General features: G+C 33.8%; 1 long non-coding RNA gene across 1 annotated transcript; it reads right to left on the bottom strand.

Annotated features, from left to right (window-relative positions):
* Positions 1 to 18,149: 18,149 nt before the first annotated feature.
* On the bottom strand, positions 18,150 to 47,046 carry LOC124368985. The gene is made up of 4 exons (XR_006923028.1): positions 46,727 to 47,046; positions 24,706 to 24,974; positions 20,727 to 20,837; positions 18,150 to 18,407 (listed from the first exon to the last, which is right to left on the bottom strand). It is a non-coding gene; the product is annotated as an uncharacterized LOC124368985 (long non-coding RNA).
* Positions 47,047 to 72,089: the final 25,043 nt, after the last annotated feature.

Below are 72,089 nucleotides of genomic sequence, written 5' to 3'. Positions count from 1 at the left end.
TGATGACATCAAGAGAAACAAGGAGATTGTCTTATTGGCAAGAAATGGATCAGATCTTTCTCAACAGAATGGAACTTTTAGCTGGTGAATTGTAGTTTATAACAGTGAGTTGTGGAGAAGGAGGAGAGATAATCTACAACCTCATATAAAAGCACATCCTCTGATAATTCAGGTCAAAACATTCATCGAACTTTTGGAGAAAAAATTGCACCTTCCTCCATCCCACCAAATGAAAAATCAAGAATGTTTACAGGCTGGGAATCTCACTGAAAACACGGCCAGACACACTCATAGGTTTGTAGATTTGGAAATAAAAAGAGGCTGGTGTTGGTAGTATTAGATCTGAAAAGCTTATCCTGAGCTCTCAGACATGAGAGGAAGCATACCTCAGGAAACTAGTGGGTTTGTGATCATTTATAACTAAAGGGACACAATGCACAAAGACCAGGTCATAGTAGATGGCCTACAAGCTATATCCTACTCAGGAAGTACAAAAATAGATAAAATCTTCTGTATAAAATACAAAGCATAATTTGCTGTTTTAAGAGGAAGTTATCAGATCTGTGTAATACATCCTTAATTTTGCATAGCATATTGTCTTAGAGATATCAAAAATGGATGATTATTTTAAAATATTATAAATTTTATTCATCTGTTTTTTTATACTGTGTTGTAAATGCATCTATTTGTGTAGGGCATCTTTATTTCTATGGGAAACTGCATATTATACACAACAAAACTGTTTTGCTTTATTTCTATAGCTAGAGAAATAAAGCAAAGTTGAGAGTAATTTAAAGTTATCCAGTACTATGTACTTTATGTATAAGATAAGTATTTTATATTCAACACTAAACATGTTAATATGATAATAAGTATACATTGACTGCAGTATGTCTAATAACTATTAATTGCATGATAGGAAAGTAAAAACTTGTTTGAAAGGGTGACTTGTCCTTGTATCAGATTTATTTAAGCACAGATTAACTTAAAAAGTAACATAAATTACTTGTGACACCACTAAAACAATATTATGTTATTTTCCTATCTTATTGTATGCTTAATTTTGCAGCTGGACCTTCTAGTGTTACAGATCAACAGAAGCAAAGTGCGGGTTTGTGTTCCTGGACTTGTTGTCTTTTCTAGGGAGTTAATTGGCTCGGTATGTATGTATTGCCATTCCATAAATAGTATTATAATTGATAATTAAGTTTAAAGGCACGTAGAGTACATATTGACCTACAAATTTACATTGAGATAACTCATTTCCCAGACATAGACATCAGGAGAATCAACTTATTAAGCCTTCTTATAACATGAAACAAAATGATGCTATTACCTTGCCCATATTAACTTTGCCATGGCAAAATGACTCAGATATCAAGGCAACTGTAATCAACAACGGTTTACACTGACTTACCCAACGAACAAAAATCAATTTTTTTTCAAAATAACATAATCGAATGGAGTTAATATTAATACTACTTGGGTAGGTCCCTTACATTAAGAAATAAGATTAATAAATAAAATTATTTCATCTTTAAATATGAATTAAGTACGTTTATCAATTACATTCTCACCATAAAAAAACATTGTTCAATAAAATATTGTTTACAGTTTTATCTTAACCCATTAGTGCATAAAGTTTTTTTTGTAAATTTTTTTCTTGAAACTAATTTAAATGCATTATTTGCACTTTATAAAACATGGGAAAAATATATTAAAAAAAACTTATATAGTTTACTTTTGAAATAACAGCCGTCTTATAAATAGGACGTTATGCATAATGACTACCTTGGTGAAATTTCAGCCGTCTTATAAATAGGACATCATGCACTGTGACTGCATTAGTGAAATTTTTAGCAGAAATTTAAGTTACGCTATGACTGTATCTTTCTCCATTATATGTGTACAATATAAAAAAGAATTTATGCAATAAGTGTTTGGATGTCAATATAAAACACCATCTAAAATGAAAATATTTTATTTCACAGTATTTAAAACGTCTTTCGACGAAATTTACAAATTGTATGATAAAATTCTAAAACATGAGAGGGTAAATAAAATGGAACTAAGCACAAATATAGTTAACAAATCAATATTTTACAACAGGTTTTTGTGAACTACCATGTTACTTTCTGTTATGGTAGTCCATGAAACACTTAGGATGCAGTCCCACTTTGCACTTTGAACAAATGAACTTTGCCTTTCCAGTACAGTTAGCACATCTTCTCTGTGTTTCATTCTCCAATGGCCAGTGGTCAGTGTTGTCACGTATCACTTCTGGGAGTGGTTTAGGAGATATCTTCCCTTGAGTAGAGGGTTTTCCATACTTTTTCAATATAAATAAAGCCAAATTTCTCCGGAATTTTAACAGTTGGGGAATGGAGTCTTGAGAGGGAAGAAGTTTCCTGTTCAGTAACCATGCATTGGAGACTGATGCATCGAAAAGGTATACAAATATAGGCCACCACCACTTCCGTTGGCGCATTCGTGTCCTATATGTTGCAATGTTTTGATCAAGGAGATCAACTCCCCCCATTCCTTTGTTATAAATGGCAAAAACCGTAGGCTGTTGCACTTGTACCTTTGCTTTTTTCTCTCTTGACCATCTTGTTGTGGTTCCCACATTTAGATTTTCATGGTTTGTGGCCACTGTAACGATATTATTATCATGCCATCTTACCAACATCGTACTCTCAGTAGTTCGGAAGTCATAGGACCCTCTAGGTTCTTTTTTAAGATCTTGAGGACTTTTCAACGGACAATACTCACTTCTGTCAGCTCTCAATGTTCCAGTTACACAAATTCCAATCTCAGCCAATGTTTTACGAGTGGAACTGAGGTAAAAAAAGTTGTCTATAAAAATCTTGTGTCCACTGTTTGTAGGAACCCTGGCTTTTTCTAATAGTTCAATAAACCACATCACCCCAAGTCCAAACTTACTCTTCACGAGTTTTGTCAACACCTGTATAAATTGAAAAAACTGACAAGGTAGCCACTGGAAGAGCATATTGCCCAATTTTTGAAGCCAAAACGTATTGGCTTACCTCTGATTGAATTGTTTAGAGTAGTGCTTACCATAATAAGGAATCATACTCTCGTCAACTGAAAGATTTTCATCCAGCCCCCCGTGTTGGGCAAAAGCGGTGTTCAAGATTTCTATGTATGGTCGTAGCTTGTAGAGCCTATCAGAATCAATCTTACTGTTGTCATTCAAGTGGAGGAAGCGTAAGATTTGTTCAAAGCGGTTGCAACGCATACTTTCAGACAACAAAGTGGGCACATCATTGTCCCTTGACCAGTACATTCTTCTTTTATTGGGGTATTTTGCGTACCCCGACATAAGCAGTCCACCAAAGAACACAAGCAGTTCATCACATGTTCAAATTCAAATTTACATTTTTTTGTGAAGCATACAAATTACTTTGCTCACAGATCAAGTCTAACAGTTCGTTATTAAAAAATAATGAAAAAAATTCAAATGGCGTTTGGCTCTCCATAGCCTCATCAGAGCAAGGCAAATGCTCACAATTAGTTTTCCATTCCAAAATTAGGTTTAGAAGTTTTCCACTGATTTATTTTTTCCTCCTTTACTTTTGCAGCTAATTGTTTTTTTGATAAATGTTTCTCCCTATCATTTTTGTTCCGTTTAGTTTTCTTTCTAGTCGGTTTCATTGTCACTTCCCTCACTATCTGAGTTAAAGCAATGCATACTTAGTTTTTTTATGGGGGCGTTTTTTTGATCCCTTTACTTAACTCACTAGATGTAAACTAAATTTATGCTAAGTTTACTTGGTTGTGGATCCTGAGCTGTTGCCTCACGTTCAGTCTCAATCCCTGCAGTAGATATATCATTCCTTTGAACATTACTAATGCAAGAACTATTTACTGTTAAGATAGACTCATCAGGTGAACAAGCAGTTTTTGAACTTCACATTCACTCAGAAGTAAATTGCGCCCAAGATTGTTAATATTTCCTACATGTTCGTCATCCGAGTTATCACTGTCCACATCGGTTTCTCCAAACTCGTTCGGGGAACAACGTAGATTAGTCTTTCGACTCCATCATCATCATCATCTTCTAACTCCGCCAAAATATTCTCCACAGTTAGGCTGAAAACAAATTTAAATTAGGTCTACACGTAATGTATTTACGTACATGTTTGTAGAACTTAGCCTATATTTATTTATAACTTAATTTTCATAGGGAATGTTAATTTTAATTTTACAAAACATTATAAGAACAAAAACAATAAATAAGTACACTAAAAAAAATGTACTACAGCTGTAAAATAAAAAAGTAGCTATGTGGTATAAAGGTCTGAAATGGTCCTCACGATTGCCCAGTTGCATAGTGTCCCAAAAATGGGACGCTGCTGAATGAATCGCCAAAGAAAGTAAGAATACTGCAGTATTAACATTTATGATGCAACATTCATTTCATTGTATTACTAGTATGTAGGAAATATAGTTAAAGTTACAAAACTATATCTAATAAAATATAAATAAAATAAACTTACCCTTGGTGTGTTTACAACAAAATTGTTGCGAGACATTTCAACATGTAGCAAATTGAGGTTATGTTGAACTCAACTAATAATGTGCTCTGCCTCAGCTGTGGTATCTAGAGGAAGCAGTGGGGCCAACTCCAATTGCTTTTAGACTAAAATATCCCTTAAAAAAATTATTTATCAAGCGTCTTATTTTTAGGACGCTATGCACTAATGGGTTAAATTCAGGTATAGAGCTTTCACGTTTTATGTAAGTTGATATTATAAACTGTACTACATGTATAGTAAGGGCCCCTTTTCAATTTTGAAGTATTGTGTTTGGTCACTGCCAACTGCTTCCTTCTCGTCATATGATACACGGGATAAACACTACTGGCAGTGAAAATATTAATCCTTGCAAATATGCATAATGTTGCATCCTAATAAAATCTTTCTACAAAATTCTTTATATTGATCTCAAACTCCACCTTTACAGATTAAAAAGTCTGACAAGATTTTTTCCTTCAAAATCCCCTCAAAAATATATATATTGTCTAAATTTTTACTCCAAACTGGAAAAGTTCACTGCTAGAATAGTCTAACTACTGCATACTTGTGGAGTTGGCCAAGTGCATAGCACATCGAACATATTCTTTTATACACTTCTTCATCATATTGTAAGTCCCATACAACATGAGTATATATCTAGAGAAGGCCCAGGATACTTTAAAGAATACATTAATTTAATTAGTTTATTATCAACATGCAATGGATTATCCAATGTAATATTCATTGTTTCAGAATGATTAAAAGGAATAGAGCCAGTATGTGTCCATAATTATCAGTTAATCGTTTAAAGAGCTTATGTTGAAAATTCAAAAATTCAGCTACAAATGTCAAATAATTTATTTGATATTTGTAAGAGACATCAGTTGAAATGCATTATAATGTTGTCCTGAGGCATATTTTTAGAAAATGTCATTTATGTAAATGACAAATAATATTGGGTGTAATATCAAACTTAAGGTAATACCATATGTTATTTGTGTATGTTTTAGTGAGAAAACTATTATTAGTCTAGAATATTACATAATTTTTTCAAGTGGCATTTGTGAATAATTCACTCTGCTCTAAAACTGAACATCATGTCAGCCCATTAAACAATGCCATTCAAGTGACTATGAATGTTATTGCTCCTTTGATACTTTACTTATTATATTGCTAAAGTAACTTTTTATCATACTGTATTGCTTTATATAATACTACAATAGTAAAAATATAAATAACTATAATACTCAACATTTTTAAATGCAACAATTTTTTTTACTGAAGATTGTATTTCACAGTAAGGACAAAATATCTCAAGATGTTAATTGTTTTACCACAGTTTTGAGATGGTTTTAACTGGAAAACTTAATTATGAAAAGTGCTATATACTAAAAAGAATATTTAAAGACAAGTAATAACTTAATTATGTTCATATAATTGACATGACTCTTCATTACTGTACTGTGTTTATTGTAACCAGCTGATAACACACCAAACATGACAAAGTCTATCAGTTCACATAAAATTAAGTTTGATTTGTTAGCTTTGTACTTAAATGTTAAATGCTAAGGAGAATAAAGCAACTCTACAGACTTTTTTTAGTTGAATATTGGTCTCAAAATAAAATGTTATAATAACAACACATACACAACATTGCATCACTTCATATGAAAACCCCTCAAAGACAAACAAGTCTTAATCGATTACAAGATTGTATAATTCTTTTTAATTAACTGTATCAAACAGTAATGTATATTGTTTAGGGTAATAAAAGATTTGAATTTGAATGTGAATTACAAGAGGAGTTGACTGTAGAATTTGAGGATAAATTATAGTTAGCATTCACCTCACACGTACACATGACCCTAGGTTTAAACCTGTGTTTCGCTCACAAATGCGGTTTTCAAAATTTATACTCCACCATTGGTTATTTGTTATATGTTCAGAGTTGTTCATAAGAGAAATAATAAACATAGTGAAAACTCAATACATGATACCCATACATGATACCTGATAACTCAATACAAAAATACATTGAATTAGTAATGTGAATTTTATTCTATAAGAAAGGTATTTTGTCTATTATTTTCATCTGTGTGTTTGGCTTATTACAAAAACTATATATGGAGTAATTAGTTTAAACTCTGTTAAATTGCAATTTTTTATTCTTAGAGTATATGGATTTTAACCTCAAGATACCCTCAGGATCTTCTGTCCAGAAACAACCATGAGCAAAATAAGTATACTTAAAATATTAATGTTTTTGCCTGAAAAAAATAATATGATATATAAAAAATAACCATATATATATATATATATATATATATATATATATATATATATATATATATATTATATGATATATATAATGTGATGATAAATGAGAGAATCGGATCACCATTATCCTTGATATTCAAATTCTGAACATCATTATCATTCTATTTGTATGCACTTAGTGAGGAAAACAGTTGAGATAATAAAGATCAAAATAATGCGGCCATTCTCTGAATAATGTCCCAATGAAATAGCTTAACCAAGCACTGGACAATAGTGCCAAAGATATAGATGCAGGTTAAAAAATAAATTTAAAATCAGTTATTTTGTAAATTGTCATACATTATAATATATAAAATAAAGTTTTTAAAATGTAATTCCACTTATTCTACTACAATACTGTTAAAGAAGAGGAAAGCACTGAAAGAAATTTACTACATAAGTAGATAATTCTTGTTTTTAATTTTACAATTACATTTTAAACTTTATGGAACTTGGAAAAGAAATTATTTCTTTCAGATATTTATTTTAAAACTAAAACACTTTGCTTGTAAATAATGCACCATATTTAGACAAATAAGTTACTAAGTTTCATGTGTGAACTATGTAATATGTAGATATCAGAAATCAGGTGACTTTATTCATGAACTTAAGAGTACAGAATTGGCGTCAAGTAGTTAACAAAATGAAAAATAGTACAATCTAATGGTAGAGTTAAAATAATTTCTTGTTAAAGGTCAATAGGTGATGTTGTCCAGTTCAGGAACTCTTCTATGGTGTAGAATGGTCTATCCAGTAATCATGTGGTGATTGTTGTGATATAGGATGACCAAGATGTCGTCATCTCATGTTGTGTGCACCTTCTCATTTGGCTGCCTCGAACAGCAGGTTGAGGAACTTGGGCACCAGGTAGGAAGGCTTCTCTTCAAAGATGGTCAAAGACGGTAGAGTAAAGTTCGAGACCTGTCGAGTGTTGTATTTGTTCTATCGGTACCTCTCTGTAGCTGTAGAGTGCTAGCGTAAGTGGCCACCTCTAAGATGTACAGGCAAACCACTGTTAGAACCTTCAGTTCTTCAAATTTCTGTTGACAGCTGTCTCTGTTGTTGAGCTCTGCAAGCACTCTAACAGCTTTTTTCTGGTGCACCAGGACACGCTGCAAGTTTTTTTGCTGATGACTTGCCCCAAACTCTGAGTCCGTACCGCAGGTGTGATTCAAAGATTGCATGATATGCAATTTTTACTACTCTGGTACTACTTATGGATTTTATCCTCTTGATGACATAGAGGCTGTTACTTAATTTATGGCGTAGGTTGTCAATATGAGGGATCCATGTCAGTTGCTCATCAATAGTTATTCCCAAATACTTGGCCTCTTCGGATGCTTCTATATCTCGAAGTCATCCTACTAGGTCTCTTTTCCTGCCAAACACCAGTTGTTGGGTTTTATCTTCATTTACAACCAGGCTATTACTATGGCAGTATTGTATAGCCATATTTAATGCCACTGATGAACGGACTTCGAGCATGTCAGGGAGCTTTTCACTGAGGACAGTATCATCTGCATACATCAATGTTTCGTTATATTCCGCCAGATATTCTGGGAGGTAATTTGTTAACAAGATAAAAATACGGGACCCAGTAAGAGCCTTGTGGGACACCTCTTATCACTGGTAGTGATTTTAATCTCACTAATTTTGTTACTCCTTTCTCTGTGTGTTTTAGCTTAACTGTTTGGGTTCTTCCTGTTAAAAAACTTTTGAACCAGTTTGCAATAATTCCATTTATACCCAAGATCTTCATTTGTTCATCAGTTGAGTGTAGTCCAGGCAGTGAAAAGCTTTGCTAAAGTCAAGTAGGATTGCTGTTGATGTGTTGACGGCTTTGAGATTGTCTATGAGAAACTCAATAAGGATTATGATGGCTGATGTGGTAGATTTTCCCTTGAGAAAGCCGTGTTGATGTGGGGTCAGTAATTATTGATGAAGAGATAAATGTTGAAGAAGTCTGTGAATGACTAATTTTTCAAAAACTTTGAAGAATGTGGATATTAGTGATATAGGATAGTAATTTTTGGGATAAAGACGGTCTCCTTTCTTTAATTTAGGAAATACTATTAAAATTTTGAGGTCAGTTGGGAAAATTCCATTTCTAAATGATTGATTGATGACATGTACAAGTGGTGTGATGAGTTCTTCTTTACATGTCTTCAGTAGCTTAACAGAGATATTGTCAATGCCAGTTGATGTCTTGTTCTTAAGAGACTTGATCACCCTTAGCACTTCATGTTCGTTAGTTGGATAAAGAAACATTCGTTATTTGTTGTATATGGGTAGTATCTACTGGAGCCTGTTGAGGCATTTGATGTTGGCTTTTTACAAGGAGGTCATTTGCAGTATTAGTAAAAATATGTTAAGGTGGTTAGCAATTAGATTAGTACCTTTAATTTTGGCTCCATCTATATTCAGCTCCATTTTTACTTGTATATTGTTGGTAGATTTCCGCTCTACAGTGCTTTACTTTTGTCATTAGCTTCTTCTATAGTATTTGCAGTTGCTTGGCTTCTAAGGGTCTTTAATTTTAAATCATAAGATTTTTTTCTTATCCGTCATGTCTTTTTTAAACTCTTCTGTACCATTCAGAAGGTATCTCTCCTGGGCCTCTAGGAATGCTTGCTTAATCTGTGAGGCCTCATGGTCAAAGATGTTATTGAGCTTTATACGTTTATTTCTTGTTTTCACCATGGGGCAGGTCAGATCAATTGCCAGTGCAACTGTTTGGTTAAATATTTTGTATGCATCTTCTGCACTATCCTAAGCGAGCACAATTTCTCAGGATTCTTGTTTGAGGACAGTTTTGAGATGTGTGATGTTCTTGTAGTTAAAATGTCTACAGTAAGATACTGGAATCTGAGGAGCTGGAGCAGAGTGTTGTATTTTACAAATTTGTGCTGTGTGGTCAGATAAACCAGTGTGAAGGATGTATATTGTTATGTCAACTGGTTGGAGATTGGTGAAAGAAAACACAGTCAATTGAGCTGGTTGTTGTTGGAGTTATTCTTGTCGGTGGTAAAACAATACAAGTCATATTATAGCCCAATAGTGTTTCATTTAGTTTGACTTGATCACTGCTTGGTGACAGTATGTCTATATTTATGTCTCCTATGATAACATACCCACATTCCATGTGGGTATGTTATCAACTGTTTGTGAAATTATATCCAGTGACAAGTTCAGATGTCCTTGAGTTCTATAGATACCAACAATATGAAGGTTTTGGCAACCTTGCTTGATTTGTATTGATGCTATTTCACAGTGGAACTCCATACTGAAGTTTGGTATCTCTGCTGGTTCGACAGTGAAGCCAAAATTATTGTCTTTATAGATAGCTACACACCCTTTTTGGTCATTTGTTCTACTGTATTCTGAAATTAATGAATATTCTAGGATATTGGTATTTAAAATTTCGGGTTGTTTTAAGCCATGTTCTGTCAAGATTAGGATGTCGGGTTTTGTGGAGGTTAAGAAGTGGTTTACCTTTCTATTTTGTTTGCTAAACTGTCCATGTTTTGGTGCAGTATTGTCATTGTCTTTTGGCAGTTATGTTGATAATTTTTAGAGGCCTGGTTGTAAATTTTGGTGTTCACTTGTGATGCTGATATAGGTTTTCTTCTTTTTCGATTGTTCGTAAAAAATAGTTTAGCTGATTGAAATTGGAAGCAATATTCATGTGTGTTGTATTCAGTTTTTTAGTTGGAGTTTGGCTGTTTCTCCCTGTTGGTGGTTGAATATCTAATGTAGGGTTCAGTTTTTTGGTCGGAGTATGCTTTTTCTCCCTGTTGGTGGTTGAATTCTACTGTAGGGTTCAGTTTTTTGGTCGGAGTTTGGCTGTTTCTCCCTGTTGGTGGTTGAATTCTACTGTAGGGTTCAGTTTTTTTGTTGGAGTTTGGCTGTTTCTCCCTGTTGGTGGTTGAATTCTACTGTGGGGTTCAGTTTTTTGGTCGGACTATGGCTGTTTCTCCCTGTTGGTGGTTGAATGTTTAGTGTAGGGTTCTGGTTTTTGGTTGGAGTTTGGCTGTTTCTCCTTGTTGGTGGTTGTCCAATATTATCAATTAGTTGTCCCTCATAGTATTTTTTCTTTATTATTTTGTAGTGTTCTGTGTGTTAGTTGAAAAACTCTTTGATGCTTTCACTGGGATTTCGAAGTTTTGCAGAGATTGACGAAGATGTGACAACTTCAGTTGTAGACTGAACTTTTAATGCTTTAGATCAGCTTTTTAGACAGGGACACTCATCTTTTGAGGACAAGGACTTTGCTCAGACTACATTCTGTGACTTAAGCAAGGCAGATTGTTTTAATGGTAAAATTCTCATTACTAAATTTAAATTTTGTGGATTTTCTGGGTCAAATCTAAATTTTTTTAAATCTTATCTCATTAATCGTAGACAATTGGTAAGTGGTTGGAGGAAACTACGGTGGAGTGGGGCGTTCTAGAAGACTTCGTTTTGGGTCCCCCCACTTTTCTTAATCTATATAGATGTGTTTATACATGATTTGCTTTTGTCTGTTCGAAAACCATTTTATACACAGATGATACAACCTTCTTTAACATCAGTAAACATGTTAATGGTCTTGAATTGTTGGCAAATGATACATTACAAAATTCCTCAAATTGGTTTCATGCAAATGGGTTGTTGCTTAATAAGGACAAAACTAAACAAATGTTAATTAATCTTAGGCACAATTCGGTTTCATTGGAACATAGATCATACATTTAATTCAAGATCAAACATAGTAAAGATCTTGGGTATTAATATAGACAAAAATTTGACATGGGGAGCACACATTGATTACTTAAATTAAAAAACTGTCATTACTTCAAGTTTGAAAATCATAGCCATAACACGTTGTAGTAAAAATGATGGTGAAATTGGACTATGTTGGTTAAGTAAAATCCTTAACAGCCATGTTGTGGTATCTTTGAAGGTTTATAATTTTGTTGAAAGGCAAATTAGCTCATATCCCTTTGATATATTTAAACATAATTTCTATTCCCGGCTGTTGGAGAATCTGTTTTATAGCTTAAATGCTGATAGCTGAGTGGTCTACGACGTTGGACTTTGCGTGTGAGTTAGAGTTAGTTAGTTAATGAGTTTTTCAAAATTAAAAATATTGATTTTTAATGATTATTGCGCTTTTGTATTCTGGTACAATCACTTTTGTGCTGTACAAGCGTAGTTATTGTTAGTTTTAAGATTTTGACGTGGCTGTAATAATGAGCTGTATTTATGACTTAGTCAACGATGTTGTACATTTTTGTGTCAAATAAAAATGATGAAATGAAATGAAAAATTGTATCTTATACTAATACTCATCAGCCCTCAAGTGACGCTGACTTGTTGTGGTTCATACCACGTGTGGTTGGTCACTGCGACCTGCAATCCTGGTGGTCACTGAGGCAACACACAAATTTCAGCCTTGAAAGAATGATAAGCGGCCACAGTAATTTGTTAATTTGTTGAGTGGAACTAACGGTGCAAGTACTATCATTGTTACTCTTTAAAGCACTATATATCTGATTTACAGATGTTTTTAAAAATAATTAAGGTTCTGCTGGAGCATATGTAAATTAAAATTACACTAATGTTAACACTTTATATAAATTCTAAGTACATTCTATATGTATTTCCAAATTCAAGTCTGTAACATAATTTAACAATCTTGTTTCATAAATGATCTTAAAATAAATTTTAATGCCTCCATGAATGCAGTTAGTTCTAATAAAGCGTGATAATTGGTTATAGACATTAAAACAAGCACAATGCATTTAATAAAAGTTTTGCCACATGTCAAAAATCAAAATAAAGTAAGAATTAAAAAAAAATAAAAACATTGATTTCATCTACATTTCTATTGCATGCTTTGTGCATTAAAATAAGTTATGCTAGTTAGTTGAGGGCAACAGCACGGAATTCAGATGCAAGGACATGCTTTGAATCTATTGTCTGCCTAAGAGCAGCTGAGCAAATAACATTATCATTTAATGTTAGTTTAAAGTTTCTTAAAGCTTTGATGATTATGATGATTGGCAACATTTACTTTTTCCAGTTGAGCCTTTACCTACCACACAGGCTATATTACAAATATTCCCTTGAGCAAGTTTAGTAAGTTTTTCACAACAAGCAGGAACAGTTTTCCTAAACAGATAGTGAATAAATTGTGTACATAATCTGTGCAAGAGCATAATTGAGAGAGGGCCTTTGGTCATTACAATACTTACTAGATTTTGTCTTTCCAGACAAAAAAACTATAGCTGCAAGTACATACAGTGGTCACTACTACATTATTCATTTGTCCCCCTCCATCCCTCTAATAAAACAAAATTATCGTTTCTACCCAAAAATGATTTCAACATATTATATATATGAAGTATATATATGCAAAGTATCTGACCACAATAAAAATACTACAGTAAGTTATAAAAACATTCCTTCGAATTCCTATCAGAATTTTATCAACTAGCACGATTTTTGTATCATTTGGTGAATGTAACTAATGAGCTCATTTTTATCCTTCAAAAATAGGTTATCTGTCTGACAGGTAGTATTGCATATTTGAGTTTTCAGAAAGACTAAAGAACAAGAGGAGAGTTTACCCGAACAGGGAATGTAGATTGAGTTGATGAGGTTGAGGAATGTTTCAAAATGTCAATACTCCTCACTGTCACTGGATACTTGCCAGTTTGTGTGCTTGTACAATTTCAGTACAATATGGATTTGTTCTAATGCACACGTGACAATCTATACCAAGCCACTGCCAGGAAAGTCAACATTATTTGTAACTGTTTAAAACAATGCTAGGTTTACCATTTTTACCAATTTCCACAACTACACTCATAATAAAACTAAATGAATGTAAACTCAAGTTTAAAAAAAATAGTAAAATTCTATTTAAAAGGTGCTGATATACCTCATTTGGTACACCTTCAATTCATACAACATATTCTGAAGTATCTAAGTTGGATTCGTAAAACTGATGTTGGCACTGAGAAATCATACAAATTGAAGCAGGATAACCCAGAGTCAGTAATTCGTCTATCACCAGAGTTGACGTTTGCATCCACTTCGCTGCGATTGCTGGATGCCAATGTCATACAAATTCCTGAAGTGATAGTTGTAGTTGTGCAATAAACAGTCCAGCTTATATGTCATGTAAACATGTGTTGTGTCTAAGATCAATATTTGCTGTTTACCTTAAAATAACAGTATACAAGTGTATTTTACTCACACTGTCCAGAATGAGTAATGATATCAGTAGACAAATGCACTACCTGTAATCATTTAGCTAAATTGAAACACTTAATACATACTACCAATGAACAGTAAAATTTGAAATTGTTTCAAGAGATAATATTCAATTCTTCTATCCAAAGTTCAACACTGGTCAACCAACACTACATAGTCATACAATAAACTTGTTATCTTATGCCTGTAATTTACAACTCTTTCAAATGCCACTCATAGAGACTCACTCAGTCTCGATTCTCAAAATCCATTTAGCACTTCTAACTCTTCTAAACCAGCAATGGTTAAGTGGCTCGTGCTGGTTTTATCTTGAGGAAATTATGGATTGTATCCGAAACCCCTGTGACCTGGAGTATTTTGTGCTTTACCAGCATGCTTTATAAGCTCATTAAGTTGGAGACTGCAGCTAATCTGCTAAACTTGTGTTTATGCCTCCCTCATATCTGAGGGCTTAGGAAGCCTTTTCCAATTAACTCTTGACATAACCGGACAATCCACCAGCTGTTTCCACAGATTCTTCCTTTTCATTGCTAAATTTGCTTACTTCAATGTCGTTTTAGTCGTAGGATTCCAGTGGAGTTAGTCAGTTCTAGTCTACAAACATGTTTTTTGAGAAATTTTTTTTCTTATCAAAGCAATTACACTATACTAATAAGGGTTTGAGATAGACCTGCTCTTTTCTTGTCAGTAAGGCCTTCGCTTGTTTCCTGTGATACCTTTTTATATGTATTTTTATATATGGATTCTAATTCTCTTTGATTATGGACATACATCTCATTCCAGCTTTCTTGTATAAAGTCTAATTCCCCCTTTTTTATCATTCAATAGAATAACTTACTTTTTTCTTGCCAACTTCCAATAAAATTATTATTATTCTTGTGGATTTTCCTTCTGAATATGTATACTAATCGGCATGCATTGAGCATCTCATAGCATTCGGACTATTCAATTTTTTTAATGAAAAGAGATGAGAGTTCTCCGTCCATAAGATTCGGACAGAGAGGTCCTCCCTTGAAGATGACCATTTCCTTAATCAATACAATTAAGGATTTTCTCCAACAATTTTGGATTCACCCATAATACAAATTTGGTCTAAAAGTCACAATGGATAAGTAATACTATATTACTATATCTTCCTCTCTTTGTGGTAGTTCAGGGATAAAACCAGTCTACTCCTAACGTCTTAAAATGTTCATGGACCTGTTTGTTTTCTACATTCTTTTTTGGTTAATTCTTCCTATCAACTTCTTATCAGTGTATAACTAATCAATAGATGGAGGAGCACTTTTGTTCCTTTTCCTAAGTAATTAAAGTTACACAGAAAGTTTATCTTCAATGCAGGTAAATTCTTTTATTAGCAAGTAATAGTTGGGTTAGCTTAATGATACAATAAAAACCTCCCTTTTGGTAATGTCAATGGAGATAACAATCTTGAGATGCATCTGCAATAAAATGACAAAATTTCACTTCGGTAGTTAAACCACATTTGTCATTAATTAAATTTAATATTGTTTTTGTCAACTTGTTACCATACCAGTTGGTTAGTTTGAACATTTTAATTTTACAGAATATGGAGGAATGTGGATCATGCTAATAAATTTTCTCTTCTACAACGAAGAGTATTTTGTCTGATAGGATATGTGGCTATGTTAAGGGATTAAAACATGTATAAAGTGTATGAAAATATCCGTAAATGATGTAGATTGAGAAATTTTTACTTCACAACAATAATTTTGGAAATTCACTGATTGTGTTGTCTTGAAAGTAAATAAAAGTGATGTTATTTCCACACCTTTTTGGTGAAAAGATGTAGTTTTGATTTGTGTCGTGGTGGAATTAGAGAAACTGTGAGTTTCAAAAAACTTTAGAATGAAATATGTGATTAACCCCTCCCTTCTCAAATCTGCTGTGTTGATTTCCATAATTGTCAGAAACATTTTGATTTGTAATTATTGTAGTAAAGACTGATCTGAATAAAGGTTGTCCCATTTTTGTCATGCCCACTTTTAGGATATTAAAAACCACCCAAACCAAACCACCAAACCATACTTTAAAAAAACTAGTATTAAAATCACTATACTGTTTATGATGAAAACTTTAATTGATTCTGTTTTGTTGCAGTTTGTGTCAGTGCTGGTCACATATTTCATCCTAGCTACCCAAGTGGCTGTACAGGTTGGACATTAAAGAAACACTACTTTTATAAATTCTCCGTGAATTAATAAAAATACTAAAATTTGAACAAAAAAAGAACTCTAAATGACTTGTAATATAGAGGGTAAAATAAATCATATATAAATTAATATTAAATTCTTATAAATAAATAAAGTGTTAATAATAAATTTGGTGGTTACAGTTTTTGCTAGTTATAATTAAATGTCATATATGAAATTTCCATTCTTCAATAACACAACATAACTCCGATAATATAGTGACAAGTTTCACTGAGTATTTATTTGATGCATATACCAAAAACATGAAATTAAAAACATCAAATTATTTTAAGTTGTTTATTATTTTCATCCCATTACTATATTACATTACCCATCCAGATACTGCATTAAATTTCTAAAAAGAATAGTATTTTTCATATCTCAAATCTAGAGTAATGTTATAAAACACTACTTGAAAAGTTAAATGTATAAATTATAAGATATTTTAATAAATGAAATTTGCTACGTGTAGTATGCAAATGAAAGTGCGGCTGAAGGGCCTGGTAGTCGACTCGAACAAACACACACACATGATCGCAGAGGTTTGGGGCCAGCCTGTCACTTTCCATTAACAGATATAAAACATACATATTAACAAACATTATTGCAAATGGCCGGAGAATTCGAAAAAATGTATTTGTTTTTCCTCTACAATGCATGACAACTATAACCATTCCTTTTCCAAAGTTTGAATGGCTACTGTCTCAAAATATTAAGAAATGTGAGAAAATGTGAAAGAAGGATAAAATTTGTTTTAAATTATTTAATATTTTTAACTTTTTGTTATTTTGGGTTCATAAAAAAAATAGTCGAGTTATGATATTTGGAGAAATTTTTGTAGCCACTATCTTGAAACTTTTTGTTGGTTAAGTCTGGTTAATGTACTCATTCAAGATATATGCAAATACTGTCTCGGCACTAAATTTATAGGCTGGGTATATTAAAACACTTTGACAACTATCGTATTCACAATCATTTCCACAGTAAAAATAAATACTAGCCAACAATTTCACATAACAAACAATGTGGTGAGACGTCCTGGTAAACTGAAACTGTACAAAAAATAAAGACTGTATAGAGTATTGCTTAGTCACAAGTCCAAGATGTCACTGGTCGGGTTATTCAGTACATTGTTTGCTTTGTGAAGTTGCAGTATTTATTTATATAATTATCGCAGTTGCTGTGTCCAAGACATTTACTAAATCTGTGATAGTGATTACATTATTGATAGCTGAGTGTAAATGTGGTCACAATTGCTGGAGAGTCAATGGACTAAGTAACTTAGTGGGGGTAACTGAAGGCAATGTTAAAGATCAGTGACTGAAGCCCAGAGAAACTATGTTAAGAAAAAACCTTTTGGGAAACAACATCAAATCAAAGCAGACTTTATTCATGCAGCTTTACAGAATATGTGTTAGTACATAAAGTAAATAGACGTTAAGATATCAGATCTTCCAGTTGATAAATTCATCAAGTATGTAGAACATATTCTCAGTTAGGAAGACTACAAGGTGTTTGCTCAGTGGTGTCAGTCTCTTCTCTTCTGTAAAATGCCTTGGGAGAAGATGCAGAATTTTGCTCTTGTGTAAGAGAGTACCTTCAGCACCAGTTTATGAGGTTGAACTTTCTTGCATTTCAGATGTTTTGGCTATAAATTTGTGCTAAAAGTTTTATACTGCTTGAAAGAATGTGAATAATAATAATGTGTAACACACAAATGGGTGAATACCATAACAAAGTACTTTCTTGCTGAACACAAATGAAGCCTTGATTTTGGAAAAGGTAGTGATTGAAAAAAGGTCTAAAATACATGTGGCCAAAATATACGTTACTTTTGAAATCTTTTATTTAATTAAATACAAACATATGTTAGGATCTACAATGTGCCATGTAATTTTATATCATAAAATGTTTGAAATCCTTTGCTAAACCCCAATATTAACTTCTGTATGGAGATCTCGAGTGAATAGCAGGAGAAAAGTGCCCTCCGCCTATCAGGGCTTCTATTGTGGATTTCTGGTCCTCTTTAGAATGTGTTTCCTTCTTCTAGTCCTTCTTCTTTGATGTGTTTTCTACAACCCTAAAATAATAACAAACTAAATTAGTCTATTCCGATGAATAATAATTAAGATATTATATTTTAAACTGTACATGTATAAGACACTAACCAAGACAAATATTTTGAAATTGCATTCCCCAACCAATGAGAAACCTGTCTTTGTGTCTGTGTATTATAATTTATATAATAAACTTACAAATAATTATCTTGGGCATCTTCATGTGGTAGATTTAGTTGATCAACTAGTATTTTATTTGGTAGTTCATCTGCTGGTTCATTGAGTTGTTTACTTTTGCTGATGCCTACCAAAATACAAAATGTTTGCTGCTCCTGGCTTGTGCAAGCATACCTTTAAAGTCATCGTGCTCACTTATTGGGATTGTAATGAATTTGTCCAAATAGTTGGTGTACATATATTATAACTATACTGGTTCTTTTGTTATTTGACTTTTAAAATATTCAACAGACGCCATTTTAATATTAATGAAAATAAAACTATTTTTTTTTATGTTTCTCTTACCTACTATAACCTATGTGCCAAATTTGGTTTCTTTAGCCTAACTATCTTTAGAGATAATAATTTTTTAATAAAAAAATAGAAAATGGTGGCTAGTGGCTAAACGAAGTATTTTACCAATGATTTTATGAAATGTTTTGTTTGAAATGATGAGTACTATCACCCATAGAAGTTTGTGACACCCTGTATATATCAATAAATATTGTTGGTTACATTATTTTAGACCTAAGTAAGCATACATGTTTTGCACTCAGTAGGAGCTAAGGCATATCCAGATGGGGTTATGGGGGTTGTAACCCCCCATTGATACAAATATTCAAGGTATATTTTAACATGTGTTAAACTAAAAGTATACTTGTAGTCGAACAATGTATCATAGTTCAGTTTAATATTAATTTGTTTTGATATTTGTACTATAACAGTTGACATATAGTAAAACACAAGACTCATGCTTTGTAATGTTTTTGAATGACGAGTCCGTCTACAACCCGTGGGGGTTGACAAATATAATACATATCTCACTTCCTGTGCTTCGGATCAACGAGCAATGGCTATGAATGCCAACCAGTCATCTCTTTGAACGGCTAATTTGTAATAGTCTTAATGTAGTAGTTTTCATCGCTTTTGTTGTTGGCGCTAGTCATTTATTAGTGACTTGTGTTATTAATGAATACTGATAGCGTTAGTACTAACAAAAATAAAATAAAAGTATAAAACCTCTAGATTGGTGACTTTACTATTTAAAACTATTTTAATTCTTAAAATAATTCAATTGTACTTGCTGTTACTGTTATTCTTCTCCGGTATTGTTCCAAAGAAAATTTTATAAGACGTATACAAACTTAGATAATTACCAAAACGTGTTTTATAGTTGTCCTATATATAAAAGTAAAATAATAACCTTTCAACCCTTTTGTGGTGAACTTCCGATATATCTGAGGTTATGGAATAATCCATTTAGTTCATTTTAATCAATTGTTCACAAAAATTGTAAGTTCACAATCGAAGTAATGAAACATCGTGGTCATTTAAATAATATCTGAGTTGAAGTTGGTAATGTTGTAATGTTTAATTTTACACAATAGAAACATGTTTTGTTTACATACATTTCAGGAATAAAATATAAATAAATAAATAACCATTGGTGATAGTAACAATCAAGGCTCTGACATGGTAAAATTTTATTCTAGCAATAGGTTTTATGTTCAAACTTCTTTAATTTATAATAACTATTGATTTTATTGGGTCACTGATATAAAATATAAGCATCTTGAAGTTCTCGTCTGTTAATTTCTAATTTTTTTATTAAAAAACTTTGACAATAAAAAATAATTGATCTGTCTTTCATCACCTCCCTCATTGAAAACTTTATTCCAATTTTCATGTAATCTTTTACGATACTTTTCTAACTAAATATCATAACTTTTATTTTTTCAGGTTCAGCGTACTTTTTTCTAAGAAACTGCTACAGAAAAGGCTAATCTGCTATGTGAAAGATTAACAGAAATGTCGTCTATACACGCTCCCCTGTTAGATCTCAGGTAGATAATTGTGATAGTTTGTCTAAAACTGTAACCCAAAAGTATATCCAACATAGCAATAGTCTTTATCATCACTAGTATGATGATATTAAAATCGCCAAAACATAAAATATATTTATTTTTAATTGATTTATATTCATATACGTTAATGAATTATTACGACAGTTATTAACCGATCGCTGTAACGTGTTTCTGTCACACTTTGTGTATGAAACCCCAAAATTACACAACCAAAGTAACGAAATATCATGCTTTATAAATAATATTTAACTTGAAGCTTACATTGTATGTCCATATTTATTCATCACCGAGGTTCTGCTGCGTCAATGCTCAATTCACTCTTTATTGGTCGAGCGTTCATCAAAGTACAAACTCTGCTTTTCATGACAACTCCTGTCAAAGTGTACAAAATGCATTATACATAGATCACACAATAATAAAATTACGAGTAACATTTATTACTTAAATATGCCTGTAACACTTTTCTTAAATTTTAAGAGGCTGAGGTTTTTTATTGCAGTTTGCAGAGCATTATATTTTTTTGGTCCAAAGTGTCTAAATGCTTTTTTCCCTGTCTCTAAACTTGTCCTTGGTAGGTTTAATAGACCATCCTGTCGAGTACAGCGCCGACTCACCTCGTGCCTAAAAACCAGCTTTCTCCTAAGATATTCTGGCCTTCCCGTCTGAAGAACCTTATGAATCAGCTTGTACCGTAAATTAGTTAATTAAATTTCATATAATGTAAATTTCGCAACCTAGTCAGCCAGTATAATCTAATATTATTTTTATCCAATGTTCCGGAACTAAATTATCAGCGGAGTAACTACCTAATTGGCACGCAGATGAATATTTTCTTCTAACCCTTTGTAGCAGCCCAACTATGTGACCGAGCAGACCTCGCGCGCTTTGTCCGCGAGTTTACGTGTCCCACGTGTCTCACGGCTCACAGGGCACATATTATTTGAGTAGATGGCTACCAGTTTCTTAACTTCTACTCATCTTCTAGTAACCACCGACTAGAAATAACCCTTCTTAGACTACAGCGCCATTGTCTCGTGCCAAGACGCCGACAACCGGGTTGTGAGTCTACACATTGCGAAGGGAAGTAAAATCTTAATGTTTTATAAAGTAAAACATCGTAAGCATAATTCCATAGAACATTGGATATTTTAGGCCCACCTAGCAGAAATATATTTTTAGTTCTGGTATTCTAAATGGCAGCAACGTGGCATTACATACATTTAATTTTACCATCTAAAAGTGGTGCTTGTAAGTTTCACAAATTAAAATGTACTTATAAGTAAACTTTGCAATTCAAGTATTTATTACTACGACCTCAGAAGTCACCACCCCCATTGTCATACGGTACAAGCTTAACGGTTTGAAGATGGGAGCAACCTTCTACTGCCATCATCCCAGCACTTAATCGGTACTCGCTTATGTGATCAAACTTCCTCAAACCGTAAACAAATCTCAATGTCCTATTCTGTAAGCGGGTGAGAACCATCACGTTTTCCTGTGTTAAACAAAAAGCAAAGGTTGGAAGGGCATATGTTATTAATGGGAAAATTGTTGATCTTATAATTTCTAATTTAGAAGAGACTGGCAGTATTGTGCTTAGCTTAGATATAAATTTCAACTTGGTTGTAACATTTTTACATATGGATTTCACTTGGTAAGAAAAGTCGAGTTGGCAATCACGAGTGATGCCAAGAACCTTCAAAGTATTACATATAAATTTAAAGGACTGTTGTAAAATCCATCTTAGTTGTCTTTTGACAAAAGTAGGCTTTTTAGGCCTGTGTATGTATAAAAATTTCTTGATCAGAAACAAGGCAAAATCAACAATCAACCTGCGTTCTTTAAATTGTTGCTGTTTGAACTTTAAGCCTACTCGTGGTGACTCATGCATTGATAATGTAGTTACAGACCTAACTGAAGATATAAATACCAAAGTTCTCTCACCACCTTTGTCTGACCACAATGCTCTGCTAACAACTGTTTGTTTGGCAAAATACCTCACACCAGATCACGAAAAACCAAGGCCTAAGCTAATCAGAGACTTCAGTAGATCGAAAGTGGAATATTTCAAATCAGTTCTAGCTAATACTAACTGGGGTCATGTTTTATCTGGAGATAATAATGATGTCTTTTATAAGTTCCTCTAAACTTTTCTGGACGCTATGAAGGAATGCTTTCCATATAAGGACTGTCAAGCCCAGGAATAATAAAAAAACTGTAATTAAGTGGTACAGTCATGAACTGTCAGTAAAGCGTATAGAAGTTGAAAAGCTGTATGATTTTTGGCAGTGGACGAAAAGATATAATGTCTTTGTAGAAACTACCAAATAGAAATATATGGAAGCTAAAGCCAGCTATCGTAAAGCTCTTACACAAGCCAAGTTAAATTCTAATGCTGATTACATTGCTCAAGCACCCAACCAGTGTAAAAGGGCTTGGGAGCTTATTAAGAACTCAACAGTAGGGAAAACTACTCCTTTGGCCAACTTGCTGACCTCGCAGATCTACTGTGACTTCTTTGTCTCCTCCGTCGATGACGTCCGTAACCGGGCTCCATCATCTGTTGCTGATGCTACGAGTACGGTCAAGAAGAAATCCATCAATGTAAATGATTTCACACTGAGGCCTGTGTCTAGTGAGGAAGTGTCAAATATTGTGCTTAGTTTAAAAAAAAGCAAAAGTCGTGATATCTATGATATCAGCAGTGATCTCATCAAGGAAGTGCTGTCTGTGATTTTGTATCCCCTTACCCTCTGTGTTAACTTAAGTTTGGTGTATGGTATTTTTCCTGAAAGTCTTAAATTGTCAAAAGTAGTGCCTATTTTCAAAAAAGGTGATTTTTTATGTCCTGAAAGCTATTGACCGATCTCCGTTGTACCAATCTTCTCAAAAATTATAGAAAAGGCTGTGATACACCAGATAAAAATTTTTTTTTAAATCTTTTAACTTGTTTTCTAAATCTCAATTCGGCTTTAGATGGGGCTTGTCAACTGTGAATGCAGTCGGAACCCTTGTCTCTGCTGCTTTGAATGGTTTTGAAAAGCATGAAAGCACACTTTCCACCATGTGTGACCTTTCAAAGGCTTTTGACTGTGTTCCGCATGACATCCTCATCACAAAACTTGGACATTACGGTATAAGGGGTGTTGAGATAACTTTTTTCGGACCTATTTGGCCAATCGCACCCAGAAAGTCCTGTACAACAACAGGCTCTCTGAGGTGGCGGGAGTGAGGAGTGGCGTACCTCAGGGATCGGTCCTTGGCCCTTTCTTATTTTTAGTAGTGATTAACGACTTGCCGTCTAATTTAAATTGTAAAATTGTAATTCTGTAACCTTTGCCGATGACTCAACTCTTTTCTGTAGTAATCGTTGTTTGGATTATCTAAATGTTCACGTGTCTAACTGCCTGTTTTAAATGGTTCACTCTTAAATAACAGTAAAACTCAATCCATTATTTTTGGTTTAAGTAGTCATGAGTTAAGCTTTCCACAATTGAGTGATCATGTAAAATTACTAGGCATATAACTTGATCCCAAACTAAGCTGGGGTGTGCACATTAGCCATGTTTGCATTAGGCTCTCTAGAGTAATTTACTTACTCCGTAAGCTCAAAAGATGTATCCTAGACACTATTTACGGGTGGCCTATTTTGCATTCTTCAATAGTATTATAAGTTATGGTATTTTATTATGGGGCTGTGATCATGAAGTAAATATAATTTTGCTCCTGCAAAAAAAGGCACTCAGAATTATCACATTCTCTAATTATAGAGCCCATTGTAGACCCTTGTTCATTCAGGAAAGGATACTCACTGTTTTTAATCTGTTTAACCAGACATAGAAATAATTTAGATTTACCTCTTGTTAGGCTAACTAAGTCACAAGAGTCATTTTCATATATTGGTTTAAAAATGTTTAATCGATTACCAGCTGAAGCCCACTGTGGTGAGTTAAAATGATTTAAAACAAAAAGTTTTTGCTGGTTACTAAACAATCCGTTTTACAGTATGAATGAATTCTTTACGACTGATATTGATATTAGCTTTTAGATTGTGACTGAGAATATTCTTGTTACATTCCTTGTTTTGTACTTGTTATTTATTGTTATACTATATTAATTGTTAAATTACATTTCTTATCATTATCTATTGTTAAATTTTATTGAATAACTATAGGCTAGGCTAGTCATTGTTTCTGTTAAATTATACTGCTATTGAAATATGCTTATGACAGATCAATACCTTGGTCTTAAGAAAGTAATATTGACGTCAACTATACAAAATGTACATTTTGTAATTTGTTGAATAAATTCTTGATTCTTGATTCTACATGAAGTCAAAGGCTTACCGTCTACATGGATACAACCATCAGCCATGCACTTTCCCGTTTGGCCATTCAAAGATGAGCCATTTTACTAACCAAACAGAACATTTATCAGAGTTTAGCCGAAGACCATGATCATCTGACCACCTCTTTACTCTCTCACGTAATGACATCCACCGCTCAGCCACTGTAAAAAAATACACAATTACTAATTTCATGTCTCAAAATTTGTGCAGTATACACAGTAAATATATCCTACATAAAAATACATGCCAATTTATATCACAATACTTTTATCAGGGTTTACATGGTTTTACATTTTTTAAATATTTGAATGTAAAAACATTATTTAAGTAACCCAAATACATGCAAATATTTTCAAAGTAAAATATATGTAATATATATATATATATATATATATATATATATATATATATATATGTGACATACGGCCAAATACAATATAATTGAATCGTAAAAAATAAGAGCTCTGTGGTGTAATGATAGCACATTCACCTGGCAAGTGAGAGATCCGGGTTCGAGTCCCGGCAGAGCAAGTACTTTTTGTGATTCAATGATTATTGAAACTAAATTAGGCTATTGCCACTTATACAAATTTAATAAATATATAACACTTGGAAGCTCATATTAGAATGTATAAATTCTAGGTGGAGGATGTCTTATAGTTCTTAAGATATAGCCATTTCCTAAGCCTCTGTTATTCTCATTAATACAGTGACATTTTCTTTATGTTATAGTTGTTTTTGAAAAGCATAAAATAAGAATAATAATAATGCTCTCAAATAGCTGTCAAACTTACCATTTTTAATATCATTACCATTTAACATTTACCTGATAGGGAGCAGGGGTACTCCCGTAACCCAGCTTGACTTAAAGGTACGGAAAATATTTAGTGGTAAACCCCTACCATTAGATTATCTTAGATATGCCTATGAGTCCTATTAATTACCATGCACATAACCAAACAGCCTAATAAACAGCCTGGGTCTGTTCATTTGGTGTCTATGTTTCCAGTGCTTAAGCCTTTTCTGGAATTTTAAAATGAATTTTGTGCATGCACTTTCACATCCCCAAATAACTATCTCATATGTGAGAAAGGGGTATATCAGCCCATATAGGTTTCTTGGTCTGATAGTTTCTTTTTTGATAGGCTGTTTTTTTTTATTTCTTTTTAAGTGCACTTACTTAATTAGCATTCCCTAATTGTTTCATTTATTTCAAAATATAATAGTTTTTAAGTGTACCAGTTCAGTGATTCTTATTTTATATTCTTATATAACTGCCTGTGTTTGTAAGGCAGTGTACGAAATATTATTATGTTCTCCAGGCGCAGAAGAACTGGTACGTTACTAACAATTCTGCTTAAGCCAAGGTGCCAAACAAAACCATTATTATACTTCCAATTAAATTCTAGTCTTACCTACGCCTAGTGTGTGGTTATGAGCTAAGAACTCAGAAATTCTGTATTGACAGAAAGAATAACACCGCAAAACAGCATCAACAATAATATGTAATAATTAGGTGATTCAAAATAACCTAATTACATTAAGTATAAAAACAAAGTCAGACTAATTAAAATAGCACTAAAGTTTTATTAATGCTAAAATAAACTTAAGCTTATACAGGTGGCCTTCATCTGAGATTAAACTAGTCTGACCAGAGCACTCTACAAAGTCCCTGACACTCTAATAAGCCCGCTGTACCAGATGCCGCTTGACCTATCTCTCAAGAAAAGGACTTTTTTTTGTTTTTATAGAGACTGGGAAGGCATTATGGAGTTTAGTGCCGCTGACTAATAAATGTATTTTTTTTACTTGTTCTATGGGCAGGAATGGTAATTATATTGGAATGACATAGATTGTGACGATGTTGGGAATTGGGTGATTTAAAGGTGGAGGTTTTTGTGAACAAATGTCACGCAGTTCAAAATATAAATCTATGTGAATTTTAGAACTTTGGCCTCCCTAAAAAGCGACCTACATGAAGTTCTACACAGTTTTCCCAAAAACTGCTCTCAATGACCTTTTCTGGAATTTTAAAATGAATTTTGTGCATGCACTTTCACATCCCCAAATAACTACCTCATATGTGAGAAAGGGGTATATCAGCCCATATAGGTTTCTTGGTTTGATAGTTTCTTTTTTGATAGGCTGTTTTTTTTTTATTTCTTTTTAAGTGCACTTACTTATTTAGCATTCCCTAATTGTTCCATTTATTTCAAAATATAATAGTTTTTAAGTGTACCAGTTCAGTGATTCTTATTTTATATTTTTATATAACCTTATATAACTGTTTTACAAGTTTGAGTTATAAATTATTATTTAAAATGAAAATTAATGAGTTTATATTAAATGTGAAATTTATTCACATGAGATTAGGCTTGTGAAACGAATGAACACATGGTGATGTAAATTAATTTATTACCACAGGGACACATTTCTAGTGTTTGAAATAGTTATTAAAAATAAATGGAATGAAATGAAATATGCCTTTATTTAAGAGGCGGAGTTAGGGGTATTTAGCCCTCTCTACCACTCAACCTCAAAAAGAATATTTATGAGGAGTTTTTGAAGACAAAGGCAATGGAATTATTTGACTTGATGATATTTAACAAAACAAGATGAAGGTAATACGTAATTCAAGATAAGGTTTTATGACGGCCGACTGATTGGAACTTAGAACTTTCATGCAAGTCGATAAGGTATTGTTTGAGCATGTTTGACAGTGGCATGTAATGATGGAATCAGAAACAATAATTATCCACCTTGTTTGTTGATAAATGACAGAGTCTACTATTTACTGATAGCAAACACAAACTACTCTTTGCTTTTGGACTTTGATTTTGCTTTAGATTTTATTGTTCTAAAATTAGTAATCAATAATAATTTTACAATATAAATTAAAATATAATATTAATAAATAAATAAAAATGGTTGGAGAAAATGAACACTTACTTCCTCCAGGATGGAGTAGAAAGAAAATTATTTGGAAAAAAGACCTCAGTGCCTTGAAAAATTGACATATACATATCTTCACCTAAAGGAAAGGTGTTTAGATAAAAAAAGAATAATCCCAATATATTGTAAAAAATAAACTTCCTTTAAAAGTCGAAGATTTTAACTTTAGCCTTATTAAAAAAAAGGCTTCTGAAGCTGATGAAAAGGTGACACGGAATTCATTATCCAATTTTTCATGTAAAACCTCTCCAAATCCTTCTGCCCTGGATAGTTCAACAGACTGTATGGTCTTTGAACAGCCATAGGAGGGGATTTGGTAAGACCAGATAAGCAACATCAAGAGACAATAAGTAAAAAATCTGATAATACAATTTCTTATATTGCTTCACTGTTGGAAGGTGAATGGGTACCAGATGATGCTATCTCAGCCTACTTCAGTAACATTGATACAGTTATTGACAAAAGATATTGCACTCATTTAGGGGAGACCGGGGCACTATTGGACTGGGGCACTATTGGACAATGCCTTTTATAGCTAGAGGGAAATTTTTGTCTCCCTTCAATTTCCCATTTTGGTATGCCTGAGACGGTCACATTTCACTGTGGAAAGTTTGGTTATTGTGGCACATCTTCTTAGAAATTGAGTTCATATTTTTATGTTTTTTACCCAAAATGAAGTGATTTTGCATATTCACAAACTTATCTCTTTCACAGTAAGTATTATCCTGAAACAATTGTGTCCTATTATTTTGAATTGTTAGTTTAACTGACTATGCAATGAATTCTTCATTTTGAGGTTTATGTCACTTCCTTTCTGTAATCTTCAATTTTTATATCTTAACCTACCTCGGGGCAGTTTGGACAAAAGTATGGGGCACAATTGGACAAAAACATTATTTATGTTTTGTCATTGCTACATACTGTTTTTTTGTTTTTCCAGGTTAAAGATGGTTAGGAAGTATATAAAGAAAACAGACAGGGCTAATATTTCTGAAGAATCTATAGTAGCGGCATTAAAATGACTATAGAAATGGTAAACTACCGATCCATTAGAGAAGCTGCCGAAGCCCATGGGCTTAAAAAGTCGACCCTACATTTCAGACTCAACAAAGTAAAGCAAAAGGAAGTCAACAATGAGAATAGTCTTATAGCTAATGAGCCTAACAATGGTAATGGAGTTGATGAGCTTAACAATGAGGATCATGTCAATGAGCCTGTGGGCAATGAAAATGTAACTTTATTTCAAGAGGTTGAAGATGAGCACCAGCCAGTAAAAGAGGTTACTATAGAAAGATATGGCCCCTGTTTATAACACTAAATACTCTCAAAGACAAGTATTTACACCTGAACAAGAACAAAAAATTGCAGACTATTGCATTGAAAGGTCCAGAATGAACTATGGCCTAACTTACATGATGGCCAGGGAATTAGCCTTCAAATATGCCTTGGCTTTGAATCTCGATCAACGCATACCTGCTAAATGGCGTACTACAGGCTTATCAGGAGAAGAATGGCTAATCCATTTTATGAAGAGACATCAAGGACTTTCACTTCGCCAAGCAGAAAAGACTAGTTATGTCCAGGAACACTAGCTTTAATAAACACAACGTGGGAACGTATTTTGACAACCTAGAAGCTTTGTTCGCAAAAGTAGAAGTTCCTCCGTCAAGAATTTTAAATTTAGACGAGAGTGGAAATAAGTACTGTGCTGGAGGCGCCAAAAGTGATTGCAGCAAGGGGAACAAAAACAGGTGGGCCAAAGTCGTATCAGGAGAGAGGGGGGAGCAAATAACTTTCTGTGCCGTCATATGCGCCGATGGGACTTACTTGCCACCAATTTACATTTTCCCCAGAAAACGCCCAAACTTTGCCTACATGATTGGGGCACCTGAAGGAAGCAAAAGCTCTTTATTCTGATTCTGGTTGGATGACATCAGCTCTCTTTTAGAGACGCTTAAACATATCCAAAAGGCCACAAAATGTTCTAAAGAAGAAAACCCCGTGGTTTTAAACCCTGGATAATCATGAGTCCCACATTGGCTTGGATGTGGTGATGTACAGCAGAGATCATGGCATACATATGATCACTAGCCATCCACACACAACGCACAAAAGTCAGCCGCTGGATGTAGCAGTTTTTTTTAGTCCGTTTAAAAGGCGCTTACGTTCTGAATTCAATCTCTGGCTATCTCAACATCCTGGTCATACGATTACAATTCGAGAAATTGCTCAGCTTACTGCTAAACCATTTGTTGAATCTTTCACTGCATCTAACATCAAAAGTGGATTTCGTAAAGCTGGAATCTATCCACTCAGCCGCAGTGTGTTCACTGACAATGATTTCAAGGGTGCCAGTGTGACTGACCGTGTTATGTCATCGCAAGTAGAAGAAACCAACAACCATAATCCAGTGCCTGGTACGTCATGTGACTTTTTCCGTTGATGGAAAATAGCCAAAGCTCTGACGACCCACAAGGCTCACAATCATCAAAACAAGCCAACTATTGACCCGAATGTACCTGGCCCATCAACGCCACAACCAGTAAATGTTAAAAGACCTACTACATTGACGCTTACTCCAGAGGATGTCATGCCTTACCCCAAATACGTTCCTAAGGGAAAGGAAAGGCGAGGCCGAAAAAAAGGTCGTTCGCGAATTCTGACTGATACTCCAGAGAAAAGATGCTCTTGTAGCAGAGTTAAAAGAAAAAGAACATAAGAAAATGTTGGTGGAAAAAAGAAAACAAGAGAGGGCAGTAAAAAAGGAAAGTAAGAAGAAAAAAACTGAGGGGGCCTGTAGAAAGCTGTATCAAGATGACTCATCTAGCAACGAAGATGAGATACAAATAAAACTAGACGATGGAGGCCTTAGTCCTGAAGACTTTTCTGAGGATGAAGAAGAAACTGTTTGATTACCTTCCTGATAAAAACTATGCCACAAATGACTTCATACTGACAAAGTTTGCTTCTAAGAAGGCCATCTACCACTTTATTGGCCAAATAGAGGAGCATGTGACTGATGGTTTCAGTGTGAAATTTCTCAAAAAGAACCAAAACTCTTACAAGTTTTACTTCCCAGAAAATGTTGAAGTCAGCTTTGTCGAAACCAAAGACATCGAGTTCAAGCTGCGACAACCAGATATAATTGGTGGGACATCCAGAGCAGCAAACTGCTTTGTTTTCAAGGAAAATTTGACTACTTTTAATTTCAAATAGTTTTTTTCGTGTGTCTTCTGTTTTTTTTTTTCAGTTATAAAGTTTGTATATATGTTTACTTAAATATAGATGATGTTTGAAACCTATAAATGAGTTATTTTTATGTCCAATTAAACCAATTTTTAGCACTGTCCAATTGTGCCCCAATAAAAAATCATTTTGTCCAAAAACTGCCCCGACGGGGCAAATTTGGACAAAATGTAGAGGTTTATAAAAAAAAAATAATCCACATAAAAAGGGTGCTCAAATTATCTAGAAAATTTGTTGTGGGGTTCTAGAAGACCAACTAAACACAAGGCAAAAAAACTAAAAATTTTTAACTAACAGTTTTCATAATTAGAAAAAATGCATAAAGTGAAACATGAAATTACGTCCAATAGTGCCCCGGTCTCCCCTAATGAACTTTTCTATTAGTCATACAGCAAAAAAATTTGCAGATAGGGAAGATATTTTGTCTAGACTTAAACTTGAGACCAAATCTTTTATACCGGTGCCAATTAATGACTCAGGAGTGCCTTCAACATGAAATAAGTGGTTCCCATTGGAGCCTCCTCGTATATATAAAGTCCTTGTGTAAATTTTGTCACTTTGATTCTTTAGGATCCCACAACTTCCATTCAGCTATTAGGACAGCTAATAAACTAGCTAGACACAACATTAGAACAGAACACTAGAACAGCTAGAACACTAGAACATATATGAACAGGACCTACATATAGGATGTTGTAAAACACCATAACAACAAAATAGTAAAGACTGTGGTGTTTATTTAGTTCTAGTTATAGAATACATTTGATCAAATATATTAAATTACCATTCCCCAGCGTCATTTTATAAAATGTTTAAAAATTTCCCAGATATCAATGTGTTTAATGTTTGGAGTTAGAGATCTGAGTTGGCTTTAGCGATTTATGGAAGTTTGCAGTTTTACTTACATAAGACTGATTTTACAACTCAAATGCTAAACTCAAAAACTTGTTGATACCACTGACGATTTCATTCAAAGCACAAAAGAAAATTTTAGTCAAACTATCTTTGGCTCCAAAGCTCAGAGAAAACTTACTGATGTCAATACTTCCTTCCGACTATGAATTAGTTACAGCAAAGAAATCTCATCAGTCATACTCTTCACCTTCCAAGAGAGCTGTTCCTATAGTCACAAGTAATAGATTTGAGGTTCTGAACTATTTCAAAAAACCTCTCAATACAATTGTTATAATCGCAATTGCTCGTCGTATTGCTATGACATTACTCTGCTCTGCAATACAAAAGAGAAAAACAAACAGATAAATCATACAACAAAATTTGTTCCCTACAAAAAAATCCTTGCACATAAAACAGAACAAAACATTATAAAAAACAAAAAGATTGAACTATATGCAAACAGTCAAGGAAGAAGGCTACCAGAGATTATTGGGCTATGCAGTTAGGGAAGATTTCTTGTAAACGGATTTGTTAAGTCAGGTGCTGAAAGTCGTGAAGTGTATAGTCAAGCTACAAGATCTATCAACCGCACTCTGGTTTTACTGGCAGGGACAAACAACCTATCAAAATCGAGCCCTCAATTCAATGGAAAGAAATCTCAAACGTGTGCGTAGAACTAGGCTAGTGTGTGTCACAACAATCCCTACCCGATTTGATTTACACGATAACGACCCTATGCATGATAACATTGCTATGGATAATAGCTATATAAGGGAAATTATCTTGAGAATGGATAATGTTGCTTTAATTGACTTTGATGCTTTTGACAGATTTAATTTTACACAGCATGGCATGCACTTAAGTTATAAAGAAAACGAACATTAGCTAAAGACAATAGACTTTATTTCCACAATTCATAGAGAATAACATTAGCGTCAAAGATACAATATTAAATAACTAGAAAAAAAAAACAAGTTAGGTGTGTCAGTTATCACATTAGGTTTATGTCAACAGTTCTCCCAAGATAAAAATTCATTTATTGAATAAAATAGATGTTTTTTCAGTGTTTTCTTAATATTTTCTTGAAACTTTATATCAGCGGACAGGCAGTTGAACAGCTTTGCTCCCATATAAGATGGCTTTTCTTCAAACTGAGTAGAATGGTGTTGAGGAAGAGTAAAGCCTGTATCATAGTGAGTGTTAAATGTTGGTGTACGTCACTGCCTCGGGTAAGATTTTTCTCATGTGCATAGGTTATTACATTGAGGATAGAGAGTGACACTATAGTTAGAATTAGAAGCTTTCAAGATAATTGATTTTCTAAATTATCTTGATAAAAAGCAATTAAAAACTCCCCACAACACTGAGTTCATAAAGGACTTGCAACTTTCATTGCCTCTGAAGAAGAATCCTCCCCAGCCTGACTTAGAACTTGGTAAAAGCATTAGGGTTGTTGAAGACAATATGATCAATTTTATTCAAAAGTACAAATACTGTGAAAATGTAGCTATTGCACACTGCAGCTCAAGAGACATGAATAATATTAGAAGTTCAAGCGCTGCAGTTGCAGTGATTTTTAAAAAAGCATTACAAAAACCCTTAACACCAGAGTGTTTAAGTGGTCATCTGTCTTGTCAAAAGGTAAATATGGGTATAACAGTTTATGGTCTAATGTCAAAATATAATTATTTAAAACATCTTATTTGTTCCCCACTAGGGTGTGTTAGGGATGGTATCCCACCCAAGAATTTTGCTGCTGAGCTTGTTAAGTTCTCTATATCTACAGCTGTTTCAATCCACATAGTTGTCCATTATGAAAATGCAAGGATAATGCTAATAAATGGGCTCTCTTTTGTTGAATTTGTTCAGGAGCTCAGAAATGGAATTTATTTTCATTTGGGCTCTAAAATTGAGAATATTACAGAAGCACAACTGGATTGCCCCCCCCCCCCCCCCCCACCTCTATCATTGACATGGCAACTGATGCAGCTCAATCTTCATGGAGCATCAGTGGTTCAGCTAAACTATTACCAAGAAACGACAACAAGCGTGAGATAAATAATCTCTCACCCGAAGCGTTTGCAGTTAAAACTGGCGGGACTGATCAAAAGTTTGAATTTAAAACACCAAGGCTTGACTACTATCCAGTCTAATCTTTTAACCAAAGAAGACTTCACATCAATAACTACAGAGAGGGAAAACAGTTTCCTGTTTAGTGTCTGTGAAGGTGTGAATGGGCAGTATAGTGAATGTAGTTCTCTGTTTCGGAAAAGTGCTTCCCCTCTGTCCCCTTTAACCTGCTCTCTGATTGGGACGACAACAGTAACATAACTACTTTCAGGAAACATGAAACCATTACGATTTTTCATCAAAATATCCAAAATCTGCCTAAAAGAATAGAACCATTTGAAGCCATTCTTGATGAAATTAAACCTCAAATAGTAGTTTTGACTGAACATGACATGAAATCTTATGAAATTGACAGATTAAATATAAAGAATTTTAAACTAAGCTCAAATTTTTGCCGCAATAGTTCAAAAAAGGGGGAATTTTAATTTTAAGTAGATAGCATTTAGAGTGGGCATGGGTGACTATACCTAATATTGTGTACCTAAATCTGTGCAGCTAAATATCATACAGGTAACGCTAACTTTATTTTGATAGGTGTTTATACATCAAAAAGTCAAAGTCAAAGTATAGTATATTACATGATCATTAAGAACAGTAGTTTATCAGATTATAATACAAAGTTATTACAATACAATTATTGTAATATAATAGTTGTGAGTTAAAAGTTGTTTAAATGTTGAAGGTCATGTGTTTCTTGCATTTGCAGATTCCAGAAACTCTTCTATACTGTAGACAGGTTTCTTAAGCAAAAATGCTCGTTCTTCAGTCTATCAGGTTGCCTGTCAGGTTTCAGAGGAAGTCTGGAAGGAGGTTTTTAAATTCTTGGCCAATGTATGATGGTTTTTTTTTCGAAGAGGGCTGTTCTGTGTTGTGGAAGGGTAAGCCTTGAGGCATGGCGTGTGGGGTAATTGTGGTCCATGTGAGTCTGCAGGTGTAATTTGTCTACGTGTAAGATCGCTTCATAGATGAAGAGTAAACCTCCTGGTACTGTAAGTATGTCTAGGGTCTGGTAGGCCTGTCGGCAGCTTTGCAGCAGCTCAAGGTTACAAGGGTCCTGACTGCCTTCTTTTGTAGTACAAGCACTCTCTTAAGGTTAACTAACGAGGTTCCCCAGATTATGAGGCTGTATCTAATGTGATGCATGCAATAGGATACTTTCAACCAAATCTCTCTCTCACAAAACTAAAACTAGAATATACAAAACAATTATATGTCCAGTGCTTTTGTACGGATCCGAAACGTGGAGGCTAAATAAGAAGGATGAGAAAAAGCTTCTAGTTTTCGAGAATAGAATTTTACGTAAAATTTATGGGCCAACATATGAACAAGGGGTATGGAGAAGAAAACATAATAGAGAAATCAGGGAGCTCTACAATAGTACGGATGTAATAGGAGAAATAAAGTGCAGAAGACTCCGTTGGGCAGGCCATGTTTTGAGAAGGGAAGAGGAATGCAAACTGAGGAGGGTAATGTACGGTAACCCAGAAGGAAGACGGCCCCGTGGGAGACCGAAAGTGAGATGGTGGAACCAGGTGAAGGCTGATATGGAGAAGATGGGCGCTTCAGAGGAAGATGCAGAGGACCGTTCAAGATGGAGGAGCGTTGTTGGTGCGGCTAAATATCACCTCCGATATAAATGGCCCTGGGAGTAAGTAAGAGTAGTAAGTAAGTAAGTATCTAATGTGATACTCTACTAATGCATAGTAGGCTACTTTTGCCGCTTCCAGAGTGCCAACCCATTTGATACGTTTAACAATGTAGATACCTGTACTGATCTTTCTGCAAATGTTGTTTACGTGATCTGTCCAGGTGAGACCGCTGTCTAGAGTTACACCTAAAAACTTAGTCTGATTAAGCACTGATATATTGGGGATGCTAGCAGGTTGGACTTTTTTCTTGCTAAATTGCACTTGTGTAGTTTTGTCAGGATTTATCGCCAAGTCATTTAAGGGTCATTCCACATCAATTCAACCAGAAAAAAATAATTTTTTCACCAAACACCTCAGATTTTTATGAAACTTGGTACATTTTGTTCTATATATAGAGATTAATAACACCACCAAATTTTAAATTTTTATCTCACATACTTTTTTAGTTATGGCACTTTAAAGTTTGGTCGTTTCTTCAGTTTCCGAGCATTGGATAGTGCCCAGTAAAACGTGTATTAGGATAGAAAAAAAAATTCTCATTCACTTATTTGGCACCCAATCTTGGTGAAATTTTCAAGGTAGGTTTTATATAAGTATAAGGAAGTTAAAAAAATAATATAACATAACCCTAAGCTAAGCATAAAAATATTATAAAAAAAAATATTTTTTTGAACTTTTTACAATTTAAAAAACGGGAACATGGCTCAGCGTAAAATTAAATATCTCAAAAAGGGAATGAGATAATCAAGAATTTTTTCCCCCCTAAATTATCTATATGAAGTGGGCTTTTAATTTAATAAAATAAAAGTTTTGTGTATTTTCTTCCTTCTATTAACTAAGGCCATTGCAAGTTACAATATATTAATTACAATCAAAGCGAGGTTGTACCAGTCTCAATGGCTACAGATTGTTAATGAAAATTAAATAAAATTTTTAATAATTTTAATTTAACATTTTAATAATTATAATGTTCTATATAAACATTATAATTATTATAATATTTATATAGAAGCTTAGTTTAACACAGTACTGTACCTAAGTTCAATGTCAACATTCATGTTTAAATAGATTAGACTACAGAAATAAACAGGCAGATATTCTACCTCCTAATCTGGGCAAGTTGCAACACGAGGTTTTCATGTCATGACAGGGCTGCTTTTCTAGGCAGTGTATCTGACAGTTATGAGCCAGTCTGTTACTAGTGTCCCAAGAGGTAACAGTGTTATAAGCTGTGCGTGGTTATAAAGTGGTGTTTACCTTTCTTTGGATTTATTGATATTGTGTTAGTGTGTGTGTCTGAGTGTTGAATTGAGTTTTTAACTAAGGTGCCAATCTTTAAAAAACCTAATATTAATACAAAGATTAATGATATTCCATATACTTGTATAGATCAAATTTTTGAACTTAATTTTTGAAATTTTCGTTGTTTTATGATGCATTTGTAAAGAAGAGAAATTTAACCTGCTTTTAAATCAATTAGAAATGGACAATAAAGTGTAGTATAGGGCTATTAAAAACTGACAGAATGCCACAAATTAACTTATGTTACAAAAAAAAGGGCTAGAAAATGTTAGTGATTTGGTCTGAAGAAAATCTCAACTTGATTAAAATAAGAAGTGAATTAGATGATAAGGAAATAATTAACATTTGTTTGCATCATAAGAGTTTTATTTTTGACCAAGTACGAATTCCTCCAAAAAGTCTGTTGTGATCCTTTTAAAAAACATAAGAAAACCCATTAAAAAATGGCTTAAGAGTTTGTAAGTATTCAGCAAAGTCAGGCCTGTATCACAAAAGGTTTAAAGGTAAAACCAGGGGAAAAGTTGTGCACCAATTGCTGAAGAAGAATCACATGATGATGATCTTTTTACACTGCCGACTGAAACTGAAACTCAGTTACAAAAAAGAAGAGGCTATTGATTCTCTAAATTCCTCTTTAAACGGATATTGGTTGTTCACCTCTTAAATTACATGCGTTGAATGAAAACTCCAAAATTGGTTATGCACAAAATAAATTAGAAAAACTGCATCAAAATGTAAAAAAGAAAATTGAAACAGTTTTAGATGTTCAGTTGCCACCAAAAAATACCTAAATTGCAAAAAACAGCTGAACAAAAAGCAGATGAAATGGACCTGCTTGTTGAGAATATAAAAAGTGAAGTAAATAAACTTTCATCAAAAAAGAAAATACAACTATTAACGATTCCAGCATCACTGAATTGGTCGAGAACAAAAATCAAAGATGCCTTTGAAGTGTCTGATTATTCTGCTAGACAGGCACAAAAATTGTACAAAGAAAAAGGACTTTTGGCTGAACCTGAACCAAGAAGAGGAAAGAAACTCAGTCCTGAAGTTGTGGAGTTGGTCACAAATTTTTATCAAAGCGACGAGCAATCAAGAGTTTTGCCAGGTATGAAAGATGTAGTAAGCCTGGGAAAAGAAAAAATATGAGAAGAAAAGATTAATTTTAAGTAACCTCAATGAAATATTTGCAAACTTCAAAAAGGGAACATCCTGACATAAAAATAGGGTTCTCCAAGTTTTGTACTCTTCGTCTCAAATGGTGTGTTCTGGCTGGTGCTAGTGGAACACACTCTGTTTGTGTGTGTACTATTCATCAAAATGTGTTGCTCTTAATACATGCAGCACAACTGGAAGAGAGTCACAAAGATCTACAAAATCTTCTTTTATGTGAAAATCCAACTCAAAACTGCATGTTAAGGCGATGTGAAACATGTCCCTCAAAAGACAATCTGACAACATTCTTACAAGCAAAGTTTGAAAACTATGAAGAAGATGATAGAATAGAATTCAAACAGTGGGTAGCTACAGACAGGACACAGATGATAACACAAACTTCAACTATTGATGAATTTGTTGACGAGTTGGCAACAAAAATAGAAAAACTGATCCCTCAATTCTTATATTGCAAAAAGCCAGTCCAGCTATTTTAAAAGCTTAAAGGATAACTGTGCGCCAAACGAAGCCATTATATCAATGGACTTTAGTGAGAATTTCTCATTTGTGATTCAAGATGAGGGTGCAGGGTTATCATTGGACCTCAGACTCCTGTACTGTTTCATCAGTAATTATTAACATGTGTGTTGACGAGGAAAAAATAGTCTCATCACATTGTGTAATCTCCGATGACTTAAATCATGATGTTTGTATGGTTTATAAAATACAAGAAACCCTGTTAGAGTATGTCAAGGAAAATTATCCCAATGTCACGGATGTTCACTATTACAGTGACGGTTGCGCCGGACAGTACAAGAACAAATACAACTTCATGAACCTTTCACTTCATGAAAAAGACTTCAAAATTAAAGGCCAATGGTCTTTCTTTGCTACAAGCCACGGCAAAACTGAAATGTGATGGTATTGGGGGAACTGTTAAAAGGTTGGCGAGAAAAGCAAGTCTTCAAAGGCCTCTTTCAAGATCAAATACTAACAGCAGCTACCTTTTACGAGTTTGTAAATCAAACATATCCAAAATAAATTTCCATTTCATTTCAAAAGAATCAGCAGATGATGTTCGCCGACAGCTTGAAACACGTTTTGAAAACCTTAATACTCTTCCAGGTACCAGAAGTTTTTCACAACTTTAGACCCTTGGACTCTTCAGGAACATTAGAAGCAAGGCGAATTAGTACTGATGAACATCCTAGCCTAACGTACAATTTAAGGAGAGGGTTTGGCCTTAAATGTAAGAGAAGAAGATTTGTACCCCTCACGCTACATTGCTTGTAAATACGACAATCTTTGGTTCTTTGGGATAATAACAAATGTTGCCAAGGAAGATGGAGACGCTACAGTAAAATTTCTTCATCCAGCAGGACCATCCCCCTCATTTTACTGGCCAAAACGAGATGATATATGTGATGTGCCGATTCCACACATCCTTGCAGTGGTTGAGCCTCCACACACCTCGACTGGAAGAACATATCAATTCTCACCAGAGTGCATAAAATTAATTGAAAAGCTAATGGTTCATTAACTTTCAAAGCCTTAAAATAAGTACAGTGAAAGGGTGAATTATGATTACCAAACATAAAAATGTAATTTATCCTTGTTTAACAAGCTATACCCATTTATTGAAACCAGGCGAACTTCACATTGCTCGTAAGTAATATAATGTCACTTTCAATGGTATCAATAAATAGAAGGAAGAAAATACACAAAACTTTTATTTTATTTAAATTAAAGCCCATTTTCATATAGATAATTTAGGGGGGAAAAAATTTCTTGATTATCTCATTCCCTTTTTGAGATATTTAATTTTACGCTGAGCCATGTTCCCGTTTTTTAAATTGTAAAAAGTTCAAAAAATATTTTTTTTATAATATTTTATGCTTAGCTTAGGGTTATGTTATATATTTTTTTAACTTCCTTATACTTATATTAAACCTACCTTAAAAATTTCACCAAGATTGGGTGCCAAATAAGTGAATGAGAATTTTTTTTTCTATCCTAATTACACGTTTTACTGGGCACTATCCAATGCTCGGAAACTGAGAAACGACCAAACTTTAAAGTGCCATAACTAAAAAAGTATGTGAGATAAAAATTTAAAATTTGGTGGTGTTATTAATCTCTATATATAGAACAAATGTACCAAAGTTTCATAAAAATCCTGAGGTGTTTGGTGAAATGACCTGGTTGAATTGACATGGAATGACCCTTAATTTGCTGTAGGCGATGGCGTTTTATACAATTCTTCAGCTGAGCCATTTCTTAAAAGGAGAGTTGTATTATTTGCGTACATTATGAAGCAGGTACTGTTGTTTTGAATTAGAGCTGGGAGATCGTTAGTCAGCAGAATGAACAGAATGGGTCCCAGTACAGATCCCTTTGAGACTCCTCTTGTAATTGGTTTAGGGTGTGATCTGAACATGCTAGTGAGGTTAGATGTTGTATGGTTAATCTCCACAACTTATGATCTTCCTTTTAGGTAGCTGTCAAACCACTTGTTTTCTAAGCCTCTTACTACCAAGGCTGCAAGTATTTTGGAGATAAGATTGTGTCCCAAACAGTCGAAGGCCTTGCTGTAATCTTGAAATAATGCAGTTACAAATTGTCCTGCTTCTATACTGTTGATTATGGACTCAACCAAGCTTATGATGGCAGATAAAGTTGATTTTCCCTTTTGGAAGCCATGTTGACAGTTGGTAATTAGGCCATGTTTTGCAAAATATGTCATTAACCTCTTCAATACAACTTTTTCTATAATGTTTGAAAATGTAGAAATTAATTACATGAGTCTATAATTTTTGGGGTCAGTTGTTGGCCCCTTTTTGTGCTAGGGATATACCTTGAAGATTTTAAGTTTTGTAGGAAATTGGCCTAGATAAAACGATTTATTTATGATTGATATAAGAGGTTGAGTCAATTCTTCTGAGCAATGCTTTATAGTTTTTGAAGAGTATTCATCTGTACCACTGGATGATTTATTTTTTAGACTATGTATTACTTGTTTGACTTCTTTCCATGATGTGGGAGTCAGATGAAATAGTTGTATTAAAGGGGTGTTTAGATCATCTCCTAGTCTGCAATCTACCAATTGTTGGTTGTTTTGCTGTATCATCAGTTCAGCTATATGAGTAAAATAGGTGTTTATTTTTTCAGCTACCTGAATAGGGTTGTCTACCACTCCATTGTTAATGTTTAACTTAGGACAGATTTTACTAGGTTGTTTAGCATGGCTCTCTGTATTTATTAGGTCCCATACAGCTTTGGACTTGTTGTCAGACGTCATCATTTTCCGGGTATTTTCATTTTGTTGTAGTGCTTTTAGTTTATTGTCATACATCGTTTTCATATATATCATAGTTTCTCTGTCTTGCACCTTACCAGTTATTTCATAGGTGTTTAGAGCTCTTAAGTAGCAGCTTTCATCTCGGCTGATTCTTGGTCATAGTAGTGAATTGGTTTACTCTTGTTTTTATTCTTCCTTTGAGGGCAAGCGATGTCAAGGGCAGTTTTCAGTACTCCTTCAAATATATTAAATGCTGCCTCTGCATCTTCAGCATTGTGGACAGTATCCTAGTTTTTAATGGAAAGCAGTGACTTGAGCTGGTTGAGGTTTCTTCTTCCCATTTGTCACCGTAGAGTTTGTGTATTGGTATAATTTTTACTACAATACACGCTGCAAATTTGAGCTGTATGATCTGATAGTCCAGTTTGTAAAATTGTTGCACTAAGGTCATGTTCTGGAATATTAGCGCATATACTGTACAGTCAATTGAAGTGCTTGTGTCAGGTGTAATGCGAGTTTGTGGTAAAGGGAGCCTTCTTATCTTTTGTGTTGCCAGCTCGTTGTCAAGCATTATGTGGTCGGGGTGGTTGGGTTTTAATCTATCAATATTTATGTCTCCTGTCATAATAAACAACTTACTATGTGCTTGACTATGTTCCAGGATGTTTGATAGAATGTCCAAGCTAGTTTGAATGTTTACCCCAGGAGGGCGGTAAATACCTAGGAGGTAGAGATGCTTCCCTCTGATTGTTATGTGAGCCATTGCAGCCTCGAGTATTTTTTATTCACAGTAGTTATGTCAATAGCTTCTATACTGTTTATTAAGCTGTCCTTACAATAAATAGCAACTCCCCCCAATTTATGCTCTTTTCTACAGTATTCAGCTATGAGAGTGATCCTTGAAGGTTTGTGTTTTCGATATCACTTTACTTGAGACCGTGTTCTGTTAAGGCTAAGAGGCTGGGACATATTTCATATAGTAGATGGTTCAGCCGGTTTATTTTTGAAATCAGACCTCTTATGTTTTGATGGCATATTGTTAGGTTGTCATTTTTCTCTGCTGTGTTGCCTAAAAAACAGTTTGTTTCTATTGACTCATCGCATTGTATAATGTTGATACTGCATGCTTCTGTCTTTCCTTTTGATGTCACTGTAGGTGTGATTAAAGAAGTGAGGGTCCTATCATCTTTTTGTGATTCGTTTTGTCGTCTCCCACTATAACTATAGTGCTTTGTCATGTAGTCAATGAAGAAGCTTAAGTTTTTGTCAAAAAATGCTTCATTGCTTACACTTTTATCCTTCACTACAGTGTTTAGAGGATGAGATTTGTTTCTTTTGTTTATTGTTGTCCTTCCTGGTTCATTTTGTATTGGGCCTGGTTCAGAGTTAGAGTGGCAAACCATTTTATCCATTAGCTTTCTATTTTTTGCTACTTGCAATGAAACAGTGAAGAAGTTTGTTGTTTTCTTTTTGTTACCTAGCGTGGTATTGTCAAAAATAGGGAAGGGAGGTTTTTCATTCAGTTTTTTAGTTGCAGTTTGGCTGATTCTCGTAGTTAATATCTTATTGAGTTTGTTGGTCAAAGTTTTATAGTATGGACAGCTATCTTCGCCAAGATAGAGGGTATGGTTTAGTTAGTGAGTATTTTCAAGAGTAAAGTTATCCTTTTTGTTGAAGTGGTTAATGTGTTCTTCACTTTTTCTTTTTACACTGAATACATTTGTGTCCTGATAATGCTGTATATTAGTTAGAAGAGATTGTTTTGTCCTCTTATTAAGTTTTTGCAAAATTTTATCATGGTTTAATTTGAGTTTGTTGAGAAGTCTGTTTTTATCTTGTACTTCATACTCTAAACGTTTTTCGTTTTCTTGAATGTTAGTGATTTTTTCTTCAAGATTCATTTTATTTGTCCTAATGTTTAATAGTTCAGTTGCTAGTTGTAACTTTAGAATTTAGAAGAGACACTTTTATATTTAGAGATATGTTTTGATCTTTAATATATGTTTTTTTCATTATCAGCCTGTATTAATAATTCTTCTTTAAATGTTTGTTCACGGGTTAATTTATCTTTTAGAAATCTAATTTCGTCTTCCAATTCGGAAAATTTCATTAGATGTAAGTTTTTCTTCCATTTCCAGTTCATATGTTGATTTGACTAGTTTCAAGTCGTGTAAATGTTTATTTATAAAAAGTGTTTCCTCCATAAGTGTAGAAATGTGGTTGTTTAACACTCTAGCTTCATTGCACTTGTCATTAATAGTATTTCTGAGTTCAGTGTTTTCCAGAAGTAGAGCATTGCACACTTCCGCTGCAAGTGATAAGGAAGTCTCTAAGTTGGTTTCCTCAAGAGAGTGGTAATTGTTTATTTTTCTACCACCTGTCCTATATTGTATGGTGTGCTACTGATTACTGAGTTGCCATTTGTTAAGATGTTCAAGTTATGAGGGCTAATGTCACTGTCGCACAAGCATTGATTGGGGTTCAGATATTTTTCTGCTTCATCCAGTGCTTTATTCAAGTTTTTGTTTCTAAAATGATCTGTTTTAGGTAGCCCAAGTACTTTTATGTTCTCTGCGTATGAACATACATGTTTTTCATTGAGGATTGCACTGTCATAGGTTCCAAAAAAGTATATATGGTATTTTGTAGGTTTGTACCTGTCACCCTCTTCCACTTTATCAATTATCCCTGGCCAGTGAGAGTATCCTCTGACCTACGTAAAGACGTTGTCGCCTATTACAAATTTTGTCATTTTGGTAGTAGTCATTCCAATGTTTTTTCAGTTAACTGAGTAGTTTTTTATTTTTATGCAGAGTTTGGATTTTTTTGTTGAAATATTAATATTTTCTTGGATAAATTAAGTTTTCTTATTGAAATAGTTCTAAAGAATAAAAAAAATATTACTATAGCAGGGGATATAAATATTAACGTATTGAATAATAATAATTCACACAACAAACTGAAAACTGTTTCAATATGAATTATGTAGTTTGTTTTCCAACTCATGTGTTTCATTGTTCAGTTTCTGCCATACTTAGCATTCCCTCCAAAACTTTTCAAATTAAACAATCTTATAATAACTGGGTAAATTCTTCTTTAAATGATGAAAAAAGGAAATCATTCAACAAAATTGCCAGGTTAAGTAAGAATTAAGAATTGCTCAGTGTGTTAAAAGCAAAAAATAGAATGTAAAGGAAAAACTTAGCTTCCACAAAAAAAAGATTATTATAATTGAAAAATAAAAAAGTCCCAAAACGTAAATAAAACAACTTGGAATATTGTAAATTCTGAAACATCAAACAAAAATGAAAATTACTGTAACAACATAATAATTGAAGAAAATTATAAAGTAATTAATGATCCATTTACAATAATTAACATATTTAGTTCATACTCTTTAAGTATAAGAAACCCAAATGAAAATTTGAATTTGGACAAATGTACGTACAATAGCTTAGTTTATAGGACAAGTAACCTGCCTAACAATGTTAATTATAATATACAAAAACTCTTTTACCTCAAAGAAACTAATGAGGATGACGTTCTCAAAGTAATTAATTCTTTTAAAAATAAGCAATCATGTGGATATGATGATATTCCCATAACTGTTACAAAATCAGTAAAACATTACTTTTGTAAAGTGCTTGTTCATTTGATAAATTCTTCTTTTATATGTGGTGAATTCTCTGACTTTTTAAAGATTGCAAAAGTTATCCCAATTCATAAAAAGAATGATCCTAAGGATAAAAGTAACTACAGTAAGAAGAAGTTGTTAAACATATTGGCAACCCTGACAGGATACCTAACTTCATTACCACCAGAATCAAGCAAAGAGGGGACAACAGTATTTTTTCTTCTGAAAGGCTTGCAGTCATTAATGAGAGTCCAAATGGTTTTTTACTTATTTGCTGATTCAGCTTTTCTACTCAGGAGTTCATCCGACTTAGACTTCCTTATTGCACTTTTATAGGAACGTCTTAATTTTCTGTACACCAATCTGGAGGGATGTAAGGATTTTAAGTCCTCCGTAAAGGAATACCAAAACTGTAGCTGGTCCTTGAGTCTTAGAATTTCAGGACTCTTAGTGACGATCTTGCTAGAAAAAGTAAGAGGGAGTATTATTGTCTGTGTCAGATGAAAAGTTACTTCAAAGTAATAAGAAATTAGATTTGTAAATTCATTGAATTTGTCACTGAAGTCCTCTGGTTTAACACACTACTCCATATCTCACTTTTTTGGAAATGCCTGAATTTTTGGATATTGCAGGATGTTATCCTTCACGTCATTCTAAACTTATGCAAAAGTATGGTTTTAGCTGGGAGGACGATCACAGCTATCTGCCCATGATGATCCAATAAAGCAGTCATCACCACATTGCTATTTATCAAGCTAGGATCAATGTTAGTACAGATATTGTCGATTGCAGTTTTTGAACCCTTAAACTCCCTGGTGTAAGAGGTTATGGTATGTCTTAGACCATAATCAAAATAGGCCTCTCAACTAATGTTTATTACCTGGAGTTATGTCTACTAATATCAGGTTTAAAGTTTTAACTAGTGATTGTGTTAGTAGCAGAAAGAATATGATGAGGTTCAGAAAACATACATTTAAAATTTTAAAACCAAAACAGTATGAAACTGCCCATAGATTCCATCCATAGAAAAAACTAATCCTATGACACGAATCCTAATCTGGTTCATGAAATACTCCTGACCTAGTTCCTGAACCAGTTCAATGAACAAATCTAAATTAATTTTATTATTTGAAAAGAAAAAGAACAAATACAAAATAATCTATAGAATCTACTTGGAAACCTGGCTTTCTAAACTAAAAATACCAGTTTTCATGAACAAAGTGTACTTAAGGGGAGTTGAAGGCCCCATTCCCGCCCATGTTAAAAGTAAGAATTTTAGGAACACATATCTGGGTAACCATAGCAACTAACAGCATGAAATTTTTTATGCTTGATTGTTGCATCATAATAAGTAAAATAAACTACAATTAGCTTGATAGGTAATATAACTTGAAAATTATAAATTTTTTTTCAATCGCAAATTTTTTTTTTCAAAAATTTTTAATATTATAAATTTTTTTTTTTTCTAGTTGAAGAATTTTATTCATTGTAGGCTAGTTTATCTTGTACATTACATATATACAAACAGCCAGTAAAAATTTCAAAGCAATAACTCTACTAGTACCTGAGATAATGGTTCCTAAAACTAAAAAATGCAACTTTCGGAAAACGACATAAATGTAAAAAATCAGCTTATTATTGTGAATATTTTACCTTAAAATCCACCTGGGCAGTATTGAGAGGATGCTCCTTCTTCTTCTTCAAGTTTCTTTCTTCTTTTAGCAATTCTGGATTCTTTGGTTGCATCCTGTGCTGCCCGTTGAGCCTTTTGAAGTCGAACCTCATCAACTTTTTTCAGCGCCACAACAGTGTTTATACCGTAGTTAACAATCCCAAGTTCTTTCACAACATTTAATCTACCTAAGTTTCCATCATTGAATGTCAAGATTGCATCAAATACCCCTATTTCTAAAGTTTTTCTTCCAACAAATTATACATTCTTAGGTATTCTACTCCAGACTATATTGTTGAAAGACTCGTTAACGTTTTGGGTTTTTCCATGTAGGTATTTTTTAAGGAGACTAGGATCAGCCAATGATTGAAAAATAGGTTTTATAACTTCCATTACTGCAACAGGAACTGTATTTTTATGCTTGAAGTTTTTTTTTTCATAAACAGCTTTATTGTACTTGCACCAAGTTTCCGGTGCAGGTGGACATAGCTGATGGCTCGGGTGTTCATCCGTAGAGATGTAATGGAAATATATGGACCATACAGAACGTTTCATTTTATCCAAACTATTTACATTAGCTCTAATTGCATTGCCATAATATGACTGAAATTTATCAATAACTTTATCTGTAAGTCTACCTACTCCTTTTATAGATTTACCATCTGACAGAGGTTTACCGCCAAGCCTTGCTTTTAATTTTCGCAGCCTTGTGCCCATTCTCTTGGAAATATGCCCTATACATTCAAGCTTCTCAACAGGGGTGTCATCACCATAAGTATTATCTTCCACTACAGCCAGATGAGCCTTAGAGTCGCCGTCACCTAAAAATTTTACATACCGTACGCCACGCGTAGGTATCGATCATCGACAAACTGCAACAGCAGCCACGCACTCCATGCCGCCACTTGTCCCCTCATAATTTTTTAAACAATTAGGTTCATGACTTTTTATTTTACCTTTGTTGCCTTTTGTTTTTTCACATCCACTGCAGTACTTTGTCAACACTTCCACATCCAACACTTTTCCGGTATCAACACTCGTAACAGTACAACACGCATTTTTGGATACGAATCCTCTCTTTTGCCACGTTCCATCAAAAGCAATTGGAATGCCTGTACTAATTTTTTTTTCATCTTTATCATCTATATTCTCATTTATTGCTTCTAATGTGGCATTTTTCATACAACTATCAGTAACAGTAGCTAGAGAGTTTCTGAGAGTATTCGTATATTTACTTACATAGGTGCAAGGCGAAGGCAAGTTCAACATTCCACACAAAAGTTTTCCAGCTTCTGGCCCCTTTTCAATGCACCGCAAACCATAAAACATTCTTAGATTGATATCAAAAGTATTATTTTTATCAATAAAATTAGAAGAGTAAAATTCATGACTAAATGTGCAGTCATCATTTGTACACTTTAGAACTAAATTACTTGCCAGCCCATTACGCTTTTCTATATCGTCTTTTATCAAAACGTCAGATCCACACTCCTTACAAGCTACAAAGTTAGAAAACACTGAACACAAAATGTTGTATGAAATTAATAAGTTTCTATCTGAAGCATCAAAGCTATCATAAGTATCTAATTTGCCTACAATTTTCTTTTCAGCAGAACTGATGACTGAAGGCCTAGGCCTAACCTCAGTCTCTGCTTCCTGCCTTGGATTAGCATTATGTAAACCTGTTACCGTGAAACTTACGTTTTTTTATTTGCACTCTCGGCATATTTACAACTAAACTCTAAAATATTTCAATATTATAAATAATAAACACAAACAACAACACTTTGTTTACCTTTCTCACTGACAAACCAGAAAACAACAGTAAACAATACTAGGTTAGTCTAAGCAGACAAGAAAAACAGCAATAGACAACAAATAATATGCAGTAAGTGTTGCCAATATTGATTTTTCTTCAACCTTTACTCTTCACTTTGAGTACTATGCAAAGTGCAAACAAATACAGAAATAATTATCGTCAATAGAAGTTGGTGAAAGCTGAACTGGTCGCAAATTGGCTATGCAGACTATTTTATAAAATTAAATAAAAAATACTTAGAACAACTTTTATAGGCCATGTTTGGTATCAAAATGTACAGAAAGATACAGAGAACAAATTTAGCTAAAAAAAATTTTTTTGTTATTTTTTGACCTTTCGACCTTCAACTCCCCTTAATCTCACAGGCCAAATGAAAAAAAATAAATCTGTAAAGGACCGTACCTCAAAAATCTAGATATCAAACTTTCTATACACATCCAACACATGGTCTACTGTATTATACTGTATTGTCCTCATTCTACGGCCGCACCTATTTTCGGAGATTTATCGATTTTACATGTCAAATACTGAAAAACGAAATCTATGGATAGCGATTTTGATAAAACTGTGTATACAAATTTGAAACACAGTTTACTATACTACAATATTAGCCTCATTCTTGGGACAGGCCTATTTTCAGAGATACCGTATATCGATTTTACATGTCAAACACTGGAAAAACATATAGATGGCCGTATTCAAAACCGTAAGAGCCGATTTTAATAAAACTTTCTATACACATTCAATACATGATCTACTATACTACAATACAGCTCTCATTCTTAGGCCGCGCCTATTTTCGGAGTCACACCGATTTAACTAAGTACTGACAAAACCAATCTATGGATGGCCATACCCCAGAAACGTAGGAGCCTATTTTGATACAACTTTATATACACATTTGGGGCACAGTCTACTACACTGTCAGGAAAACCAACACATACTATAGGTTACAATAGTTTTACTTACCTTTTTTTGTAAGGAGATAAAAGATAAAAGAAATGCTCTCTTCTTCAGATAATGACATTGGAGGTAAATCGTCTGGGTTATCCAGAACTGAACCTAATATATACAGACACATGTGTAACTCACTCACGTATATATCAGATAAACTCCCATCATTCCAACTGTCAACCGTTGTCCAATAAAGTTACACAACAGTGATAATAAACCACAAATAAATGCTCCAGCTCCATGCTCCTAAAAGTAACCTCACTTCTAACAACCTTAAATCAATCACAAACACGTTAGAAGGTTCCTCTATTGAAGAACCACATACGTTGTCTAAACTAAGCAAACAAAACGACAGAACACTTAGTACACATTAATGTTATCTTGTCCTGGATTCTTCCACTCGTTGTCCACCTTTTCGGGATAGGCATACCTAAGGACACCAGGCAGAGAAGAGAAGACCACATGTCCACATTAATTTATCCGTTCCTCAAAATCCTATTTAAACGGATACCTAAGCATACCACCGTGATGCAAAATATGATGAAATTATGACATATTATTCGTTGTGCACCATCTCAAATATTGTAAAGAGTCTTTGGAGTTATAAAGAAAGTTCAATATTAATATAATTAATTCGATATAATTTCTATGCTTTGCAGATATGTTCGGATATAAAACGACTCATTAATTCGTAAGATAATAGGAATCAAAACCGTTCCGAACTGAGTTCCATTTCCATATCACCCGCATGTTCAGGGTTTTCTTTTCTTTCTTTCTTTTTGCCTGTTGGCTGGCCTTTATAAACTTATAACGACCAGGCTACGAATTTTCGGGATTTATCGGTATTGCTCGGCTCTGCCCCCACTCTTTCTCTCCGCCGGTCTTGATCACCCCATTTTTCCACTGCATGAGGAGCTCGTCCGTGAAGAGTGGTATGCTTACCGTAATAGCGTCACTTGGTCGTCCAGACTGTGAAGTTATCGTTCCATTGTATTTTGTGTTTAAATGTTACAGTTCTCGATTTGAAGGCGCTTCCGATAATGTAAAAAAATAGGATAAAATGTATAAAACTAATTATTAAAAAGCGATCGTTCACCAAATCTACACAGTTTTTCGTATTGAAAATTTCCACAAGGTGTCCTGTTAGTCGCATAACAAAATACCAAATATAAAACTCGACCTTATAAAATGTAACGTATAAATTAAATGCACCTTTAGACTGCGTTCTCTACTAAATATCGCTCCTGACACAAATCCAAACAAATTCTCGCAATGAAAATTTGTACACCGGTGCTCTGTATGTTGTATTTTAATATACAAACGCCAAACTGGTGGTGTCGACTGTCAGAAAACCATTTGTCTAGTCATAATTAGTAATATAATTGCTTAGCAGTTTTTTAAGTAATTAAAACCCACCTTTCTATCAGAACCTACCTGCCTACCTTTCTGCTCGTACTTGTTTTCCACGTAGTCAAGAAATTCTAAAAAGATGAGGGCTACAACAAAAAGTAAGATTTAATATGACACAAACTATTATTTTATTTTTTGGGGTACTGAGGTGGTGAAAAAAAATGCATTACTGCACGAACGCTTTGTCTTACCCTAACCAACCAAAAAAGTGTGGGGCTCTCCACCAGATAGTATCCCGAAGGCATACCCACTAAAAAAACACCACCTTTCTTTGACTTGTCTGAAAATACCTCGAGCTATACTTTTATTTGTGATTAATCAGATCTTATCAGCATCTTGTTTTTTATATCTATATCAGTTGTTCACGATCCAGATTCGCCAGTTTGCCCTAAGTTTTCTCACGCACTGGGCCACCATGTTCCAACAGTCCTGCCATCGAAGCATAGCTCCAACGATGATCTGTAACTGGAACTCTTCCAACAACAACTTCATTGTCACCTCTCTTCTTTCTTCTAACCACCATACACACCCGAAGAAGGTGTGTGATCCGTGATATAAAAAAGTGAAAAAAGTAAAGAATATCTTATTTTACCAGGCGAAGTTAGGGCTAAGAAGCTCTCTCTAACACTTAACCTGGGGATATACCTAGGCGTTCTACAAAATGCAAGTGGACTTTCCCTTCTTCCTCATTCTGTACAGTTACAATCTATAATAGCCGTTATCCGTAAGGCATTGAGTAAGGAAATATCCTCTTTGCCATACTATCTCTCAGTCTGCACAGTAATATTCCCGATCAACTTTACGGTTCAACTAACGCGGGGTTCGGCAACCCTAAAAATATGTCAACTCTACACATCGCGACTCTACCCGCTTGCTTAGCTCTCCTGAATTCCAGGCTCTTCTTTGCTATCGAATATAAACTTACGCCTCTGGTTTTCAAATCAACGGTTACAAACTTAAAAGATAATATCAACAAATATGTTATTCCAATTTCTTAAAGTATATTAAGTATTTCACATTTATGTTACAAATACCCAACACCAACAAATGTATCTCCACCATGCAACTATGGACCTATTCTACGAACATCAATAGCAGAAACTGTTAAAGAAATGCATGTATATACATGCATGATATAGTATGTGAATGAATTTACACAGGCTGTGAGTTAAGCAAAAAAATTATTAAAATATTCGTGGGACTGTATCACTGCGCTTTTTCAGTTATTTCACAAATCCCATTCAATAAACAATGTTGAAAAATACAGCTGTAAAACATTTACAATTTCCAAAAATTATTTGTTGTTAATTTATTTTTTACTTAATTCATAACCTGTAAAGAGTATTCTTATAAACTAACTGAATATACGTTATCAATCTGAGGGACAAGTGTGTCCATTTACCACTTCAATAAATTATGTTGCCAGGGAGAGGAGAACATGTTGCTCATGACAGCGACACCTCCTTCGTGTAGTCACTATCATCGTCTAAGCAGGTTCTGGTTGTAGAAGGATTCTTTCTGAAATAGACGAGGTGATCGAAGTAGGGTGTAGTGTATTTCGGGGTAAGTATGGCATATGACATAGTTAGTTGTAGGTTTAATGTTTTTAATAATAATTAAAATTAATATAAAACAATTGTTAGCTACTACGTTCACCACAAAAAACTTCAGAAAACCTCTCATTATTTAGGTGGGATCTAATATTTATGTCATGCAGTGGTTGTTCCCAGTTCTATGTAAATGTCTTCAATTCCTTGGGTTCTGTCTATAAATATATTATTGTGCTTAACGATATTGGCCGCTACTCAAACCACCACCAAAACGTTAAGAACATATTTTCTTTCGATGGGTGAAACCTAATATTTTTGTCATACCGTGGTTGATGCGAATTCTATTTACAAGTGAATTTCTTCATTTCCTTCGCTTCTGTCTATAAATATATTGTGCTTAACGATATCGGTAGTTACTCAATTCACTACTAAAACGGTAAGAACATTTTTTGCGTTGTGCGGGACCTAATATTTGTCTTCAAACAAGGGTTGTTGCAAGTTCTATGTAGATTTATTCAGTTCGTTGGCTTCTGTTTATAAATATATTGTGCTTAACGATATCAGCAGCTACTCAATTCACTAGCAAAACGTTAAGACCATTTTTTTGCGTTGGACGGGTCCTAATATGTTTCTTCAAACAGTGGTTGTTGCAATTTATATGTAGATTTCTTATGACGTTATGACAGTTGTATCCATATGTAAATATGGTAGATGTTACAGTAAAGTACAACTTGCTTTCCAATCTATGTTCGCTATATCATACTGTTTCCTCGGCCAAGTGTAGCAGTTATATCAGTAATTATATACCTAAGCAGTATCATCTTATACCTCATCAGTGAGAAACGGATTCGATATCCCATCAACGATTTTCTGACATAATATATATATATATATATATATATATATATATATATATATATATATATATATATATATATATATATATGCATACGCAAAGCGACAAGGGGAAACAAGAGGAAGGAAAAGGGTTTATGGAAATATTTACGGCAAGACATTGACGATTCTGGATATAAAATTTCAATTTGGAACAGAAGATAAATTATGTATACATATTATATAGTATGATAATAATTAATAGTAATGATAATAATATATTATCATAATAATATATTAACGATACAAATGTTTTTCACCACATTACCAAGTAATCAACTTACCATTACCAAATCATTACCAAGTAATTCCAAGTTATGCATTTATAAGAGAGATGTGCTCAATTTGCACAGTTTATTTGTAACTGCATTGATATATTATAAGAAGTGTAATCTATCTTAACTCAAGTCGTGTACTCACTGAAAGTGAAGAAATCAACACTCAAACATAAGGACAAAATTTAAAATAGCTTTATTGTTAATATGTATTATATAATCTGATGAGGGCAGAACATTACCCAAGGTGAGAACACTGCAGTCGTCAACCTGGAGATTGAAAAAAAAGAAATAGGAACAATAATTATTCTTTTAGTCTTTTTCATATTATGTGTTTTGTTTGTGAAGTGATTTGATTTAGTAATTAGTGGGAATTTGAATCAGTTATTCTACTTAGGTAAGTATTATTAGTTTTAATTTGAAATATATGTATTGACATTTTGATTTTTTTTATAAATAACAGCCGAAAACGAAAATGGTTATATATTTAGAGAGAAGGCCAGAACAGTGATTGAGCCTATTACAGTTCAACATAGATCAGTTACCCTTTGAGGTTATACCTTTCGTACCCTCAATATCAAAGGTTAACCTAATACAGTTATTGTTGGAAAGATAAAGAGATAATAATTAGGTCTATGTATAATGTGTAACTGTCTCACTGGCTCTAATGTGGTATGAAGAGAGTGGCATCCTTTATTATTTTAGTGCCTGAAAATTATAGCATGAGACATGTTATTGGGGTGAAGTTTATGATTGTTTAATGATATTGTAAAGAGATCTCGGTTAAACATTTTAGTACTAGTGATATCACAAAAAACTAATCTATATTCAAGGGAATTTGTAACAAAATATCTCCTGTTCATTAAACAAATGTTTACCACAACCCAGACTTCCAATGATATATCTCGTACTTTGCTGTAAAATCTCAAAACAATTTTATGCCCTTTTTGGCTACAGTGTAATAAGCAACCAACACTTGAATATTCATGATAATTGAATCATTGATGTTTGATGATTGGTTTGATCTCTGATGCCCAGTATGGCTTTAGGAAATGCCTTTCAACGGTGAGTGCAGTCTCTCACTTGGTTAGTTGCGTACTAGATGGTTTTGAGCATAGGCTAAATACGGGGGTAACACTCTGTGACCTCAGTAAGGCCTTTGAACTTGTATCACATAGTATATTGCTTGAAAAGTTAAGGCACTACGATATAAATCACAATAATTTGGAATTGTTTAGGTCTTATGTTTAGGAGGCCGAGAGCAGATTGTCACAGTAAATGGTCATAGATCTCGGGTGGGTGCTATTGTGCACGGAGTCCCACAGGGATCCGATCTTGGGCCATTACTCTTTCTTGTTATGGTAAACAACTTATCTTGTAACATCGACTCTGATATAATTTGTTATGCTGATGACACCAGTCTGATTGATGTTAATGCTGATATACATGACTTAGTCGTATCGATTCAGAACTCACTTGACTCTGTCTTGAGTTGGTTCCGAGCCAACCTTTATATGCTTAACATGAATAAAACACAGAAAATGATATTTGGCTTTAGTAATGTAAATGTTTTTAAAGATAGTGTTAACCTACTAGGCATAACCTTAGATAGTAAGTTAATTTGGCATGATCATGTACATATTTTAAGTAGTAAGTTATCTAGATTAATATATCTCTTGAGAAAACTAAGGGACTGTGTCCCAATTCAATTTGTTAAGACAGCATATTTTGCATTTTTTCAAAGCCTAATCCAGTATGGGCTCAGTCTATGGGGAGGCAGTTCTGGTGTAAATAGAATTTTAATACTTCAAAAGAAAGCTCTTAGAATAATATGTAAAGTTAACTCAAGTACTAGCTGTAGACCATTGTTTAAAACCCAGAATATCATGCCTGTGGTTAATCTATATATCTCTATATTTTCAATGTTATTATGACTATTAAGGAACATTAATATGTTAGGAGAGCTTAATATTAAGAAGTGATGTCCATAGATATGACACTAGGAATAAAAGTCTTATTGATATTCCATACAAAAGGCTCACTAAATCTAAATCTAATCTACATCACCAAGATATTTTATTTTTTAATAAACTTCCAGGCTCAGCTCGGACCTTGAAGACAACAAAATTTAAAAACAAACTGACTGCTTTCTTTTTGGCAACCCCATTCAACAATCAATGTGAGTTTCTTGCCTTATCTCAGAGTGACTTTAACCCTTACTTCTAATGCATGGAGTGCTTACTTTTAGTATTTATTAATCCTGCATGGTTTTTACATAGCCTTTGGTTTTTAGTTTTAGCCATGATTTTTTCTCTTAGCCTCTACTGACTAAACCTATTACATGTACGTTACTTGTTAAACGGTTAATAAAGTTGTCTATTGTCTATTAATGAGTAACGAATCCTCGATGTAACTACAAATTCCATTATAGGTATTTCAAATTACAGTATAGTTTGGCTGTTTTAAAATCGTATAAAGTAATAATTTTATGATTAATAAAAAACTATCTAGGCTATATATATATATATATAATATATATATATATATATATATATAATATATATATATATATATATATATATATATATATATATCTTGTTGCAGCAATACAATATATATATATATATTTATATAAAATGTATCAAATGAAACAGTGTAACATTTACTTACTTTTTACTATTTTGAAGGATAAACGTGGCTGACACCTTTTGACAGAAATAAAACATTTACATCACTATTGTACCAGCAGCCATTACAGATGGGCAGTATTAGTGTCAGTAGCACATTATTCAGTGGTAACCTATATCCAGCATAATTTGTTACCAGCAACATTGTTATTTCAGTAACAGCTTCAGGGCTGAATGATTTGGGGTTCTCTTAATGACCAGTAACAGACTACGGCTGCAGTATAATCATATTTCAGAGGCCACCACCACAATATAATTATATTTATGATTATCTAAACTATATAAACAAAATTATATGCATTACTAACCACGTACGTAGGTCTATTATGTGTATCTATAAAATGTTACAAACAAAACAGTTTAACATTTAGTCTCTTTTTACTATTTTTAAGGATATATTATGATTCTATTGTGGTGGTGGCCTCTTATTATACTGCACCCCAGCCTGATTTTGTGCAAGCAATGAAGCTAGGAATGGAAATATTATGTGATATAAGTGGGTTTAGATTAGTTTATCATAAATATTTTACTAGTAGTAGCAAACATAAAGATAACCTTTAAAAGTGCTCACGTGATCTGAGCTTGAATTTGGGTACTATCTCGAGGGATGTTTTTATTTTTTTGCCAGAAGTGCAGGGTGGCCCCTTCTTCAACGTAAGATCATGTTGGACAACCTGGGATGTGATCTGAAGTCATGAGAATGTGATTTTAGGTTATAGAAAATAATATAACTTTATTTATAATAAGTTTTAGCAGAATAGTAGGCCTACCTAAAATTACTTTACAGGGTAAATATGCCTGACAGCATTTATTTTGTTTTTATCAATGGTTGATTTAATAATTGACTATTAAAGTGTGGCCGCTTATCATACTGCAGCTCCCCATTTTTGTTGTACAATTATGAAAGGATTCTGATTTTAACTCTCCAACTGCCCTTTCTTTAAACGCCAAGCTGTTTTCCCCAGTTTTTCAAACTATTTTAAACCTGTAAAAAATTGTTTTGTACTGCAAATCTAACTGTATTTGCTGTCATTTTGTTTACAATAATACAATAAGAATAAGAACTATGGTAAATATTTTAATTTTAATTTTTTTATGGTGAGTGGGGAATTTTTTTATTTGCATTTTAATCTTTTATCCATATGAAGTGGTCCAATGAGAGTTGCTTGACTATTTTAAAATATTTTAATTTTTTATATGTTTTTACTATACTCATAAGAGGTTCAAAAATGGTTTTTAAATAATTTTATCTTTTACCGTTTATGCATGGTGGCCATTTTTGTTTATGAGAATCTTGTGATTTTTGGCTTTGTAGACATTAGCGTTAAATTGATTATCACTGGATTCGATTATGCTAGAGCTTTCGAACCAACACCATTCTTTTCAGAAAGATCTCTTCTACAATACTTGTTATCTTCTTCATAGCTTTAAAAGCAAATTTTAACTCCCAAAATCGTCCCCAAAGTTAGGTATTTAAAATTGACAAATTTCACTATTTGGAAGCTTAAAAAACAAAGAATGGATGATTTATCACAGTTCAAACTTTTTTCAGTTAGATAGCATAGCTTACTAATTTAAAATAGAGTTTTAATCTTAAAAAAGGTTTCCTTAATTATTTATACATTTTTGAAAGTTTAAAGCTCTATATCTCTGGTGCGACATGTTTTTGCACAGCATGTACATATGTATGGTGTGAAAGTAGTGTATAAATTTGAACTTTGATATTTGACTCTGAGCAAAATTATGAATTTTTAAAAGTTAAGAAAAAAACAGATTTGTGCTAATGTTAATACTATGCGAATTACTTAAATATGAAAGTGGTATTGGCCTATGTTTGATGAATTGCAGGTTTATTCTCAATGCATATACATATATGTGTTTAAATGTGACTACAATTTATTAAAAAAAAACTTTTTAGCTTTTGTTCTAGTTCTTTAGACATAGTTTAAAATTGAAATTATATTAATGAACAATGGTTTATGAAGGAATAAGTAGTTATAATAGTAAAAATTATTATTATAATAACCTTTATAATAATAATATATTATAATATATTAAAAGAAAAGGGAGGGGTCTGCCTGAATAATATAGTATATAAATTTTAAATTCAAAGATAACCTAAAGATTACAAATTTAGCTTAGTTTAAGAAAATGTATAGTTTTGTATGAGTAAATATATTAGTTTTAGCTTAAAACTGAAAATAGTACAAGAAGCGTAGTTTTCCTCATCAAAAATATATAAAGTTGCAAAAATGATTATAAATTGTATTAACTGTTAACCTAAATATAGTCGGTTTATTAGCTATAAACTTGATAACACTATAGTAATAAGTATTGCGAGAGTTTTATTTTTTTATGATTAGTAGAAATCTAAATTTTAATAATACATTTCTATAAAAAAAATAGTAATTACCTAATAAAAACAGTTGTTCTAATAATGTTTTTGGGTTTAGTAAAATGTTATAACAACCTAAAGTCACAAATTTAGCGCACCATAGTTTAACATATATAGTAATATTTTGTTATAATAAGTGGGTGGAACTACTTTTTCTGCAAAGACAAAAACGGCAACGCCATTCTAAAATTACTCCGCTGTCGTAGAAGAATTAAAAAACCAGTGCTATATTCAGCAACTCTTTATCTTTCCAATGGTGTATGAATGACGTCAATACTTGATTCTTTACATTATAACAAATGAGATTAAGCGGGTGGTCCAAATCAATGGATATCCATCCAAACACTTTTAGATTTAAAAAAAATGTTATAAATCGGCCTAAATAAACTTTATTGGTTATTCAGAAATAAAATTTAAAACTTTTCTGTACTTCCCCTTAAATATTAAAAAGTATAAACTTAGAAAAAACCAAAAAGGGTTTTAATTTTTATTTATTATATTGTTTAAATGAGACATATCCCCTTACTTTATAACTAAAATGTGTACTGCTTATCATTGTTTTTGTGGGATAAAACTCAAGGTCATTTTACTGCTGTCGGCTCTTAACAGCATAAGTTGCTTAGCCGAACTAGATCATCTGCAGTTGCGTTAATATTCTATAATTCCACTAGTCTGATAACACAAACCTCTGTAATCTGTGAATGGTTTACACGCTAAATTGTGTTCTTCTGTCAAAATAATCATGTCCTGATGTTCTGAGTTAATGTTCCAAAATTAGCTAGTCTGATATTTTCACAACCATATGGACCCCGAGGTGAATATTTTACAGTACACTAAGTGGTACAAAACCTGCCAGATACATTTTCTAAAGTTCACAGAGTTAACATTCTATAACCTAATAATGATGTTGATCACAACCTGCAATCCTGTTACATTTGGGATCAACATTTGGTGTTTAGCGGTATAGTTATGGTGTTAATGTAAACTGCCCAATAGCCATGCTCACAATGGTGATTTACATGTTGTGTTGATTTATAACTCAGTATAAAACACATTGCTTAATAGTCTCACCATTATTTGCCAGATTCCAATTTGATATCATTGCCTAAGTGTATTCATTAGTTTTTGGCTCATTTTACGGTAGTTATAATGGGCCTAAGTTTACTATAAAATTTTATTTTGTTATATTTATTATGAATAAATTGCACTACAACTATACAAGATACTGTATCCCAAAAGTAATTGATGATATTCAAGTACAGGTGTTGTTTCTAATCAGTATCTTTGACAGTCAATTTAAAAATAATGTGATCTTAATAAGTATCTAAATTTGGTTTGGATCAAATGTTGTTTCTCAAATCAAATCAAATAAAAAATTCTTTATTTGTAATTTCATGGAGAAATACAATGGCGTCATGGTAGTAAAGTCATATTTTATATAAATATAAAAAAGTGGTTTTTAGTTGTACAAATTTTGATGTTGTTGTTTTAAATCAGTGAATTCTTTGATCGAGTAAAAAGACCACTCCAGGAGCCACATCCTAATCGCTTTTTTTTTAATTACCAGGATACGTTGCACATTTTTTGCTGAGGAGTTGCCCCAGACTGTTATGCCATATCGGAGATGAGCCTCAAAAAGTGCGAAATAGGCAATTCTAGTTATCTCCTGAGTATTGGTAGCCTTTAGTCTTTTAAGGACATAGATGCAGGAGTTAAGTTTTGAACAAAGTTGAGCAATATGTGGTGTCCAGGTGAGTTTGTCATCAATAGTTACTCCCAAGTATTTAGCTTTATTATCAAGGTCAACTTCTGGGAGTCCTGTCAATTCAACTGTTCTTCTTCCAAAGTTTAGTTGTTGAGTCTTATGGTCGTTTAATACTAAGTCATTCTGACTACAATATTGTTTTGCTGTATTTAGAGTGATAAAAGATGCTATTTCTAGTTCTTGTACTTGTTTATTTGCTATGAGGAGGACAGTATCATCAGCATACATGAGTACCTGGCTAAGCTCTTGGAGATAGTTTGGGAGATCGTTGGTTAGCAGAATAAAAAGTACCGGTTCCAAGACAAATCCTTGAGGAACGCCTCTACTTAGAGGGAGTGGTGTTGATGTTACACGATATGAGGTGTTGTTTTTGGTATATGATATTTCTACCATTTGTGTTCTTCCCTCCAGGTAGCTTGTAAACCAATTGGCTGTATTTCCTCTGACTCACATATTATTCATCTTTTGAAGGAGCATATTATGGTCCAGGCAGTCAAATGCTTTAGTAAAATCCAGAAAAAGGCCAGTCACAGCAGCTCCATCTTCCATTTGATCTATAATGAATTCTGTGAGTTCTATCAATGCTGAAATTGTTGATCTTCCTTCCAGAAACCCATGTTGGGTGGTTAGGACATTGTGGTCGGTCAAATGTGTTATAAGTCGGTTTAACATTACTTTTTCAATCACTTTTGAAACTGTAGAGAGAAGGGATATAGGTCTGTAGTTGTTGATGTCAGTTAGAGATCCTTTTTTTAGTTTTGGAAACACTTTTGCCAACTTTAGAGCTCTAGGGAAAATGCCTTGGGAGAAAGTTTTGTTGATAATAGATGTCAGAGGTGATACAAATTCCTCTGAACAGCCTTTCAAAAGGATTGATGAGATGTCATCCACCCCCAGCCGAAGGCTTTTGTTTGAGGTTAGAAATGGCTTCTTCTGTTTCTTTCAGGGTACAAGGCCATAACGATATATCAGGTATATGATTCTGTAGCTGTTTGAGTTGTTTGCTTGTTTGTGTGAGTCCCATTTCTGTTAATGTTTTGTCAGCTACTATTGTAAAATAAAGATTAAGGTGGTTTGCAACAAGTAGTGGGTCTGATTGGAGTTTCCCATCAATTTCTAGTTCTATGGAGTCTGAAATCCTGTTGTCCCGGCATCTTTCATAATTTATCACTTGCCATAGGGCTTTTTGCTTGTTACTAGATTGCTCAATGAAATGTGATGTAGCCTGTTTTCTGAGTTCCTTAAGCTGTAGATCATACACCCTTTTTTTTGCAACAGTTTTCAACTTTGTCTATGTCTCTTCCATGTAAATTTTGTTTGTCCAAGGCCTTCAGATAGTCAGTTTTTAACCTATGAGATTCTTCGTTAAACACCTTTCTATACTTTTGTTTCTTCTTTGCCCTCGTTTTTTTTATATGGACAAGCTGCATTGAGTGTTCTACACAACACATTACAAAAGAACTCATAGGCTTTGTCAGCGTCATGTGTATTGTATACATAGTCAAAAGATTCAAAGCTGAGTAAGTTTTTAAGGTGATGCAAATTGCCTGTAGTAAAATGTCTACAGGTTGAGCTAGGATAGGTTTTTTTCTGTATTTGCAGGCTTACAGTGCATAATTGTGCTGTATGGTCTGACAGACCTGTTATGATGACTTCAACACCGATGTCCTCTTTGTTAAGATTTGTGCACACTACATCAATTGAAGATGCAGAGTTGTGCACAACTCTTGTTGCTGGGAAGTCCTAGTCTTACAATCTTATGACTGGTTAACATTTCTTCAAGTTTCTTCTTTGAGTTGTTAGAAACCTGAGGGAGTCTGTCAATATTAATATCTCCTATAATTATAATGGGATGTTTCCAGATTGGTAGAAGGTCAAGGGTGTCAGAAAGAGCATCCAAAGCATAGTCCACATTTCCACTGGGAGGTTGGTAGAGGCCGAGGATATAGATGTCTTTATTTTTGAAATTAATTTTTATTATATGTTATTCATATATGAGTTCAGTGGAGTTAATACCGGTTTGTACCTTTTGTGTTGAGTTCCCTAGCTCTTCATTAGTATATATGGCTACTCCTCCTTTCTTGAAGTTTTTTCTGGAGAAACCCCCCAGCCAGCAGATATCCAGATAGTCTAGTGTTCAGGAGCTGGTCTTCTTTTAATCCATTTTCACTCAAGATAACCAAATCAGGTTTAATTTTTTGAAGAAGATGGTCAAGTCTATTTATTTTTGAAGCTAGTGAATCCATATTTTGGTGTAAGATGGTTAGTTTATTGGTTTCACCCTTTCTGTTTTTTTCAGAGGAAAGCCTAAACAGCATTTATAGATTTAGAGGATCTGAGTGGTTGGTTTGTTTGAAGATCTTCCAAAAAAGATTCATGGTGGTGAACATCTGCCTGAACTAGGATTTGCTGCCTGGATATGGGGAGAGATGGTCTAGCACCACAGGAGTGGATGATGTATCAGTATCAATGTTGTCAGTATTCGGTCGATCACTGTGTTTCTTTGTCATGAGCTCCATGTAGAAATGTATATTATTGGTATAGAATTCCTCTATACTCACATCCTTGCCTCGTGGTTTTGCATTGACTGGTGGTTCTCGTGGCATAGTAGGCTGTAATGTTTGTGTTTTTTGCATCTTACCATTTTCTTTTTGTTCTCCAGGAAGTGCAGATACTGGAAGAATATTGGTGAGCATTTTTTCCTGAGCTTTAGATGGATAAAAGTCAGGAGTTTCATTTTGTTTTTGGCTGAGTACTCTACTTGGCCATTTGGACGGGATACGCTAATTTGGCTGTTTGGTCTGTACTTATTTCTATTAGAATATGTGTGGGATGGTGGCCTTTGTTGAGTTTTTTCAGTGTAATTTTGAATTTGGCACTTGAGTGCTTTCACGGTATCCTCAACTTGGTTTTGACGGGTTTTCAAGTTTTCCAAGCTGTGTATTAAGAGAGGGCTATGGCTTTGCTCAAAAAAGTGGACAGGTGATTTTATGTTTTCAGTTTGTGTTTCAGAGTGTTTAAAGTTTTTGCTTTGTTTATTTAAATCAGGTTTCTCGCTACTGGTACGTTTCAGGTTTTGTATAGTTACATACAATTGTTTAATCTCCTTTTATTGATCCAAAATTGTCAATTCTTCTTCCCTATCTTGTTCTTCAAAATCTTGTATAAGTTTGGTCTGTAATTCCTTTTCTTTAACAAATTGAAATTCAGCTTCTTGCAAAGTTTCAGTGAAACTGGAATTTTTTTTTCAAGAGCTTCAGCTTTTAGTTCAAGATCTTCAATTTTTGCCTCATACTGATTTTTTTCAAATTCAGTCTTGGCCCTATAATGCTGACTTAGTTGGGAATTTTTTTGAGTCAACTCATGTATTTCTTGCTTTAATTTGCTGTTTTCAGCTAATAAAGCACTTCCGGCTTCAGCAGCTAGAGTAAGGGATGTTTCTAGATCATCGGCATCTTGGAGGTTTTTGATTTTAGAATGAACTTCCTCAATATTTATGTGAGGTTCAGTTTGACTTGTCAGTAATGAAGAATTGGCGTCTGAGGTTATTTGGAGGCTGGGGGGAATCAAAAGCAGGTTTGGAGATCCTGTAGTACATTTGTTTCATTTCCAGTTATCTGTTTTATTGGAGGACATTTTTTTCAAAATTTTCTCACTGATATCTTGACAGCCGGCATGGTACCACAGTCCACATAGACCAGTGCACTTTAGTCCTAAGTACTTTATTCCTATTGAACATATACCACAGGTATATCTTGTCGGCATTCTTGGAGGGAAAGAAAGAAAAATCCAGAGGTTAAAAATGAGATGTTCAGTTTTTGAAAGTTTGGCTGCTTCTTTATGTCAAGAGTCTTGATGTTAAGAAATAAAATTAAGATCAGTTTTTTAAAGTTTGGCTGGATCTTTATGTCAAAAATATTGAGATTCAGATATCAAAATCAAAAACATTTTTTCAAAGTTTGGATGGTTCTTTATGTCAATAATTGAGGTCCAAAATATAAAAATCAAATCAGTTTTGTGAAGTTTGGCTGTTTCTTTATGTCATAAAACTCTAACTTCTGAACTGTAATAGTTGTTAAAATGTATATACAAGGGTGAATCAAATATTAACTGGACTTTTCTTTTAGAACATTTATTGGCATAGTAAATAGTCTACATTTTGAACACATCTTTCTGTTCTTTATAACTCTCCTCTTTTATTACAAAGATTATAATCCTACACATCTTTCAAACATTATTATTACGATAATCCTAAGTATCTTAGAAATAAATGGCTTAATGATAAATTTAACTTTGTAATATAATAGAATAGAATAGAATAGAAACACTTCTTTATTGAGACGAAAATTCACATGGTCCTTTCTTACATTTAACCTCTTGAACAAAAAATAATCTTAATAGAACAAAAAGGGCTTATCTAACTAAACTTACTAATACAATATAATATCAGTTTAATAAACACCTGTTATTACAGCAATTAAATAATATATACTATAAAATGATAATGAGATTAGTATATTATGCCGGACCTCATGTTGCATAACAGTCTTTGTTGAGTTTTGAGGCCATGGATATTTTCTCAAAGCGTCCTATTATTGGGATATGGTTCATCCCATTATACTAAAAGCTGTCTTTACCTAACTTTTTCCAACAGGAACTAAAAGGTTCACTGTAATCAATCATACCAGATGGAAACTGCTCTCAGAATACCCTGCTGTTTGGAGGTCAGTGGTCTCCAACTTCAGTGAAGCCTATTACATGACACGTCGTGTGATGTATTCACACCTTGTATGTTATTATCTAAGCGTTAGTGAAGCACATAAGGGGCTAGCAACATTTCTCTGTCTGTCTCTCCACTGTCTACAATGCTGTAATCAATCATGCCAGATGGTATGGAAATCGGTTGGTGCTTGCGATATTGGATAGATTGGCAGTTGTTCTTTAATCCTGTTTGACACCTGCGTTGTGATTTCTTTACTTTGTGTAACTGTGAGTTAAGTGTGGTCATTCGTAATTTTGTAATTTGTAATCTCCTCTTAACATTTCTTCTAACATTTTCAAAGCACAGTAGGCCTAATCAATAAATTTGAAATAGCCACGATCAGTAATTACTATTCTCTGTCTCAATTTGAATGTCTGCCTGCATTCATGAACAGATGTATTAAAGCTGCTACACTTTTTTTGCCCCGGCCTTTTAAATTATCATCGCTATTGGTAGAAGCACTATAATAAATTTACCATTGCATTTAGTTGACTGTATCTTCCCACAAGAGGAAACTAAGAACTTATGGCTTATTCTAAATCAATTTGTTCTTGCTGGCTTAAAAAGGTTATTGATTCTGAAAAAGGAATACAATATGAAAAAGAATGCAACAGATAGTTCCATCCCAAGTGTATTGACATGCCCGAGTCAGAGCATAGCAAATTTACAAATAATGATAAGTTAATTTGGCATTGTGGCCGTGCTGATTGTCTGTCTGACGATTATTAAAATCCTTTAGCTGTCTTATTGTCACAATTAAATATGATGTTTATCCAATATGGCTTCTAAGTATGAAATTAAGGCTGTATGTGATGGAATCGAAGATATTAATATGGGCTTGGCCACTATAAATAAGAAGGTATATGATCTTGAGCCTCGTTTAAAAGCTACAGAAGATCAACTTGATGTTATAAAAGGGAGACTAGACAATGTTCAGGCACAGTAAAAAAAAAATGGACCTGAAAGTATTTTTGAAGAAATAAATTATCGTGCGAGACGCACACTTAACATTCTTGTCCATAAAATTCCGGAGAGCAAAAGCCTTGATCTTAAAGCGCAATTGATTCTGACAATGAGATATTTATACAACTGATTAAGTCTATCAGAATTGGAAAACCTAATAAAGACAAAGCTCAACTACAGAAGATTATTTTGGTAGCGATTCTGAAGCTTATGCATTTTCTATGCTCTTTACTGTTGATAAACTAAAAAACATTGACCCAGTCTTCGCTGAAATTGGCATCTCTTGAGACCGAACACTGTTTTATCAGTAAAAACTCCTTAAGCTTAATGTCTTAATAATTAGGGCTGCCTATATACCACCTAACTCCCTGACTGTTATCTACTCGTCTTTTTGTGAGACAGCTGAGGAGGTGTGCTTGTCTCTTACTCCTGGGACTAAGATAGTAATTGCCGGGTAGCTCAATAACAACCTTTCACCAAGCTCACAGTGCTTGACTGATATGGCCTACTTCACTCAGCTAGATCAGGTCATGGAAGAGGTGAATTTCTGAATCTGATTTTTTCAACAAAAAGACTTGTGCGTGTCATCCACTGAAGATATTATGGTCATCCAGAAGATGCCCATCCTGCTCTGGTAGCTGACATCTGGACTGATCAGGCTTGTACTACTCAACCCAATAATTTTGTTCCAAACCTTCGAAATTGCAACCTTCGTGAAGTCTACAGCTGGATACAAGGGCAATCTTAGAGTGATATTTCATCTCCTTTGGTATCAAAAAGTCCTTTATAGATTTTTGCACCAATCTCAGGATGACTATTCTTTTAAACTGTCCTATGAAACGAGTAGGCGAATCCCGATTTCCATACTGGTTTTCATTAGAACTCAAGAGGCTTGTGATCAGGAAGAAAATGCTCCATAGGAAGTTTCAAACATCAATCAGTGTCACATACTTAAACAATTTCAAACAGGCACTCAATCAGTGTAAGAGCAATATGGCACTTCCAACCACATGGCAATGATCAAAGTCAAATCATCTTTATTTACATAAACTTTAAGTTTAGTAATTGCGTCAACAAATAAAGGTTTAGGTCTAGTTTTTTTGTTGGTCTTAGGTACTCCTTCCGTAGAATTCGTTTAACAAGTAAAATGGTCAACCCATGATTCAATGTGTGGAGTCTATGAGAGGTCATTGTCTATGGTTATACCTAAGTACGAGGGGGTACCCAAAAGTTCCCGGAATAGCTCTGCCATAGGCGGAGCTTGCATAGTACAAATTCTCTCCGCTTGGCTCTTGTAGCACTGCTCTTTGCCAGTTCAGTGCCGCCTGTTGCGTTAACCTGACGTGTTCTGTCCCCGTTCAGTAATAGTTTTTGCTAGTGCTGTTTTGTGATCTGTGTGATGTGTGCTGTGGTTTTTACTATGGCAAGTTGAGTGAACAGCGTGCAGCTGTGAAATTTTGTTTTCTGCTTGGCAAAAACGCCGCTGAAACAGTTAAAATGTTGAAGACAGCCTACAAAGACAACGCTATGGGGAAAACACAACGAATGGTTTTCCCCGAAGTCCATGACAGTCATGTTCATAACCGAAGTCTTGAACATGAAAAGGGTTCCCGCTAAGTTTGTGCTTCGTGCTCTCACTGACTTTCAAAAGGAACGCCGAATTGAAGCCTGCCATGATTTGAAGCAGCAACTTGAAGCCGATCCAGATTTCTTGTCAAAAATAATTACAGGTGACGAATCTTGGTGCTATAGGTACGACCCAGAAACCAAACAACAATCCAGCCAATGGAAGACGGCACCATCACCCAGACCAAAAGAATGCCGTCAATTCAGATGGAGTGTCAAAACGATGCTTATTTGTTTTTTTGATGTAAAGGGGATTGTTCATTCAGAATTCGTTCCACCAGGCCAGACAGTAAATCACGTGTTTTACCTTGAAGTCTTAAAAAGACTACGGAACAGGGGCAAACAGGGGACTGGTTTCTTCACCACGACAACGCGCTGCGCATACAGCAATCTCTGTCACCCAGTTGTTGGCCAACTGACAAGCTAAATATGTATATTTAAAACAAAATTCCGGTTTTTGTTTGGGTACCCCCTCATATTTAGTGGAAGTGAACTTCTTCTAATTCAGTCAGCGTCCCTGTATCCTCTTTGTATTTTCCTAGTACTAACTGTTTTGTTTTTCTTTCATTGACAACCAATTCATTTCTATGGCAATATTGAATGGCCATGTTAAATAAGTGCTATAAATGCGTTTACTTCGAGATCTTTTGGTAATTTTTTCCCTAGTAATAAAACTGTGTCATCAGCATACATAAGTCCTTTACTGTAGTCTTGTATATAGTTAGGAAAGTCATTTGTAAAGAGGATGAATAAAACTGGACCCAATACTGATCCCTGTGGGACCCTGTGTGAGACAAATTTAGGTACTGATCTAATCTTTTTTATACTCCCTCTGCTTGTGTGATTTATTTCAACTACTTGGCTTCGTCCTGTCAGGTAGCTGGTGAACCGTGTTTTTGAAGTATGCCAAGTGTTGACAGTTTCTCAAGGAGTTGTTTATGAGAGAGGCAATCGAAAGTCTTACTGTAGTCTAGTAAAATAGCCGTACATTAATACACGTATTGCCTTCTTCAGGTTGGTCTATTATGAACTCCGTAAGACTAATCAAGGCTTTTTTTGTTGATTTTCCAGCTAAGAAGCCATGTTGGTCAGGTGGTAATAAAGAATAGGTCACCAAATGTTCAATAAGTCTAGTTAACACTACTTTTTCAATCACTTTAGAAAAGTTTGAGATAAGAGAAATTGATCTGTAGTTTAGTGCTTGTGTTGTGCAGCCTTGCTTAAATTTATGGTAAACTTTAGCTAAGTTTAATGCAGACAGGAGGATTCCAGATTGAAATGATTTATTAGTAATATTAACTAAGGGTTGTATTAGTTCATCTTCACATAACAACTATCTTTGATGAGATTTCATCATACCCAGCTGACGTTTTTGTTTTCAATGACCCAATAATCTTGGACATTTCTAAACTGTTGGTTGGCGTGAGTAGTAATGGTGTTAAGTTTACATTTTCAGGTGGTGGAAGTGTGTGAGCTTTGTGTAGTCCATTCATGTCTATAATCATTTTAGCCACATCAGTAAAGAAATTATTTAGGTAGTCCGCCATTATTAATGGGTTAGTTGTAACTTCATCTCCTGTATCAAGTTTAATAGGCAGATTCTTTTCATTCTTTGATTTTCTTTCTGTGTTTATGATATTCCAGAGTGCCTTTGTTTTATTGTCAGCCTCAGCAATTTTAGATGCAGTATCTAGTTGTCTTAGGTATTGGGAGTCTTAGGTCATAGTCGTTTTTTTTATTAATGTAGCATTCGCTTGTGATACTCTCTACCTGTTGTGTTATACAAAGTTTGAGCTGATGTAAATATTTGTCTTAGGAGTAGAGCAGTTGGGTCATTCAAAAGGTAATGATTTTTCCGCTTACTATATCTTGATTTTATTACTGGACAGGATTGATTTAAAGCTTGGCTTAGGACATTATTAAACTTGTTTTATTTTTCGTTTGTGTCATCAGTATTGTAGATATCTTCCCACTCTTGCTGCCTCAGTAATTCTTTGAGCCTTAGTAGGTTTCTGTTGCTCATATTTCTTCTTTCTACAGTCATTTTGGGTGAGGATGTGTTTTTGTTTCTGGATATTGTACACAGTTGTCCTGTATGGTCAGAGATACTGGTATTCAAAACTTCAACATTGATCTCTTCTTGGCCGAGGTTGGTACACACACACTCTATTAAGGTCATCGAAGTAGGTGTTAATTCTAGTTGGAGGTATGATTGAAGGAAGTCTAACTAACGATCCCAGAGCCTTCTGGAGGTACTTACACAGCTTGAAACTTCAAGACACCAAATTCTGGACTGCCCATATCTTGACTTTGCAAAGACTTTTGACAGAATTAGTCACCCTTATCTGTTGAATAAATTGGGAGCTCTAGGGGTTAGTGTATCATTGCTGAAAAGGTTTAGTAGCTATCTCTCAAATCGCATTGTCCGAGTCAGATTTGTGTCAGCGTTATCAAGACCAATACATACTACGTTAGTAGTTCCTCAGAGATCTCACCTTGGATCCTTTCTCTTCAGTTTATTTATAAACGACATCAGTGAGTTCATTGGGGAAGGCTTCCTTTTATATACTGACGATACCAAGGTATTTAGAGAGGTTTTTTCTCTTCAGGATCAGTTGGAGATGCAGAAGGATCTGGAGGGAGTGAAACATTGATATAAACTGAATGAAACGCATTTAACTCTTTGCAGCATAGTGTTACAGAAAATGTAACTCCAAATTTTTGTCCATTGTTTCACAGTGTTACATTTTGTGTAACACCACATGTTTTATTATTTTTCCACAAGGCACACAGCGCTACTACTTTGAAATTGTTCCCCTGTAGTTCAACACATCGCCGCTAGGTAGGGTATGTGGGTATTTGAAGGAAACATCTTTATTCATTGTGTTCAGAGACGCTCACATGTGATTCTGTTGTTTACTCTTGTCATTGATACTTTCATGATTCTTGAGGTAAGTTATCAATAAGTATTATTGATTCTACTTATTCTTAATGGAAAATGAACTTATGGTTTCGTTATACAATATAAATTTGTATTCCCATGATTTATTTAAGTTACACATGGCTAGGTGATAGGTTATATTGAATACAAATTATGTAACACTATGCAAACGGGGTCCGGTCCTTGTTAAAAAAATGTAACGCCATGCAACATGGAGTACCATTTACACATTTTGAATTTTTCCTCTTAGCGGCAAGTTATTTATATAGCATAAATATAATTCACGTTTGTTTCAATCCACAACTCCTACATAAAATTTTCGAGCTACAAATAATAATTTTCATTAGAGACACGATAAGGTTAGGTTAGGTTAGACTACATCTATAAATTTGTCTTATCCTGATTGAAGATTTTATTCTAGGTGTCAAAATGTCGAAGAGAATTCTTGATGACGAAGAAATAGAAGAGTATCTTCTTTTTCAACCTATACCTTTCAGGGGGAGAATCAGAAGATGACCTAGAACAAGATGATGATGATGTTGCAGAAATTAGAGGATCTACATTATTTATGGATCAAATCAACTCAAATCTCTCTTTATTGTCGTAAGGCAGGTACATGCATTGACAACGTCAAAATTATCTACCAACAGGTTTTGTCAATCACAAACTGGTAGCAGTCAAACTTGGCATAAGCCCTAGTTTGGGTTACAAACTAATTGGAAATTCAAACATTTTAGCAATAATTATAAAATAGCCTTACAAATAAATTTAACATTTTTTTAGGTTTACGTTAAAAACAATATATGTAACACACAACATATTAAAATTAAATAACAATAAAAAATAACAAGTTTAATTAAAAAATTTAGAGAAATTAACAAGTTTTATAAAAGTTTTATATAGATAACAAGATAACAAATAAAACTTTTAAATAAACAAATAGGCCTAGTTAAAAATATTTGACATTAAAATTTATTGTATAGGTTAAAAATACCCTACTGTACAAAATTAAAAATATATACTTTGACATGTAAAGAATTCGTTCAAAGAATAAAATGGGTTCTTCAACAACCACACTACTAACTTATTTTTAATGATTTGAGTATTGTACATTTTAATGAGGTGACTTAACTTATTATAAACTTTCTTTGACAAAACAGTATGACTTTTCAAGGTTTTACTTAGCCTGCAGTGTACAAAGGATAAATTATTTTTATTTCTCGTGTTATGAGGATGAACATCCTCGTTAAACAACCAGTCAAAAGATTTGTTAATAGCATATACAAGATCGAAAATATAAAGA

Source organism: Homalodisca vitripennis, chromosome X, assembly GCF_021130785.1.
Source record: "Homalodisca vitripennis isolate AUS2020 chromosome X, UT_GWSS_2.1, whole genome shotgun sequence".
NCBI classification, from domain to species: Eukaryota; Metazoa; Arthropoda; class Insecta; order Hemiptera; family Cicadellidae; genus Homalodisca; species Homalodisca vitripennis.
This window is presented reverse-complemented; position numbering and strand designations above follow the sequence as displayed.